We start from the raw sequence: 72089 nt of genomic DNA on the forward strand, positions 1-72089 counted from the left end.
CGAAGTTGCCAACAAGAAAGTAAATTGCAAGAAAATTATAAAAGGTTTGTTGTATTGTATGTGTATAAACTTTTTCCGGTCCCGTACAACTGATATATACAGCATACGCTAACAAATTCTAGCTGATTACGGCAAATACATTACTCGGCTAAAAAGTAAAAAATACTTCCTAAATAAATTTATACTAAATAATAACCGAATCATCAGAATCCTGGTCGAATCCAAACCCTTTCTCCCCCTCTGATTCATCGGCAAAGCCATCATCGCCTGATTTTCAAACAACACAAATCAACATTTTTTTAGAATATTCTTCTGGCCCATCGGTTGCAACTTCATCGGCTGACTCGAGTCCTGTGCATATTTTAGTTTCTTTCAAATCGGCAATTTCTTCTTTCATACCAACACTTTTCTTGACACGTGTCAAAAAACGGTGTCAACAATCCCCATCCCCGCACGTGCTGGTCGTCGTCGGCGTGCCCTACGCCCACACCGTAGTGCGTCGATGGATTGACAGCCGCGACTCCATCCCCACACGTCAGTGGCCCGCGGGAGACATGCTCGACCCACTCGCGGCGCCCGCGACCCTCCCGCCCAATCAACCCTCCATTAGGTCAAGGAGATGCATGGAGTGAAGGAGAAATGAGATCGGAGGCTTCTTCTGCGTAGTATGGATAAAGGGCATTTTGGTCTTTTCTCATGGCCCCACATGCCCGTTGATGGCGAGGCCTGGTAAATCTAACGGGAATGTCATATTAGGAACAAAAATTACAAAAATTTTGAGGTTGGACATGTAGGGAATATTTGAACTTTGGTTGTCAAATTGGGAACAACAAGTTTTTTTTGTCAAATAAGGATTTTTCTCTTTATCTAAAGCGTGATGAATATGAATAGGAACAAGGACGTTCTTTAATTTGGACCACAATAATTTCACATGAATCAGTTTCATTTGCTTGCCCTAAAAAATCAGTTTCATTGCTGGTGGATTGAAAAAAACATTAAAAAACAAATAAAGAGGCGACCAAACCTGTGGTCACCGTGTACTGTAATGTTCTTCGGTGACGCTAGGCAGACACCCGGCATCAAGTTTCACATCGAAGGCTTAGTTTGGAAGTAAAGGGTTAATAACCCAGGGAACATAACCCGTCAGGGGGAATATTGTGGTTAGTTGCTTCCCTGAACTTCCCTGGGTGCCGCACCCCACCTCCCCTGTTGCTGTTTGGCAGCATTTACACGCTCCAACTCCTCCGCCTCCTCTGTTGTTGCCTCCTCTGTTGTTGTTTTGCAGCGTTCAGACACCATTCGCTATATAATATTCTCTAGCTTATATGCAATCTACTCATATAATTGCAGTACAGACACCATTTGCAGCTCACCTTTTTCCAAACAATTCCATGTGTAGGATTCAGTAAATTAAGAAAAATTCAGGGGATAAACAGAGCAACAAGATAATCATGTGGCCTTCAGAATAGCAGGATATACTGCACAACCAAGATGAATGGATATATGGTCATGTCCATGCACATAAATAGATAAATAATACAAAATATAATGAGACATGAGCTATTTATCTAACAATTTTTGAACTGGAACAAAATGAAGACAGTAGGAAGAACTCAAGCACTAATATTTGTGATTTCAAAGTAACAAGCAACACAATAATAAACTTTCACCAATCTACATTTGCTCCACTCCTGGCACAAAATAACTTCTACCTTCTAATGCACCATTTCCAGCAAGCGCTCTGCAAAGGAACATAAAGAAAGTTTACTTTAATTACAAAAGCATCGGATAAGAACTAATGACACAGCTTCAACTTCTCTAAACACAAAATCTAATGGTTATGTATTCAACTAATTAAAACAACACTAAACATTAAAAGCATGAACCGTTGCTGCTATATCATTCATGCTAAACATGGATACAAGAACAGATAGAAACTGCTCCAAACTGCGACTGAATTGTTATCAAAAGAAGAAGAAAAATGTGACTAAACTGAATATGTATAAAGAAGCTCTATCACTACAACCGAACTGAATGTGTATAAAGAAGCTTTACCATGGAGATAAATGAATAAGTACATATAAATACTAACAGGCTCTAAGCTAGCTGGTAACAGATTTCATTTATCATACAATTAATCAGTGATCAATATGGATCAAATAAAATAGATACCTAAAAAATGACAGGTATTGATTGAACAAGCATGCAAATTCCATGGTCACCCTTTTGATCTTGTCAACCAAATAAGGCAAAATGGATGGTCGAGAACTTACAGCTTCTGATTTTACTTATACTACTGTGAGGATTGGAGAATAGACAGTACTGTTTCTGCCTACTTCACACAGTAGATCAAACTTATGGCATCAATGAATGGAGATATCCCACGACCGTTGACTATTCAGATACACATTTTGTAATTAAATGATAGTGTCTGTTAACAGGAGTCATACTGGGGAGGTATTTTATTGTTATTCAAAGTTCAAATTGTGCTGAAGTCGCTCAAACAGATGAGAGTTCAGACCAGAACACCCAGAGTTAGTATGGCAATTTATGCATGATTTGTTTGGCTTCTCAAATGGTTATGATATGTCAATCATGAATAAGATTGGTCCAAATTGCTACACATGGATCACATCACATCCTACCGTGCATCAGATCAATATGCACCAGCTCTGAAACTATTTTATTTCTAATCAATATCTATATAGACTAGTATTTAATTAAAAGATTGCACTGCCTAGCTAACTACCACTAGTAGCAGTACCTGTTTTTTCGTGAAATGAGATGAAAAAAGAAGCAAGATTACGAAATGCAGTTACAAAAAGCACTAGTGTTTTAAGCCAAACCACCACTGATTAGTAATTTAGTACCTGATTCAATGGATTGAGACAATGCAAACAAAGAAAGGTGAACAAACACTAGCATACTACATGATACAGTCCTTGCATGTTCTACTCTGATGAACAAGCACAACCAGCAACATCTTAACAAACAAACAAACAAACAAACAAAGAGAATCATACGAGCAGAGAGCCCACCTTGTGGATCTTGACGACCCGCCGTTGAAGTGATAGAGCCGGATAAGATCCTCAATTAGAGAGCCCACCTGCGTCAGATCATCCTCCATCCGTGGCTGCAGCTCCTCTTCCCCATTATCTAAAAAAGGTGTAAGATGAGGAGGAGAAACCTTGTAGGTCATGGAGATGCGGCGCAGAGGTGGACTCACCTGATGCGGCGCGCGGCAGTGGAGGATGAGGAGAGTGCAGCGGAGGTGATGTGCGAAGGCAACACGCCAAGGCGACGGAGGAGGAGGAGAGCACAGTGGAGGCGAGGTGCGGCGGCGGCAGCGGAGGAGGAGGAGAGAGCAGCGACAAGCAAGGGCGAGACGCGGGGGGAGTCGTGTCGAGACGGGGAACGCTGCCCGGTGTGTGGAGGTCGGGCTTGTTTCCACGTGGAAAATCGACGAAACCGGCCCGGTGATCCTCGCCAAGCAGGCTTCCAAAGGCGTCCATGGAGTGGCCCGTGGAAATTTTACGCGTGGCCTGCCTCCACGGGGAAAAGGTCGGGAACCCGACGGGGAAACGAGTTTCCAAACGAGCCCGAAAGGCACAAAACATCCCCGTGAGCTTGTTGCGACGGACCGGACCCCGGTGGGGATGCATGTTTCACATGGAAACCACGAAACGTACCAGAGATCCCGTGCAGTTCTGCCACTAAACGAGCTCATCCAAAACGTATCGCAAGTCGGATTTTTGAACAACAATTACACTTTCATCTTATTCACTTGCCTGTTCATTTTTATCTTATATCAAGTGAGCAATAATGTTGTCACAATCTGCTCGGACAAATTAGCTGGGCAAGCAAACTAATTTCACTGCCAGTGTAAAGTGATCATCAAGAGTCAACTCGATCAAATTAAAATCCCTGCTGATCACCATGGAACTGCCAAGAACATCCATAGCTACCTACCAGTACTAATTTTCACAGTACATATTCCAGTTCCAGATTGCTGGTTGGCTGAACCCAACTAGGACAAGGTTCCAAACTGTTATGCTACCTACTACATACTCATGAATGAGGATTACACAAAGCCGACAGTATCCATCATCTGATTACACGTACTAACAATGGATTATCTAGCAACATAACACCTGTGGGCTCTAGCGGTAATCTATTTACCGAAAATCTCCTCGGGGGGCACTGCTCCGCCTTCGCCTCCGTGTACCCGGACACGTCGGCCTGCAGGAGGAGGCGCGCGTACCCCCTGGCCCCTTGAGCCGCCGCGCTTGCGCCCGGCTCTCCGCCACCTGCCGCCTGAGCGCCTCCTGCTGCGCGGCCGTCTGCCGGCGCGCCCCGGGGCTCGCCCCGCGGAAGAGCTGCGCCTCGATCTTGTCATCCTCCGCAAGGTCGGAGAGGAACTCGGCCGCCACGGCCTCGAAGGCGTCTGACGAGGAGTCGTTTCTGGTGGAGGCGGAGGAGGGGTGGACGGTGGCGCTGGTGTCGCCGGATGCCGCCGCTTCGTCAGACATTTTTGCCGTTTGAAGGGCGAGACTGAGAGTGAGAGACTGCAGAGACTGTGCAACGGATAAGATCTTGCAAAATTCAAAATTTCAAAACTATCTTGCGGCAAATATATAAAGTATTAAATTTAGATAAAATAAAAAATAACTATATAGTTTTCTTGTAAATTATGAGACAAATCCAATAATCCTAATTAGGTCATGATTAGACAATAAATTACTACAGTAAAGTTACAGTAAACATGTGCTAATGACGAATTAATTAGCCCATCTTGTAGTTTACAAATAATTAATTTTGTGATTTATTTATATTTAATACTTCAAATGTGCAAATATTTTATTTCAAAAAATTTACACGGTGCATCTAAACAAGGCCTAAGTTTGTCCACCATGAACACCAAAAATGTCAAAAACAAACCAAGAAATACTGTGTGAACCATCCATTTTATTGTTCGTAGCTACAATTCAAAACAGTGCAAAAAATAGATTGAAAGAACTACAATTGAATAAGTTTTAGACACACGTACATTATTTGTTTCTAAGTCACCAAGTTTTGGTCAAAATTTACATGATTTTTATTTTTTGAAAAAAAAAACACGACCACAGGGTGACTCTCCTCTAGGTTTTGTTCTATTTCTTTAAACAAATCTAAGATGAAATATGTGCTGTACTTTTCAAAGATACTTTACACCAAGTATTGCTTATCTTATCTCCTCCTTGTCTGCAAACCTAGTTTGTCCCTCCCCCCGGCATTCTAAATTATTAGTCTTTTTAATTTTTTAGATATATAGATTTTGCTATACATATAGACATAATATTTATCTAGATGAATAGAAAAACTATACGCCTAGAAAAACACTAATAATTCAGGACAGAGGGAGTATATTGCTTATCTCCTTATCCGCCAACCTAGTTTGTATCATGTCATGTTATTTGACCAATTTGGAGCATGAATAACAGTATAATCAAACTTCATATTGAAGGGTTCTTATTGCTTTTTGTTCAACGGTAAGTTCTATGTTGTCCATGCTGAAGAAGTTAATATTCTGTGTTTCCAAACTTCAGCTAAACTTTGTCACGAACAGCTCAAGAAAAGGAGCCGTGGAGATTAATTTCTCATCATTTTAGTTACAAGGTAGATACTAGTTCATGAGAGCGATATCATTTGTTGTAAGCAAACTCGGCCAATGTATCTCTATGCGAATTTAGTAGGCCCATTCATTGATGCTCTTCGAGCCAATTTGTATGGATATGTTTTGGTGATATATGGAATTATATCCAAATAATGGAGGAGAGCAACAGTATTATGAAGTTCTTGCCCATATGGATGACGGCCCCTCACTGTTCTTGCTTGCCCCCCAATTTTTTTTCAGTTTTCACCATAAGTTTTCTTATAAAAGTATGTCCATCCCTTCCACCTTATCTCTCCTTACATTATCAGTATCCCCCCGGGTGTTCACTAGAACTCGAAGCAACACGCAAAGCTTCTTCACCTAAAACCATTCAAATCAAGCTTTTACAGAACAGAACAGAACAAAACAGAACTTTCAATCTAGATCATAATCTTTCTCTTTCCGCACGTTCTCATGGAATTCAGAACTTTCAATCGAGATCATAAGCTTTTACTTAATTTTTAAAAAGCCTACAGAAAAAGACAAGGAGTCTCAACTAAGATTAAATACTTTCACACGCATATATGAATCGTCATTTTACAAAGTGGAGAAGGATTTGAATAATTTTTGGCACGAGGGCAGTAGGGATTTGAACTGGCTCAACACAATGGAGAAGGATTAGGGTAATTTTATCATTAGGATTGTTTGCTATGGTGATTGCCATGGTCCTGAAGCCAAGAGGATTCTGGATAGTGGCTCCACTTCTGTGATGTTAAATGGAATTCCTGGGAAGCAATTTCAGTGCAAAAGGGGAGTGAGGCAGGGAGATCCTCTATCCCCACTTCTATTTTTCTTGGCAGCAGACCTACTCCAACACATTGTAAACAAAGCACACAGACAAGGGATCCTCACTCTTCCCATAAATGCTGATTGCAGCAACAATTTTCCAATAATACAAATAATACAGTATGTTGATGACACTATCTTGATAATGAAAGCCTCCCAAAGAGAGCTATTTTGCCTGAAAGGATTACTCCAATCTTTCTCTGATTCAACTGGTCTTAAAGTCAACTATGCAAAGTCTCAGATGATCCCGCTAAACCTGGCTCAAGAGCAAGCAATGATCCTTGCAAATACTTTTGGTCAGCTAGGAACTCTTCCATTTACCTATCTGGGGTTACCTCTTGGCACAACAAAACCCAAAGTTGATGATTATATGCCTCTCATGGATAAAACTGAAAAAAAGGCTCACTTCAGTATCCTCTTTCCTTACCCTAGCTGGGAGACTTCAACTGGTCAATTATGTACTCTCATCTCTTCCAACATATGCAACGTGTAGTTTGAAAATTCCAATTGTTGTCTTGGAATACATTGACAGAGCTCGAAGACACTGCTTGTGGAGAGGTTCTGATGTTAATGCAAAGAAGAAATCATTGGTAGCATGGCCAAAAGCTACAAAGCCTAAGAACAAAGGTGGTCTGGGAATTATTGACCTTAAGTCTCAAAATGATGCACTACTTCTCAAACATCTAGACAAAATTTACAATAGAAAGAATATCCCCTGGGTAAACATGATCTGGCACACATACTATTCCCAAGGGCAGATACCTCATGCCACAGCTGACACGGGCTCCTTTTGGTGGAAAGATCTCTTACATCTTTGTGACAAGTTCAGAGGAGTGGCAACTTGCACAGTAGGCAATGGTACATCTGTATTATTTTGGCTTGATGTTTGGAATGGACACTGTTTACAAGAAAAATTACCAAGGCTCTTCACCTTCGCCAAGAATCAAAAAATTTCAGTAGCTGCCTTTCTTGAAACAACAACCATATCAGAGCACTTTCATCTTCTCCTTTCAGAACAAGCATTTCAAGAACTTCAGGAACTTCAGAGTATAGTACAAAGTATTCAAATGAGTGATGAAGAAAAAGATCAATGGCACTATATTTGGGGATCTCAGAAATACTCTTCAAAGAGTTTTTACAACCACCCTTACAAAAACTTTCAGCCACCTAGGCCCCTTCTGTGGATCTGGAATTCGAGATGTTGCAACAAATGAAGAGTGTTTTCCTGGCTTCTCCTAATGGACAGGCTAAACACTAGAAGCCTACTAAAAAGGAGAAAATTCAAGATTGAAGGAGATAACTACAACTGTGTCTTATGTGTCTCTCAAAGAGAGGAAACGACTTTTCACTTGTTTTTCACTTGTCCTTTCGCACACAGATGCTGGCAACTGATTGGTATTCAACGGCAACATGGGCTGTCGTTCTTCCAGATGATGGAGACAGCCAGAAATGATTTCAATCATGATTTCTTCATGGAAGTTTTCATTATTGCAACCTGGCAGATATGGAAACAAAGAAATGGGCTTATCTTTGAAAAATGCCCAGTAAGTCTAAACATGTGGAAAAGAAATTTCAAGGATGAATGTCACAACCAAGCCATCAGGATGAAGGACTCCTTAAAATTTCCCTTCCTAGTCTGGGCAAATAACTCTATATAGCTTTAGTTTTTGCCTTCTTCTCTGCTTAGCTCTTCTCTAGACCTCTCAGCTCTGTACAGATACCAGTTTCCTTTTTTCACTAGCCTAGTTTAAACCTCTCTATAAATTCATGTAAGTTTTTCTTTTCTTCTCTTTGATTAATAAAAATTTCACAGCGGGGCCCTCCCTCGCTGTTTTCGGTTAAAAAAAAGACCATACACCATAATGTGGCCTCCATCGGTGTGATAGTGAATTATTAGTCGTCGTAAAAGGCTGGAGGCGGGAACATATGAAAGTGACTAATTCAAGTGTTTTCAGCCCATTGTCCACTACCCTAGCAAAATTATAAGTACATTTCATGTTCTTGAATCTTGATAAAACCATCATACCAACCTACTTATCTGACTACTATACTTCAAAGGCCTCCATATGAGTTTCACACCCTTTTCTCACTCATTCGCCCTGGATCCAACTCACAACCATTGGGGGGCTGAAGTTGTCTTCTTCTTCTCCCTTCACTTTCTTCTCATTTAGCTCCCCTTTTCTAATGGAGGTGGCAGCCAGTAGAGGGTTCGAGGCCCCCTACCCCCGACCCTTAGATCCGCCACTGCCAGTAGTGGCCACTGCTAATTCTTGGTGTTGCCACTCCTTTCACATCGGACAACTTGGGACGTGAATCCTCAAATCAATCTCCATCGATATTTGCATGATTACATCTGATCTGACCCAATTTGGCAAACAATTGAATTAATGAATGTCACAAATGCAGAAGCACAGGATCTAGAAACACCAGATGTTAAGCATCACAACATAAAGCATATTGTAAAAAAAGAGAGGCACTATTGGACAACAAGAAAGGACATTTTTCCTCTCTCAAAGTTCTCCCTTGGACAAATTGTTAATCTGCACTAATTGTGTATTATGCACTATACCATGACTCTAGAATGCAGACTACATTGTAGACGGTACAAGTGGTTGTAGCAACAAACTATCAGTCGGTACAGACGTATGCCGACTCCACATGTTAGTCACTGAAAGTGGCGTCGGGATAAGTTTTTACCGACCAGCAGTCAAATAGCAACAAGATAAATACCGACTAACATCTGCTTACCTGTGGTATAGTGATACTGAATGCAAATAATAACTAAAGCAAGCTGGACGACCAAGTAACTAAGGCAGAGAATGCTTGAACAGAAGTGAGCATCGCCAAGATTTAGGAAACCTGATATAGGTCTTCTGTTTCAGATGATGTTCTTAGACGTTGGTATAACAGGGTTTTTTATTGTGATTTTGTGAGAGGTGGCTCCCAACTGTCAGCTGAAATTCCCAGCAGAATGCAACGAACTATGCATTCTATAAAAACAGGGAAACCTTCTTTAAAAAAAGGCATAAACACTATGAGCATCTATACGAATAGGTAAGCTCAATTCAACGAAAGAGAAGAAAACATTATTGGTACAATGCAACAGATTATACACAATACTGCCATGGCTAGTCCCAAATGTCATTCAGTTTTAACACCCCTAACAGAATAACAATTTTGTTGAACACCAACATACACGTCTTCCACCACATAAACAACCATCATGAGTTCTACAGTGAAAACCCTCGTCAGTGATTACCTCATCTTCCCTCCTTTCTTTGTGTCGGCAAACCAAACTCTTATGCCACACTTTCCAGCACATGGGTGAACACAGATAAATACAGAAGTAAAATCCCCAAAACAACAAACCCCCATGTATAACCTGTATAAGATGTTAAAAAGTCTTTTTTTCAACTGGCCCAAATCCTGTCCAATCTGTCCACGCTCTTCCGGCCGCAGTCCAGCTGCTCAATGTTCCTCTTTGGCCTCTCAAAGATGTCGACACTTCTCCTGGATTTCTCAAACTGATCGAATGAGATCTTTAGTTTGTCCACCTTCTCGACATTGCTATATCTGTGCTCAGTATTTCTCGTTCTGTCTCGGGTTGACCTTGATTTCTCCCTGCGGTCTGTGCTCTTTCGAGAGGGTTCAAAGAAATCGATGCTCTTTCGTGATGGTTCAATCCGATCCACACTTTCCCTCCAGGCTTGCCTTTGGGATGGTGACTTCTCTACTGTATGGACAAATTTCTTGAGGTGCCTGAGGTATTCTGGGAAGAGCTCCAAATCACAGTGTTTCCCTCCCCTGAGCCATAAGGGCTCGTATTTCTCTTTGCAAAGTTCCCATAGTTGCTTACCATGAGACCAATCCACCACTTCATCAGCAGTTCCCTACATATCACCAAAAGAGTTATCAACACCAGTAACCAAGAAATGCATGCAGAGTGAATTTGAAAAAATGAAACCAAGAAATGCTCTGGTTGATGTTAAAATATTATGTCCTAAATTCATCCACAAACTAAGGATAAATTGCAAAGTAATCCCTGTAAAGTTCCCATCCATTCCATGTGCATAACAATAACTCCAATTATTTGTGTGCGCTCAGACCACATGAACATTGCTCATATTGTTAGAGGTGCCATTCAAATGGCATAAGCTGCATGGGTCTGACCCAGTTGACTGCAGATGGGCAATTTAACAAATTAACACGCTCTGAAAAACACCAACCTCAAGTCTCATCCATCTGGTTTTAATGTTATGTAGCTCATGTGATTGAGAAGGCTTGCCCTATACCATAAGTAAATACTATGTGGATACGAGTTCTAAACCATATATAACTTCATCTAGTATGCACATCCATTCATAAATATTACCATATAGAATGCATACAAAAGTAGGGCAAACTATTAACATCAGAAAATCTGCAGATCACACCTTCACTCTGTTTTTGATGACCGCAATACATTCATGACCCAGAATCGATCCACTGTTTTTTTCCAAGAATGTTGACCTCTAATACCTAGAGCCATGGGCAGGACATGTGAACCCAAAAAGGATTATGCATGTACCCAAAGTCCTATGTGTTCAGCTGATCCACAGACAGACCACAATAGGTCCAATAGTTTATGTTCTAATAAATTTTGAAGGAAAAATTTATTCAATCAACAGATAACTAATCGAAGAAATTTACAACATTTTTCCAAATGATTCTTATTTTTGCCAAGTTGATACCCAGGGGACAATCATTGTAAGTACTTATTTTAGACCAAAATTTTCTATTTTGGCTTTCAATTGACTGTGCTGTGTGCTCTGCTTACTTGATGTAAGATCCAGATACCTAACTAGATAACACAAAATATTTCAACTCTGAAAACTGCATTGCCAGAATAAAACATATTCATAAATAACTCAATATTCAGACGAGCAGAGATGCTGAAACTCAACTAGATGAATGCAAGTTGCTGTACCATGTCAATGACGTTAGCCTAGGGCATTTACTTCCACTATTGACACCACAAGATCCCCAATTGATATATTTAATGAAATGCGGGTAAAAAAACCTCAAGGGTGTACAGGTGCAACGAATTATTTTTTAAAAAAAAAAACTCACAGGATATAGGTGCACAAATTGAACCTGAGTACACTGAAATAATGAATTTCCAGAACAGACCAAATACTATTTTAGTGTGCAGTTACTGTTACCCGCTTATCTCAAACTATCTTGGTATCAAGCATAAAATCAGATATTCCAGAAAACAGCAAATTTAACAAATCACTTGCACTTGCCCCACTATCCTGTCTTTCACAACTTTTATATTGGACGAGGCTTTAAGTAGATAAGAACTATACACTGATCTATTAGCTATTCACCACATCTTATCCAGTTATCAAGAACAACCCAAACATTTAAAAACAAGAAGTGTGTCCACTGCATGGATAATGATTTATCAGACCTGTAAATAGTGCTTTCATTTTTGCAAACTAAAAGTACATGATGGACCAAAGTAACAAGCAGTGGCAATGAAACTACTGTAATTTAATTGAATCACATGAACTGAGCAAGAAAGACCAGACTAATAGATTATTGGGACTCAACTGACAAAAACAAATGCAACTAAACAGATATAAGGATTCTTCAACATTGAATTTTATTCAGCAACTGGATCCACAAAAGCTTAATATGTTGAGGAAAGGTGTGATATATACTTCAAATGTTGTAACTTATAAAAAAATGTCAGATGCACTGGAAAGCTGCATATCATTGCATTAAGAAGCACATAGAGTTTGCAACACACCCAAAACACATGCACACGTACCCACACGGCAAGACTTAGGTACTCACACCTATGACAACAAAAAATGACCCAACCAAACAAACAACCAGACACCTATATGGCAACCACCTCCACATGTACTAAGCCCCTAGCAGTAGCTTATCCGAATTTAAGGTGGGAATGTAAGTTGATGGGCAGGCCAATAATAATTTATGTAATCCAAATTTAAGGTTTTATATAATTGAAATATTTTTCTCATATTGTATAAAGCAACAATTGAAAAGCAAACATAACTATCGATTGTAACCTGACATCTGACTATTGATTGTCAAATTGAATTTGAGAAAGAAGAGGGAAAAAATGTAAATTGGAGATACACTTACATGTATAATGAGCACAGGACAGCTAACTTGAGGGATTTTATCAATATTCTGGAAGCAAATGAAAAATAGAGAACTGTCAGCATAAAATAGAGATAGTGCAGGATATCAGAGCATAGATCAGGTGACTCAATATTGAAAGCAGTGAGTAGGAGATCATAACAAACCTTGTATATGTCAAACCAATATGTACGTTTCACAGGATACATAACTCTCAGCCCTGACAATATAGGACTATGCAGGACAACAGCTCTCAGACGAGGCAATCGACTCGCCAAATCTACTGTAGGCCCACTCCCAACAGATTGTCCATAAAGAATTATTTCTTCTTCCTTGGCACCAAAGTTCTCTATGAGGCACTTGTAAGCTGCCTCTATATCAGCATAAGTATTTTGCTCACTCGGCTGAAACCGGACAAGGGAAACACTAAGCAAAGGAGATTTTACTTGGTTTTGTTATGAAAAATAACATTCCTCATCTTCAACATACCTTTCCTGATGATTGCCCATATCCTGAATAGTCATACCTGCATAGTTTCATAGTTATTATTAGCCTCTGGTTACAAGAAAAAACCAATTAACAAGTTGCATATGCTGTTTGTTCACACAATACAATTTTACATAGGAATTGTGTTCTTTACATTCTGTCAAAATTCAAAACCAAGGATTTCTCCATATTATCAACGTGCAAACAAATTCATAGATTGAGTTCTAGTTATGCATGCCAAAATAAGTTGATTTTCCAAAATTCATTTTAAGCAAGCTATAAGACAATACGACTGAGTTTCTGTCATACCCTTTTTGTTTTAGGAAACGAGTATAAGACAATATGACTGAGACCAAATTCCTTTAAATAGATTCATCTTGAGATAAGCAGAGGCACCTAAGCTAGATAACTTTACAGTCGTTTACAGATCAATTACAGTTCATTGATGAACTTCCCATAAAGGTATCATGAAGCAATATTGAAGTATGCAAATTGACAATCAAGCACTGCCAACGCATCATAACATGCCAAAACAAACTCTATTAAACAGTCCCATCCCATAATGGAAAAGAATCCAGTGCTAGATGCAGCATAAATTGGAATCTATTCAGAGCCTATAAAGAAGATAGCAATAATGGAAACATATCCAGATAATGATTTGCCATGAAATTAGTACATTGGTCTCAATCATAGACATTACGGTTGCATTTTAGCAACAGCCATCAATAACATGGCATAATTTAGAGATACTCTGGATAGAATATGCAGTCTGAGATAAAATCATCAGAAATGTCTATTCCATTAAAAAGAGATCAATATAGCAATGTCAAAACCTCTCTACAAGCAGAGACATTGAATCTGTAATGCAAGAAGGGCCCATATAAAAGAAATGTTTGGTCCCACAATGTAACAAGAACATAGCTTCTTGCAGTTCTCGGAAAAAAGTGAAGGCTCCAAGCACTTAAAAGAGAAGAATAGGCTAAACCAGCTTAGAAGCTGTTTTGCTCTACCACGGAAGCTCTGCCTAGATCATGTCTATAGGTCTAAAAATGTACCAATGATGCACTATGCAGAAACTAGCAAAGCCAATGAGCCAAGTCTACAAGAATTAGTATTTTTGTTTGATTTATAATAAACCAGTTTGCACATCAAGCTGACCAGGAGAGACTACATCATTTATTTCATGTCAAACAAAATCTAGGACCATCAATGACTTCTCCCTTGGATAGATAAGTCAACTCCTAATACAAGAGTGCAGTAAGCACAGGGTCAACTGGTCAATCACAACAAGAATTGTAGAATTCTTTTTTTAAGAAAAAAAATCACAGCTGAAGAATTCCAAATTCAGCAATACACTCGCAGTATAGCAAACATTTGAGAAAAGCTGTCAGCGCAGAAACTATCATCATGACAGGCCGACTGCCCTGCTCAAGAATTTGTTTCCCTCTTCAAGAAAAGCTGCTATACGAAACCCCAAAATAGCCAGGCAGGATCTTGAGCGGCGCAGAAGTTTCAGCCCAGAAGCTGAACATTCCGTGATACCATGAACAGATCAGAGAAAATTCCAGGAAAAAAGGACGAAGACGAACTTCCACAAAAACATATCGCTTTTCCCCAAAAAAAAACAGTAATCCGAAATACTAAAGAAAGATTCTGAAAGCGCAGCCAATTTGCATCAACTTTACTTGCAAAGTAAACCCAAAATTCGAGGCATCATCATATATCACGTCATGTATATCGCCAATTCGGCGAAAGGAAGCCAGAAACCTATGAAGAAGGAAATGAATATTCCCACGCCAAAGCTTAAAAAATCCTCAAATATGGGCATACCCACAGAAGTTTACGGGAAGTCGACTAAACGGGGGCAAAGGAAAGGGAAGTGAGACAAGCATACCAAAAGCACGAAATTCCCCCCAAATTTAGTAAAAATCCAGAGCAAACTAGGGAGCAAAAGGAAAGAATTTGGCATCAAAACATGAGATTTCACACATCGACGGCGACAAATCGAGCAATCCCGCAGTCCAGGAGCACGGCAACCAAGAGGCGCGTGTGCCTACGAGCATCCACAGATCACGCCAAACCGGGAAGGGGACAGGACAGCAAGCATGGCGAAGGTAGCCACACTAGGGGAAAGCGGCCGGCCGAGGGAGGCGAGCTCACCCGAGGACGTTGACGCGGAGGTTGAAGGAGAGGTGCAGGAAGAGCTGGTAGAGATGGCCCAGGTCGGCGGCGTTGCCGTGGGAGTAGAGCACGGTGGTCGCGGCGTCCGGGTGGCGCACGTACATCGCCGCCAGCGTGTTCCCCCTGCGCGTGCGGAGGCGCAGCACCTCGACGTTCTCCCGGTGGGGCTGCCCGCTGAGCGTGGTGACCCCGGCCCCGGCGTCCTCCACCAGCGCGTACGACGGCGGCGTCGGCGGGAAGAAGGCCATCTTCGCCGCCACGCTCGACGTCACCCCTCCCATCCCGCCCCTCCTCGATCCCCCTCGGCCTCCCTCTCTCTCTCTCTCTCGCTCCTCTGAGCTAGCTTGCTCAGGCGGCCTTTCTAGCTCGAATCCGGAGGGGAGCTAGCTGGCAAGCTAGCGAAAGCTTCTTGTTTTTTTTCTCTCTCTCCCCCCTCTCCTCCTCCTCCTCCTCGGGTGGGTTGCCTTGCCTCCTTTTCGCGTGCTCGATGGTTTGGTACTCGTGAGACGGTGGAGTGGAGTGGGGTGGTGGTGTGGGGATGGGAGCGCGAGCGAGCGAGGTGCCGGTGCGTGGTGCTGCGCGGCGTCCGAGGAGGGTCCTCGAGTCAAGCTGAGGCAGGGGCGTGTCGTTTCCCGCTCGATCGGCTCTGGTCCTTGGACGGTGGCGGGTTGGCTGCAGCTGAGCTCTCACACCTCGTCTGCTGGTGCGCCGCCGGCGGCTCCTTCTTCCCAGTAACGCATTTTCAGTATTGGCACCCTTTCGGGAATTTAGCAGTACTGTAGTCAATAAATGTTCTAATTTTAGAAGTGATAACTGAAGAATTTGGAAGTTAGTAAGGGAATGATTTCTGTAGGCACATAATGGTAATACTATGTCCTCGTAGTATCCTGAATAGTTACGTCCAACTGGAAACTGGACGGCTAATGTGATCTAAGTTTATGGTCGGTTCATGACCTTGGATACCGAAGGTGTTTTTAGGGTGATTTTATAGTTCCTAGTAAATGAAGACAATAAGGTCTTTCTAAGAATTTGCTTCCTTTTTGCAACATTTTCAAGTACCTGCTCACAATGAGTACTCCCTCCATTTTAAATATGTCGTTTTGATTTTTTTAAATCTATATATTTTGTTATGTATATAGACATATTATATCTAGATGCATAGCAAACACTATGAATATAAAAAAAGCTAAAACGACTTACATTTTGGAACGGATGGAGTAGTACATAATTTACATTAATTTTGTGAAGTAGAGGTCGTATTTCGCTTTTTTTTAGCAAAGGTCGTATTTCGCTTTTTGGTAAATAATAAAAGAACAGAAGAATGAGTGATTCATCATTCATGAGAAGCTGTTTGCAGCCACCATCATCTAGCCCACTACTCCGTTTGAATTAAATTCTACCAGTGAGTACTGTTTCCAGATGTAGCACATTTCCAGATCATGTACAAGTGATGTACCTTTCCGGATTAAATGTTTAGCAAAAAACCACCAATTCTCAAATTGGACTGTCTCTTTTGATAGTACAAATATTCATGTAGCATTTCATTTCGAGCGTGATGGAGAACTGAAAAGTGCCAATTAAAAAATAATAATCTTTATTCACGTCGTTTTCAACGGCCGTAAAAGCTGGGGCATGATGTATGTATATCCAAACATATGAATAATCTGGATGCATAGAAATAAGAGTTGAAAGGAACATTGGTGCTAAAGAATCTTTTGACAGAGACGTTTCAATCATTGCAATTCAAAATGTACTGACCGGTGACGGGATTAAAGAGGAAGAATTCAAAGGAAAATGCGTATGGTAGTAAGGTGAGAGCTCCAAGTTGGTCGCGAAAGGTGGACGTAGATATGAACATATTGTCACGAAACATAGGCCCTGTTTAGTTCCTAAAAAATTTTCTACAGTACCTAATACATCGAATTTTCGTACATATGTATGGAGTATTAAATGCAGTTGGAAAAATAACTAATTACACAGTTTAACTGTAAATGACGAGACGAATCTTTTAAACCTAATTAATCGATAATTAGATATTAATTGTCAGCAATGAAAGTGCTACAGTTCCAAAACTAAAAAATTTTCCCAAACTAAACAAGGCCATAATATGACAATTTTGTGCTAAATGTTTATATTTGGATCTCGAGTGATACAATAATACAAGTTTATTTGGGACTAAGTTATTTGAGGGTGTTATGCAGTTCCAAAATTATTAATTTGTAGAGCTAGGTCCGTGAATTTGTTAAGCACTTAACTCAGGTCCAAACATCTTTATTTGCAAAATGATCTGCCTACATGGCATTTGTGTCGCCCAAAAAAATTTTCATTTTTATCTATATCGTTATTATTGGCCCTACAAAACAAGAAACGAAAAAAAAAGTAAAATTCCATTATGTCCCACATATTTTCCTAACATCCTCTCTACTCTTCCTCGTCGGGCTTAAAGCTCCAAGTTAGTCATGAAGGATGGAGGAGACATGGCCATATCACCCTGTCATAAAAAGGGTAATTATATGTTATTGATACTTGGACATGAGGCAACTAATAAGTTGAGGGACCTGGATTAGTTCGATGAAAAATGTGGCATCCTTCAGTCGCGAAGGAAGTGTGGCATCCTCAAACAAGTTGATAACTGCCGACGGACTATGCTCTTTAAATAAAAATAAATTTTGATTATGGATGCCAAAAGTACCCACTCTATCTAGTTGGATATTATCATCTTGTTTTGTTGGGCTATCTGGACATTCAGGAATGATGTCATCTTTCAGAATATCCTGTTTCTATCTTTTTACCGGAGCAACCTTCAAGAAAGAACTCACACCGCTTTTGCACCGTGTGAATCGCCATGCAAATGGGCTCAAAACCAAGCTATACCCACCTCAATCCATTCTTATAAGAAAAATTAATATTAATCACTCCACTCCAAACCACCACCACACACCAACCCAATCCAAACATTTCAGCTCATAATATAATAAATTATTAGCCAAACTATAGTTACAACCCAATAAGAACCCGTTTCCCCAAAAGAATTTTATAGTGTAGGTCTTACCACATTGTTTTGCACAGAGTAGCTGCCAGTCATACTGAGTCATCTTCAAAAAAAATTCGGTCAATTTCGACAAAATTATATAGTGTGAATGCAAGATTTTATTTCCAGGGTCCAGATCTTGATGTGGGGCCCACATGTAGGTCTAGCCATATTGTTTTGCACGGAGTAGCTGCCAGTCATACTGAGTCATCTCCAACAAATTTCGGTCAATTTCGTTAAAAATTTATAGTGTGAACGCGAGGTTTTATTTTCAGGGTCCGGCTCTTCACATGGGGTCTACGTGTAGGTCTAACCATACTGGTTTGCACAGATTAGCTGCTAGTCATACTGAGTCATCTCCAACAAATTTCGGTCAATTTCCATAAAATTTTATAGTGTGAACGCGAGGTTTTATTTCCAGGGTCCGGATCTTGATGTGGGGCCAATATGTAGTTCTAGCCACACTGATTTGCACAGAGTAGCTGCTAGTCATACTGAGTCATCTCCAATAAATTTTGATCAATTTTGATAAAATTTTATAGTGTGAATACGATGTTTTATTTTCAGGGTCCAGCTCTCAATATAGGATCCACATTTATATATAGTCATACTATTTTGTACAAAGTATCTATTTCAACTCACTCCAACCCATATTTGCATAGAACCCACTCCACCCCACCCTATTATCTAATACAACCTATTTAAACCCATCCAAACACACCCCATATTAAAACCCAACCCATAAACCTCATTTTAACCCAACCCATTTGCAAGGCGACGTGTGAATCAAAACATAAAGAGTGTTTAGCTGAATGGATAAACAACTTTGGTTAATTTTTACTTATATTAATTTTCTTGTTTTCTTTCTTTCTTTGTATATATCTTGAGTGGATTTGTAAAGACTCTCTTTCTCTTCGCATTTTAATATATTCATAATCAGTAGGAGATGCTCATCCCCTCCTATTACCTCAGGAAAAAGTATCCACTATAAAATAACATTGTTAGGCCAAAAGTACGCACTCTAAAATAATATTGAAATTTCAAATAGTGCTTCCACTCTGAGAACTTTTACATGAAATTTTCAAGTCAGGGTAAAGTCAATGAGTTGTTTAATATTTTTTATGGGGACAAATGTAAGCGTTAAAATATGAGCAAGTCATATTCAACAATCCTCGCCAAACTCCTATTTTGCGTAGCTGGGTTCGATGTATGTCATGCAATATTTAGTGTAATTTGTAGTCATACAATTTAAATAAAAATTGGTGCATGATCTCGCAAATGAATTGTTTGTTTGTCAAAACACAATACTGACGCACTCGTACCATGGGCACTCCCCTATGAATGGGCACACCCCTACGCTACTACTTTGAGAACCTCTCAGAGATTGGACAGCATATCACTTAAGAAGACTTCATCAAAGGCTGAGGGGTGATTTTTTTTTTAACAAAGGGATGATTTATTTATGCAAATGAACAAGGAGAGAAACCATGAAAACAGCCAATGTGGAGACCATAACAAAGTTACTTGTTTCTTCTACTCCTCAAGGTACAAACTTTGACATTTTAGATTTTTTTTGGTGGGGTGGGTGGGTACGTGTATAAGTTGTAGCTAGAGGTGGTAACGGTCATTGTCGTAGTGCTCTCTTCATAATCCAATTTGATGCCCTTTACCACCTCTCATAGCAAGCTTCGCTCCATATATTGGATGAGTGCAATTACATTAGAGGTACGAACATTAATTGTGCTTTACTATTTCATATTTTTATTTTTATGTTTCCTTCATATTAGTGGCCAAGTGCAGGGCCCAATCTTAACTTAGCTGCCCTCTATTCTGGACAACCTTTTCATCCACTCTGTTCTGCTGGCAACCAGCAGCAGTGCGTTTTGTATCACTCCTTGTTAGAACCTTAATCAGGAAACCTTGATGCCTTTATCATGCCCGCCTGCCCAGCTGGCCATGCATCCCGGGTACAGCGAGATGCCATCCTGCCACGTAAGGGCGCGAACAGTAGGAGCCATCTCCCATCCGGACAGACAGCGAGCGAGACTATTCCGGCATGATTACCTCAGCGCTCCGCCTGGTGCAGTGCAATCACTGTGCGGTGCGCGCACGTACCGTACCTTGGCCGGGCGGGCCTGCACCTTCTCAACGCGCTCCGTGCCGAGTGTACCGGAGCTACCCACCCTCTGGCCGTGACGATGCCCGTCGCGACCCGGAAGGCAGCTGCTCGTCGTGGCCATCCGGGGGGGGGGGGGGGGGTCCCCGGCCATGCCGTGGTGCGAGGCTGCGGGCTGCGAGCGGCCGAGCCCGGCACCGCGCGGCACATCTCCAGCTCCCCATGGCCCAACGGATCGGGGACACGGCCGGCCGGGCGGCACCCGTCCGGGGCGCGAGCGCGACACACCCGTGCGCTCTCGGCGTCGGCAAAGCGGAACGGACGCGTGCGTGCCGGCCGGTGTCGCGCGCGGGCGGGGCGGGGCTGGGCAGAGCGGCGCGGCGCGGCGCGGCGCGTGGTCCGCCCGCGCGCCGCTTTACACCGCGGACGGAGGCGTGCCGTCACGTTCCGGCAATGATGGCCGCCTGATTAACGAGAGAGATAGAGAGAGAGGGGCCGCAGCGCAGCCCGGGCGCTGCACGCTGCTCGGCCGGCCGACGCGGCAGACAGAGCAGGAGCAGGGCGTGGCAGAGGCCCGGCGGCCGGGGGCGGCTTTTGGCGCGTCCAATCGCCGGAAAGCTAGGCGAGCGGAGAGGAAGGGGGGCCGAGTGGGACAGCGCAGCGGCGTTTGGGGATCCGCGCCCGTGCAGCCCGTCCGTGTCCGCCTGTCACTCGCGCCCGCTTTTCCCACGCAAAGAGGCTCCACGTGCGCGCGCCTGTGGTGCGGCCACCCTTTCGATCGCGACCTGCCTTGTTTAGATATAACGTAACACTTTTATTTGTATTTAATAATTATTATTCCGCTATACATTAGTTATGTTTAAAAAATTTATTTAGTAAATTATAGACAAACTGTATAATTAGTTATTTTATTTAGCTATATTTAATACTTCATATATACGTTAAAAGATTCGATGTATGAGAAATTTTATAAAATTTTGAAATTTTAAAGAGAACTAAATAGGGTGTCTCGTTGTCAATCGATTGATTTTTAGCTTATCCATCAGTCACTCCTTTTTTATTTGCTTCCGCTCAGATCAAGTTAACGGGCCCGCTATTATAGCTGTTGGACCCGTTATTAGGCTTCTTAGGTCTTTTGACCTGGCTGTTGCCTCAGTTGACTAACAGATTTTTTGAATATTTGAACCATCGGCACTCACAACTGTTGTTTGTTTTGTTTCGAATGTTTTTAAGAAATACATGCACTACATTGTTGTATTTGAAATAAATTGCTTTACAAATGTGAAACTCCATAAAAAACAAACAGATAGGAACTTCAATTTACATGCATCAGTGAAAATTTTCAACAAAATCAAATAGGTAATTTCCCTAAGTTTGTGTCTTGTTATATCACAAAGGAAAAGACAAATGCAGAAAAGAGGCTCTGCTTTCCTGAAAGGAAATTAAGATATTAAGTACATGCATAAGATGTTGAATGAGACTACTAGATCGATCTTGACACCAAGCAGAAGAAAGCTACCTATGATACCACAACAATGACAAAGGAGATCAATGTTGAGGATGTTCAAACATGATTATATCTAGAGCAACTGTAAATCTGTAATGTATGTCCACAAAGATTCTGAGCATAACTGATGAACCTGTGAATGCATGAAACCATAAGAAAACAAAAATGATGTCAATTGCACAAGAAATTGTCACATTAGGATTTTAGTTACAAAAGGACAACCATGAAAAAATGGACCATGGACGAAAAGCATGCACACACATATTTAATTACACTTTAATAATAGAAAAACTACAATGATATAAACATTGTGAAAATAAATAATTAGGACCATTGAATGAATCAAAATATTTGCATATTCTCACATAGATAAAATCTTTTCTTAACTATCTGCACTTTAATTGATGGTTAACATAATTTAGAAATAATGGAAAATGACAGACAAGTATAACTATTAAGTACATGCTACCAACCAACACATGGTTATGATTTTATTTAAAACAAACAATGGGGGCAGAATAATTACACACAAATAGACCATAAAAATTTTTGCCACAAAAAATTTAACCGAAACATTACTCTATTTACACTGTAACAAATCAGATACAAACCTACAGGAAAATCAACAAATCAAGCCACAATACACTCAATTGAATAATTATAGACACACAAAACCTACAAGAAAACCCCAAACTAGACACACTCAGAGAAGACAAAATACCTTCATATGTTATGCTTAGTTGCAAACACCTTCTTTCTTGGTTTTATATTACTTGGAGGCAAAATGTATTAGACCCCTGGCTCACCTGCAAGCACACAAACACCTGAGAAAACAAGAGATGATAGTGCAATAATTGACATTGAATTTTTCTTAAAATAACCGAACAAATCTATATCAAGTTGAACCTACAATTGCAAAAAGATACAAGTCCTTAAGGCAGAATGTACAAAGTTTTTTTTTAACTTTATTCAGGAAAACTTACACCAGACTAAATCTAAGTTACACAATTTCAATGTTGTGAATTATGTTATTTAAATATTGTAACCAACTGATTACACATTAAACTAATGACATGTGCTACAATCTAAAACAGTTTCTACTAATCAAGAGCCAATTTCAACCATTAAAATTTGTGGTCCTAAACATGATGTAATACTACATAAGGGTGAAAACCAACAGATACACACTAACATGGACTGGAACTGAAATTTCTCTCTATAAAAATTAAGCACATTGTTCCGACAAAGCAAAATTAAAATACCTAAAATTTTATGATGGTAATCCTACCAAACCCTAAATTGAATAGATGGTAATCCTATCACAACCGAGTCGAGTTAGTGAACACAAATCAAACCCTAAATCGAATAGAAGGTAATCCTATCACAATCGAGTTGAGTTAGTGATGAGATAGGTACCTCAACTCCTGACGCAGGTGCTAGAGCCGATGAGGTCGCCGAATCGCCCCAGGCCCCCAACGCTTCAACTCCTCTTCTCGGCCTGGCTCGGTGATGAGAACAAAGCCCAAATGGATCCAGGGACGGAGTGATCCGCTGCAGCTAACAGGTCGAGCAAAAACTGACCCGATAATAGCTAACAAGATAATTTGCTTGCGAGTAGGCCTGCAAACATATTTTCCATACAGAGCTATCTTGGCCATCCAGCTACAAACAGACATGATAGGGTGTCGACTAAAAGATAAAGAAAATCTCAAACGTTTGACACCAAGCAAATATGAAAAAATACTTGTACAATTTTTTGTGGATAATAAAGTTACATTTACCCTAGACATTTACAGGTACAGTTTCTAAGCTGATATAACAAGCAAAAAGCCACATATCTAAACAAGAAAAATACACATTTATAGGTACAATTTCTAGGTTGATAACAAGAAAAGAAAACACATCTGAAAAACACACATTTACAGTGCAACTTTTTGGTTGACAACAGGGAAAAAAAGCACATCTGAAAAACACACATATTTATAGTGCAAATTTTGGTTGTTAACAAGAAAAAACATAGCTTACAACAGAGGTTTAGAGGTACAATTTTTAGGCTGATAACAAGCAATAGAAAAAGCAATAGAAATACATAGTACCCAGACATGGTTGCTGCATAATGAATAAAAGAAATGATTGATGTAAGTTGCACGCATATTTTTTTAAAAATCATAGTGGCCATACATACAAGATACACCAAAATTTAGGTGTAACTATGTAAGTACAGCATTAGACAACTCTAATTGAAATAAAAAAAAGTCCAACTACCAGAATATAGTGTCACACAAAAAAAAGTAACTCATAAATGTCCAAGAAAGGACCAGCACATCTTAGCAGAAAAGGCATGAGTCGATACACCAAAAATAAAGTCCACAAAGATGCATATATGAACAGATGCTACTAAATATTGAATAAAAGAGGTCCGATTATACCCCTCAAACTAAAAGGTTACATCCAGCAAGAACATAAGATACAACAAAATCATTCTATGTAACTGTAACATATTTAAACTATAATCGGGAAAGAAACTTGAAAAATACCTTGCTTGCAAAAGAAGGATCCTAATCCCTCGCAGTAGAGGCAAAGTGATTTTGTTTTGCTCCACTTGGACGCATATATAGTCACTATAATTAAAAATTGGAGGGGATAAACTAACCCCTTCTAGCTAAAAGAATTGTGAAAGTAGAAACACAAGGCAAAGGGGCCACATAAAAGACACAGTGATAAAGGGGCACTTGCATTATCCTAGAATTATATAAATGGAGAAAAATTACACTGTGAAATAGAGTGAAATATTGCGATTGAGGTTCTTATAGTTGTCTTATGCACAAATTACACTAAAACGAAATAAAAGTGAGGATTCTATCACAATATCATTGGAAGACAATTTAATTATAGCACATAAATCAAATTTAATTATATAAGTGAGAATTTTTTTATACCTATTCAGAAGCCTAGTTATAAATAGCACAGGTGCAAATCACACATAAACACAAGAGGAAATCCTAGAACAGCACAAATCGAGATAGGCTACACATTTATCGGGGGAAACAAGTACAGAACAACAAAAACCGAGATCCAGGAAAGGAGTTGGAATTGCTTACTCCAGGAAATGGAGGGGGAATACGATGCAATGCAACCATGGGATCCATATGGGAGCACGAGATACACAGAGGAGCGAATCGGAAATGCTCACATGCATCCTAGATCTCAAGGGTGGTGAGTGAGCTGCCGGCCAAGAGCTGGATGGCTATAGCTGCAAATCAACAGACAAAACCAAATATCAACCCTAGCAAAACCATCTCGCACACAAACCAATGAGAAATGGAGAAAATAATACTAGCGGAGAAGACTCCTCACAGCGACGAGCTCGAGGCACGAGCGCCATGAGCCGGCTCAATGCTGTGAGCATCTAGCGAAGAACGAAGCCTGAGCGACCTCCTAATTGATTCATTCAGTGCGGCGCAAGCGGACCTCATCTAGGGAGAAGAGAGGAAGGACCCAGATGCAGCCTGACACCCCGGCGCCCGCGCAGCCGCGCCGTGGGACATCCCCGCCGCTGCGGTGCGCCAACGCCATGGGAGATCCGCGCCACTGCGCTGAACTTGCTAGAGGGAGAAGAAAGGGAGAAATGTGAAGGGGAAGGAAATAAATGCAATCCTAGTAACTAGGCGATAGGACTGAACCCAATAACAGTCAAATGGGTGCACCATTCCACAATTATACATGAATCACTCATGACCGCTGATATCTGATCCAACGCATCACATCGTCGATTGAGGGAAAGACAAAATCTCAATCGACTGAAGAGGAGCAAATCTGAACTAAATAAGACCTGAATGAGCTTTCTTCCTCTAGCTTAACCGGGCAGCCTGCATCCCGCCGCTCTGCCGGCCGCCACGCCAACGGCGCGGTGCCGACGCCATTCTCTTGTTGTTGGCCCAGCAGCATGGCGTCCTTGGGATCAGTACATGGCCGCCAACGGGAGTAGTACGGAGTAGAAATCAACCGCTCGTACGCAGTGGGCAGTTCCCATTCTTTTGCTATCAACAACGAAATCGTGGTGGTTGTTCCGGTCTTGTGTCTTCCGTCTTCAGGCTTGTGTGTCGGTTCACTGTGACCATTGAGATGCGAAGCAACAGCGAGTGGTACCACTACCGAATCTGCTCACTGTTCCGACGGTATAACACGCTTGATGGATCTGTCTATATCGAACTTGAGTGTTTCTAAGCATCTCATCACCCAGTGTTTTGTTCTGTCCAATCACATGATTAATGAAGCTGAGAAAATCGGGTGTTCAGAAGCAAACCAATACTCAGATTTGTAGCCACACGATTAAACTCCAATGGCTCAGTTTTGAAAGCATGCCAAGTGTTTGTACTAGTATACATATCTCATGCAAATCTACATGTGGGCACAAACACACACGGTTCGAGTGTGTCGCTGGGTGCCCTCCTCAAAGCTGAGATGGAAGCATATGTCCATACTGTCATATGATGAGAATACAGTGCCTGGACGGGTGGAGAAAAATATATCTACAAACAACATCATATCAAAATGTCACAAAACCATGACATTGCCTGACATTTCAACAGTTACACCATGTTTACATACAAATGACAGAACAATAACCATTGTAATTCTAGCTAGCATGAACTGTAGTTATAAAAAAATGACAATACAATTAGCATTGGAACATAACAAACTATAAGCAGTAACACATGAATATCTTGAAGGCAGGAGCGAAGCCAGAACAAAATGCCATCGGGGTCAGCAGGCCTCTCGTTGAAGTTTAACTGGGGTCTAACATGGTGAAAATCAGTTGGGTATAAAGGATCTGTGGAAATCGTCGGGGTCGGCCGACCCCTACGCCACCACGTAGCTTCGCCCCTGCTTGAAGAGGGAAATGAGAGCAATTACAGTGAAGGAAAAGTTAGGAGCAAGAGAAGTCGAGACCTAACAAAATAAGTAAACCAGAAGTGTCACAAAAAGGATAGGATGGGAAACAAAATGAAATGTTTGAAATGTATCAACAGTCTAAAAGCCATAACTTATAAAGATGACATAGATCGAAAATCACAGAACATTCATTCTACATTTTAATAGAAACATAGCTAGTAACTGTGTAGATCAAATCTTAATAGACAGATAACAAGCTATAATAATATTTTTAAAGAACAAATGCAAATAACAGGTAACAAAATGGTTACAAATTATTCAATGTTGAGCAACAAAATTAAAGGTTGTTTGGAGCTCATTGCAACCAACCAACTACAAATGACAAAAAATGTCAAAGTACAAAAAAAAAATATTCTGTGGTTTCGAAAAGAACTATGTATAATGTAGTTAACAAAAATTGCAAAAAACAGAACTAAATAATCTTCAAAACTGCAACACAAAGATGCCTTAAAAAAACATAATTACATATTCCTCAAAATTATTCTATGGTTTCCAAATTTACAAAATTTTCTGGGAACTATTAAAGCCCTACAAATGCAAATGCCAAATTTACAGATTCAAATCACCCCCACATAATTAATCTCCAAGTAGTAAGAAGCCAGAGACATGTTTTACAATAATCCTTCAATGAATGAAAATAAAGAATAACCATAACAAAGAAATCAATAAGTGGAATGTTATATATAATAATATGCAGGCTAGTATGAAAACATATAGAGAATTCAAAAGAATATATCTACTATCACTCTACTTACATAACACTTCACAAAAGTTTACACCAGAACACAAGCTGGAACTAATAGGAACCTTGACTGTAACTCCAACAAAAAGTATGTGTAGCTTAGAATATCTGCTCAACCAGGAAAATAATATGAAATATAAATACTGATAATAGCAAGTGGACAAACTTTTGGAAGGTACTAGGTTATCAGTAAAGTTCATTTATAAGATTATAAAGCAGATCATCATATGCAGGCTCAAGTGCTACCGAACATAAGGACTAATTATTAAAAACTGCATATTAATTACTAAGCACTGCAACCTTATAATACAAAGGGCTTAGAAAATATACATAATATATAAATGATGAAATAAACAATTAGGTCTCAGGAAAAAAGAAAGAAGCCCACATCATATTTATAGATTTGTGTTACAATGAAAAGGAATTACAGTTCATTTGCACATCAATTACAATGTCGCGCACATTGTCATTGTAGTGTGTTTTGTATGTAAATGAATTAAAACTTTTGACTCCCCCCCAAAAAAGAAAAAAAAACAGGGTAAATAGACATTCATTAGGTAGAGAGCTATGAGATAAGCAAACCACACAATCCATATGTAGATTATTGTTTAGCATTTTACCCAATAGTAATCAACCAACAACCTTCTTGCATCAAACTGAAAACACACCATGCAAATAAATAACCTGCAAAAGATCAGCCAAAATTAAGAACATATGGTGTGGGAATACCAAATTAACAGTGAAAAATACATTGTAAAAAAAATTCACCACGACTGTGTCTAACCCTATATATATATATATATATATATATATATATATATATATATATATATATATATATATATATATATATATATATATATATATAACATAGTTAATTGGGGTGGGTAGAGCACAAATCAGAGTTAACTGAAAAATAATACATATAAATATAAATAAATTGCAGGCATGCATGGATTAAAAACGATCAGGAGGCATGCTAATATGCCATAGTATAGTTTAAAGTGAGCTTCAGAAACCAAACATTTACTCTCGCATTTTGATGGTATTTAATTATTATTTACAGATACCAAAATGTCACTTCAATTATCTGTAAGGTGTATATATATGACAGACGCAGTAGCAGACGAAAAGCAAAGTTCATTGTGTTTGAACCCATATGTATATAACAAATGCAGTAACTGATGCTACAATATTTTTTCTACAGTTTAGAAATACCAAATTGACGGTCATAATTTCACTGTAAAAATTGTTAAAGTTAACTGTATTTGAACCTATGTAGGTACAGAAAAATGTATTGAACAACAACCATGAATAAAACACTAGAAAACTGGACATGCCACCTCAACATACCATTCATTTAGGCATAAAGAAAACAAAAGCATCCCCAATGAAAATGGGACTCACATGCCTTAAAAACTCAGTGACGGATGGGGTGTAAACTAAGACTATTAGACAAATTGATTTAACTAGAATTCACCCTCATTGTCATCACTCCATTCAGCCTGCATAGCTTTTTCATAATCATAAAAAAGGATCACGCCCCTCACCCTTATTCACCGTGCCTTACCATATCATATAGTTCACATAAACATTAAATTAAAAAATAGACGCCTATCCGCAATGCTGAGAACCATCATTCCATCAAAAAAAATCTCTCTTCCCCCTCTCCGCACCCAATCAGCTGTCAAAATGTGCAAAAAATTGAAACCCTAAGCAATACAAATAATAAATTCTAAGCCTGGCGTAACCAGATCTGATTATAATGCGAAAATAGACTAACAAAATCTTATCAAATCGCTACAAACAAGGCATGAACCAATCAAAAACTCAAAAAATTACACGAGACAAAAGACATGGGGATGGGCCAAGATGGGTGAAGGCGAATGGTTCAAAGGGCAGCCATGGACGAACCTTGGAGATGGCCTAGCGCCTTCGCTCGCGCCGCCGCCGTCCGGGCTCCGAGCGGACGCGCCTGGCGCCGCCGCCTCACTACACACGGGATTGAGACGAAGGGGGCAATGAAAGGATGGGTTTTCCAGAAAGAATGAGCTGCCCGTTTTCCAAATCAAAAGGTACACCTGGCTGCCTAAATGGGTCAGATTGTCAGAGAAACAAAAAAAATACATATGCATGTCAGATAGGATGGCAGGATCAGACGGACAAAACGAAACAGAGGCAGCATCGAGCGGTTAAGAAATTCGAGTGATGAGCGGTCTAGAAATGCTCGGGTGTTCTTTAGCTTTCCCCTTATTGATTGATGATTGAATAAAAGCCGAATCTAAAGTTGGGGCACACGGCACATACCCACAGTTCGAAGTCTATCGGCCCATCAGCCCATTAAACTTTCTTTCTTTTACCAGGCCTTTTCTCCTACACCGCCGGCACACTTGATGGCCCAAAGTCTACAGAGCCAAAAAGTTTGAAGGCCCAGGAGCTGGAGCTGCCCGTCTGCGGGAGGGGCGGCGGCCCACAAACGTGAGGAGTCAAATCATCACATAAAATTCAATATCTATTATTTTTTTAGAATAATTTTTTTAGTTGCATGGACGATAACAATTTAAAATTATTCAACAATTAAAGATTATTCCGGAACAATTTTTTTTGTTTCGAAACAAATTTGACTGATTTACATATGTGGGCCTGTGGGACGGTTTAAGCCCAAAACACAGACTTTGCAGTGAAGTGGGGAGGGGGTTGTGCGATAGACGGACCTGTAACGCGCGTTACACCCCCCCCCCCCCCCCCCCCCCGCCCCCCCATCTGGATGGACAACGATTGGCAGCCTCACCTTCTCTCCAAAAAACAGCTTCTGTGTTTGGTTAATTTCTTGGTTTCTACTCCCTCCGTTTTCGATTCTAAGGCGCGCAACAGATTTTTTTTGCTTTGGGGGTATTTGTAGAGCGCATCATCTCGATTACCAGCAGCCTCTCGGTACCCTTCGCACATTAATTCACAAAGTTAATTGGCCCAAGAACCCAATAGCCCACGGACGAATCGTACGCTGCGCAGACCATCTGCCCCTTCATCCAAATCCCTCTCCACCCACTGCATGCTGCGATGTGATTAGCACAGATCAATCAATCAACGCAGCAACTAAAGCTCGCGCGTGCTGCAGACTTTGCCTTGGTCTTTGCGCACCAGTGCCGCACGCCTTATGTCAGTCTCAGTGCAAGGTCATTACACAGGTACCTAGACTGCCACATCAGATTGACACTACCATGACACCACCTCTCTCTCAGTGCACAGGATCATTGCACAGTTTCATATACAACATTAAATTGTTCAATGTTGGTGTGATCAAATATGCCATGTGAAATATGTAACCATTTATAAAACAACATACTAGGAAAAAAAACAACGTACATGATCAGTTTTAAGTAGCAAACTGTACCACGGAAAAACAACACTGAACCATCTACTTTTGTATGCTCCCATATGGTTCTCCAGTTCACTCGTTGAAGAACAAATTCTAGTAATATGTAACCACCAGATAGCACATGTGTACATGAAAAAAAATCCTAATATATTAACTTATTTAGATCAAATAACCACCAGATAGCATGCACAAAAAAGATGAAATTTCATTTGGAATCATACTACCAGACGTACCTGGACAACAATGTGGAAATATAAAATGGATCACGGTTCAGATGCTAGTATGTTCAGTTTCACATTGCAAACCACCAGCATTCACACAAGCAAAATGGATCAGTTTCACATGACAGTATGGTTCAGCTTCACATTGCAAGCCACCACTAGTCACAGATAAGCAAAATGAATCAGTTTCACATGATATTATAGACCAGTTTCACATGCAAGCCATCAGCATTCAAAAATATATTGGATCACAGCAATAAAATGAAAATATAGATAAATATTGTTTCAATTTCTCCACACTGGTGAAGGCACCAAAATAACAGTTCAAATGCAAATCCTTCTGCTGAAATTAGGCTCGCACACAGGCCACCAGCAAAGCCACCACCTTTTTCTCTCCAGTCAAATACCCCTGACAAAGCATATCATTATATTAATTATCGATGATCACAAGAAAACATCATGTACCGAATTATTATGTCCAATACTAATCTCATGCTTCACCATCTGTACCAAATAGCTTCTTCTCCATCTTCTGCAATGTCTTCTCTCGGCTAGCCTTCGCCTCTTCAGACATATTACTTGTGTCTCGAACCAGCAAATAATTGTAAGCTTCAATCAACTTTGCTTCCTTTTGCTCCTGTGCAGCCTGCAGGTTAAGCCTTGAGATCTCAAGTTGCGCCTCTGTCACCTTCTCACGCTCCTTCTTACGCTCTTCTGTTACTTCAATTATTTTGGTTATGTTATCTCCAAGGAGGACAATGCCATCCATAACTTGTTCCGCCTTCCGCTTCCCTTTGCGTTCTGTCTTCGCTGCTGCTTTGCCAATAGGACGTTCTTCGGTGTCATCACTAATGTCAACATGTGCGCTCTTCGATTTCTCTTTCTCAGACTGAGCAACAGATGCACACCACCCCTACACACAAATCGCAATTAAATTCAATGAAATGATAGCAAGTGAAGTAATTACTATCTGTTCTTGGTTATTCCTAAACCCTAAACATAATGAAATGATAGCAAGAGAAGTAACTACTATCTGTTATTTCTTGGGTACAAAATCTTCGATTCAATATATATTAGATAATCTGGTTGTTCCTAGCCATTCTCATGATAGCTAAATTCATCACTACAAAAATTCTTGGCTACAAGACATAATTAAATTAAATCAAGAAAACCAACCGAACCAACACACATTCTTGGCTTCCAATATGTTGCAGATCCTAAACTATTATTCAGTAACTACACAAGTGCTCCATCTATTCAGTAAGATTGCATAAAAAATTTCTGTACAAAATTAATCTACAATGCAGAAACATCAAAGAGTTTAAGGATTACCATGGATTTGGCACTTCGTTTCCAGGAGAAGAAGAACTAGGACCGCTTCCAACTCCACATCCGGGCCAAGATCGACCAGTTGGTGCTGGGGTTGGCGATGCAGTCTGCAGTTGTGGTGCCGGAGGAATTGTGTTGGTTGGAGAAGAGGATGTGCCGCGGCTGCGCTTCGCCGGGACCCCGTCGAGCTTGGGCAAAGACTTCCCCCGCCGGGACATGTTCCTGGTCGACACCGGTGGCCTTCCTTCTCGACGAGCAGATGTTCGGCAGAGGGATTTGGGTGCGGGAGCTTGGGGAAACGGAAATCGACCGGCGGTCGCAGCAGATGATATAGGCGCAGGGGGGATTGGGAGCGACGCAGGGGGAATTTGGAGCGGCATAGGGAAATTGGAAGCGGCGCGAGCGCGGCAGAGGGATTTGGCGGTGGCAGGGGCTTGGCGCGCGAGCGCGGGAGCCAAGCCTGGGAGCGGCGGCGGGATTTGGCGCCCGAGCGGGTGCGCGAGCGGCGGCGGGATTTGGCAGGCGAGCGGGTGCGCGAGCGGTGGCGGGATTTGGCGCGCGAGCGGGTGCGCGGAGCAGGTTTGGGTTGCGGCGCCCGGCGGCGGAGCAAGAGATCCAGGGTGAACGAAGACCGGCCTCAGTGCCAGGGTCATCGGAGGGTCGTGGACTTGGCATCCGAGCCATCAGCGGGTCATGCTAATGACCTGGGTTTCATCTCCCTCCTCTTAATTGTCTTGCCAAATCAGCATTTTTGCTGATATGTCATAGCTTTTAATGATCATGATCCTCTCATGACTCTTATATTGAGATTTTTTGTTGATGTGTCATAGTTTTTAATGCTCATGATCCTCTCATGATCTTTGTACTGACTGACCTTAGAATAAAAAACGAAGGAAGTATGAAAACTTGGAGCGCATTGCCTCCTCGCAATGCCCGCCGCTGCAGGAGCTGGCGCTGGAAGGGCTAATGGGGTCCTACGGTATCGCCGGCCTCTCCATCTGCTTCGGCTGGCTTGAGCAGCTAGAGCTTGCCATCAGAGTCTTCGGGCAGCTCGTCGTCAAGACCCTGAGGCTTGTCAGCTTCAAGGCTTCCAGGTGCTTCTACCCCAACCAGATCTCCGGTGAGGCGGTGACTGTTCCATGAGAGCCACACACATCATGGCAATTTAGCCGCTATTAACTGATTTTATAATCCGGCTGCTAAATGTTTTAGCCCGCTATTTAGAACAATGATCATGGCACCGAAGCTGGAGGAGGTCGTCCGATCTGCCACAGCTCCTACGACTCGAGCTGGGGCAAGAATACCGGATCATGGAGGCCGGGCGCCATCTGCCGCCGTTGGACGTGCACCTCTTCGAGGAAGATCGGTTCAACAGTGTGCCGGTGGAAGGTTTGCTGCACCGGTTTGACACCACTGTCGAGCTGACTCGTGTATGTTAAAATTCCACCGGTGCGTTGTCGTTAGTGCCTTCTTTTAGTGAATACTCTTACTCCTATACGCCGTGGAGAGGGAGATCTGGGAGCGCCTGGACATTGTGGGGGTGCGTTGTCGTCAGTGCCTTCTTTTAGTGAATATCTTTTATATGACATACAAATCTCTTGAGGCCGGACCCACTTACATCTGGTAGGTTATATAGGATATAGACTGCTCTCACAGACCAACACAAGTCTTTTCTGCACACTTTATCCTTACTCGTGCGCACCCATCCCTAAATTGCTTCAGACCAAGCGCGCTTAACCTCGGTTTCTAGAAAAGAAGTTGCAACCTGTTTTTACGAGTACCCTATTAATCCTATAAATTCCTGGACCGGGATGTCACAGCTCTTACTTGGGTTATCATCTTCTTTTGAACTTTTGACACGAAACGATCGAGTACTGTTGACACTATTTTTTGACACGTGTCAAGAAAGGTGATTTATTGAAGAAAGGATTGCCGATCTGAAGGGAAATAGATGCAAAAGGTTAGAATCAACCGATGGAGTCATAGCCGATGAGCCAGAAGAATATTCTGAGAAGATGATGATCCATAGGGTTTGGTGATCGGCCGATAAGAGTTGCCGATGAGTTAGAAGGAAGGAAGAGGAAGTCGAAATCTACGAGGATTTTGATGATTCGGTTGTAATATTTTAGTATAGTTTAAATTAGGAAGTTTTTCTATCTTTTAGATCAAGTAGGATGATTGCCGTAATCGGATAGAACTTGTTGAGAAATTTGCAAAAATGGGACCGCAAACATTGGCCTTTGCAGTTTTGCCATTGGCCCCACATTTCATAGGCACAGATGGTCCCATCGTGTCATTCACTGGGAGTGGCAAATTCACGAGTGGTCAGTGTTTGCAGTCCTAATATTGCAATTTTTTCGAACTGGTTAGCGTAGACTATAAATATCAGTTGTACGGGACCGGAAAAACTTGATACACATCCAATACAACAAACACTTTACAATTCCTTTGCACTTTTTTCGGCAACTTCGCCTTTCTTCTTTTCTTTTCGACGAGTTCTTTCAAGTTGATCAAGGACGCCTCACATTCGAGCGACTTGATTTGCTGGTGAGTTTTCGTTTTACCGAGTATATTTGAGCTTTAGCTACCGGGCATATCGCTGTGGCTTCGTTCAAATATATTCAAAAGTTATTGAGTTTATCTAGGCTTTGATCTCGGGCGCATCGCTGTTTTCTCGTTTAGATTTATTCACAATTTATCGATATCGGCTAGATTTGTAGATTTTTTTCTATGTTTTTTGCCATTATCACATCTATTTGCTAGAAGCATATTAGATCGGATTTAGGTCTTGTAATAACACTTTGTTATCTTAAATGCCGGTTTAGATCTGTTTCGAGCTTGCATCATCTGAGTTACACATTCGTATTTTAGATTTTGTTATACACGTGCAATCGGCAATTCTAAGCTGATTTTGTCGTTTTCCGCATCGGCTGAATCTGCCGACACGCTCGTTTACTACGCACCCGTATTTAATATTATTTTGTCGTCTTCTGTATCGGTAGAGCCTGTCGATACGTCCGCGTGAGAGATATTTGGAATCCTATCCGATACGCTCTCGAATTTAACTTTATTTTATCCCTTGTCAATTACAGGTCAAATTGACTGGCACGCTTAGTTGAGTTTCCGGAGCTTGGCGAACACTTGCCCTCGGATTCCAGTGTGTTGATTTTTACGTCAACACATCTTTTGGCACGCCCGGTGGGACAAGAAACTTCAACATAGTTGAATTTGGTGATCAATCTAAAGTCAATGAAGGCAACTATGTCCCTGTTTGAAACGACCCGAGTTTTCGAACGAAGAACCCGAATCCCTGTATCGTCGTGATAGTCTCTGGATCAGTAGCTATCACATACAGAACTCATTTCAGACAGTAAATCAGTTCATACTTACTTAAAAGAGGTTCAAACATGGATTTAATTATTACAAAATCCCGAGGATCTGAAGTACGAATATTTTGTTACAAGCCCATTAGGCTAAATGGAACAAACAAAAAACAGAAGCGGTAGCTGGTCTTCAGGCCATCCCTCATTTCGAACTTCAACTCCACAGGCAGCACTTGAGCGTAGCACGGGCTTCTAAGCTTCAATCGTACCATCCGTCGATGTTGGCATTGAACTCCTGATCGGATCCTGTATCTTGCCAAGCTATCCCCAAGGACAGGATAGGTTCACGTCACCATCCTATACACGCTTTAAGTGGATGCAAAGGTATAAAAGTAGCCAAAGGATAGGCTGAGGTTTCCTATGCAAGCATATACATATATATGCATAATCATGTCTCTCACCCATCCCAGGTCGGTGCAGGAAACTCCCTCTCCCTGCACCTCATCTGACTCCACAGGGGGAAGTGGACTAGAGAGAGGTAGAAATACTGGGGTTCACTACTCTATGAAAGTGTAGCCGTGTGAAGAGATGTACATGACCGAGTACACAGCTATACATATAGTTTTTACCCTGTAGGGGTTGTACACCTGTACCCACTCGGGTTGCAAGCCGGGAGCGACCCAACTGAGACACAGCCCACAACCATGACTCCCTAACCATGACGGTACCATCCTGCATTCCCGGGGTGGGATACATTCGCCGCAACGAATGTTCCGGGGCTGTGGATCCCTAACCTGGCCATTGGCTTCGAGAATCTCGAAGACTAGGGTCAAAGAACTCAACCGGGCGCACGCACCCCGAATTGGGTGTGCACGGTCTACCCTCTCTTGGAGACAAGGGTCGAAACACTCAACAGGGCCCGACGCACCCCGAACTCCTATGGGCGTGCTCGGCCTACCCTCTCCTTAAACACAGCCACAGTCTAGTACCGCACAGCTAGGAATGGCTGGAACCCCTGCCCATATGGGGGTAAGTGGTGTGCATGTTTGATATAGTTCCGTCACCAGGGGCACTATCTCGAACTATATTGCCGGGGCAAGCCTCTTCTCGCGCAGTCTTCCGCAAAAGTCCGCCAAAGGCACCCATAACAGGTATCGCCTCTCCTTGGGCAACCACACAGGTACACCCCTCCTCATCCCGCACCCGTCACAGGTGCTACTTAGGATGTACCCACCACACATCCCCGGACAGTCGCTTGCCTCCGCTAAAAGCCCTATCACTGGCTCCTCACATGGTGGATCTCACGCATGCCAAGACTATCAAATCATGGCTTCCCATACCCATTCACTCTCATGGTAGCCAAAGCATCCAAAAAATCAATCAAGGCATAGTAGCAATGCAAGGAATACGGTAAACAAGTAGGCCATGCAGGCTTATCTCACACACACACAAGTAAAGCGATAGCAAATCTAGCAATCAATGCCTAATAGGAATTCAAATCATAGATGGGCGTGAACCTGGCAGCTCTTCATAGTCTTTCGGGGTCCTCGGGGTCTTCTCGTAGTCCGGGACATCCTCCTGGGTCTTTTAGGCGTCCAGGGCGTCGATCTTCTCTTTAGCAGCAGGTCCTATTCGTAATTACGAATTACTATAGGGGCCAAAGTGCAAGAATGCACAAAACTATCCAAATAAGATCCAAAACATAGCAAAACCTACTCTAACACGTAGATCATGATTTTAGAAGAATTATGAAACTGGTTTCATAATTTTCGGAGCTCCGGTTGATTTATTATGAATTTCTGAAGGTTAAAACAATTTCTGGAATTAAATAAAGGTTTTCGAAAAAAGAAAAACAAACAGACTGACACGTGGTAGCACCGGGGAGTGCCATGTGTCCTGCTGACGTCGGCACGGGGTCCGCCAAAAGCTGACGTCATCATGGTCTTTAATGACGTCAACGTTGACCTGGTCAACGGGTCAACAGGGTCCACGTCCAGGTTCATCTGGGCCCACATGTCAGCGACACAGCATCACTGATGGGCAGGGCCCGCGTGTCAGGTTTAACTAGAAATAGAAAAAGGAAAAGGGCTGAAAAGGGGACACGGGCCGGCTTGACGGCCCAACTACGGCTTGGCTCGGATCGGCTCGGGTTCAACATGCCGGCTTAGCGGATTGGGCTGCTTGGTCCGCGGCTCAGCAGCCCGGCTCGGGATGTCGCCTTCGTGGGTTGGCTCGGCTTATTGGGCCACAAGGGCGACATCGGCCTGTTTCCCTTCTCTTCTCTTTTTCTTCTCTTTTCCCTTCTCCTTCCCTTCACTGACGGAGCAGCCCACCTGCTGGCTTCTCCCTTCTCTCCTCTGCTTCCTTGCTTCCTCTTACCGATGGCCGCCCCGGCGGACCAAGGCAGGGGCATGCGATAATGGCGATGGCAGCGAACGGGAACTGGCGGCGGCGGCGTCCAGGAGGTGCTCGCGGGACATCGGATCCCGAGCCCGCGGAGACGACGGGGCAACTTCGGCGGCGAGGCCACCAAGGTAGAGTAGAGCTAGGCCGTGAGGCACGGCGGCGGCTCAACAGCGAGATCAGGGACACGGCGGTGGGTTTGATTCAGCCTCAAGGCTCGTCCTTGCACCCGTCGCAAGGAGGTGCGTGTGCGGGAGAAGGGCACGGCCTGGCCGGTGAGCGTGCGCACACATGCCAGGGCAGCGGTTACGGTCGTGACGCTGGCGAGGTCAAGGGGTCAAGGTGGATGGCGATGAAGGGCAAAGGCTCGGTCCAAGGGTCGCTCGCGCGCGGGGCCAGGTGTCCCTGGGCCGCGACGGAGGGCTGGCTGCTAAGCGCGGCCATGGCGAACACCATGGGCCGAGTGCAGCGGGGTTTGCCAGAACGCGTCCAAGGGCGGAGACGCGGCCAGGCGTGCACGCTCGCGGGTGCTCGGGAAGCCGAGTCCGCGGCATGGCCACAGCGTGTACGCGGTGCTCCGGCATGGCCGGACCGTGACGACGCTGGGCAGGAGCACGCACGGGACAAGACCCATGGCGGTGGGGTGCGAGGACAGGCCAACGGCCTGGCCGGCGAGTGTGTGCAGTGGCCAAGGCCGGCGTGTGCGGTCTGGCATGTTTGGGTGCGTGCGTGTGCACGTCCACGGTGGCGTGGTCGCGGAACAAGGGCGGCACAAGGTGGCCACAGGCTGGGTAGTGTAGAGCGGGGGAAGCTAGTCACGACAACGGCGAGGCGTGGCCACGACGACACGATGGCGAGGCCATGTGCACGGCTGGGCCAAAGGGGACCATTGGCTGGTGCTGGCGGACATCGGGGCATGGCCACGGCAGCACGGGTTGACGCCGGTGCGGGTGTGTGCGCACGCCGAGGCGTGGCCGCAGCGTGACATAGGCGTGTGCGAGGGCCCAGTCGGGAACGCAGCGGCGGGGTTCGCCGTGGCGTGCCAAAGGGCAGTGCCTTGGCTTGCCCAGGCGTAGGCTAGCGCACGCACGGGCTAGTGAGGCTGGGCGTGACGCGGTGGCGAGTTGCAGCCGTGTCGACTCGGGTTTGTGCCGTGCAGAGAAGGGTCGTCGGTGTCGTCGATCAGGCGCCGGCGCGACGAAGGTCCTCAGCGGTGAAGGCAGCCTCCTCCTCATCCTCCTCGGCTCCCTCTCTTCGTACGGCGGCGTGGGCATCGATTCCTTCTCCTCTCTTCCTCCTCCCTCTCCTCTGCTCCCTCTTCTTCCTTTGATTGGCGGCGGCTGGAAGGGGGAAACCCCAAATTGGCTAGGGTTTCCACCACGGGCGGCGACCTGGGGTTTTATAGGTGGCGTGGATTGGGTTGGGAGCTCTCGGCGGGCCCGGACTCCGAGGAGTGGCGGTGATGGGACGGCTGCGGCTCTGGGCAACGTGGCGGCCATCCAAGGGCTCCGCAGCTAGGGTTTTAGGCGTGGATTGGATCGTGGGTGCGTGCGCGGGTGGTCTCCGTGTCTTGTCGTGGAGCGGGGCAGCGAGCGCTGACACGAGCACGCGCTAGGGAAGAGGTGGCGGTTGCCGGCCGCGGAGGAGACAAAGCAGGGGAGAGGCGTCGGGTGGTTGGAAATGGAAAAAGGAGGGGGCTGGCAGGGATGGCCCACCTATCGGTGGCAGATGGTGAAGAGGCGCCATATGGGCTGGTGGTGCTGGCAGGCTCGGGAGCAGGCTGCAGTGTGGCGTATCGGGCCAACGAGTGAGGGGGTGATGAGCGGGCCGTAAGAGGAAGGTTTGGGCTGGTTGGGTCTGGGTGTTAGCTGGGTTTGGGCCGCGCGAAGCAGGCGTGGCGGGGTGAGCAGGCTAGGTTCAGGCTGGAGGGATAGGCAGGCCGGGTTAGGGAAGGTCTGAGCGCAGGTTAGAAGTTAGTTGGGTTTTGGCCCAAGGTAGTTAGAAGGCTTGTTAGTTTTAGTTAGCTGGACCGGTTAGAGGTTAGGGTTAGTTAGGATTTGTAATTAATTTTAATGGCTCAATTCAAATTAATTACCACTCAATTCAATCAAAAAGAAATTTAAATCCAACTTGGATACAAATAAACATGGTAGATTCAATTAAACTCCAAAACTCCAAATGTTCACACTAGCAATAAAGTCCTTATATTAATTTGTTTTTAATTTACTAGGAATTTGGGATAGAAAAGAAGACATTCTTAGATTATTCTAGCTATTAACACATTCACACAAAAAGTTTTTCAAAACTCATATTTTTGGAATATATAACATTCCGTAAAAATTACGGGATGTTGCACTGTTGATGAAAACAAGCTCAAAGAAGATCAAAAGCAGGAGTACCTTGAGCTCGTGGAAAGATTTAAACATGAATTCCTCAAGGCGTAAAGCGTCACCAGATCTGGTGACGTAATCAAGAAGTTTAATCTTCCATCCTTCCAGCCATTGACGGAAGCGCAACGTGACAACAAGATGATAGATGCGGTGTCTCATGCTGTGGCACAAGCGTTTGTCAAAAGCGCAATAGTCATGGGCAACACGGTGCACAACGCAGTAGTCAAGACTTTTGGAGAAGGAACGTTTCCAGGGTTCATGGGTCCTTGTTACATACAGCCAGATCAGATGCAGTATGTACCTTTAGAAGTGTCTATGGCAGCAGCTTTGTCGGCTCTGAATAGCCAGGCAGAAGCAAATGACGGTCAGGCACCACCGCAGACTACTACTGCAACATCGGCGACTCCAACGGCTCATGTCTACACGACTACTCCGCCTATTCCTACAGCTGTGCAAGGTGGATCTGCGTCTGAGTTTCCAAAAGGGTGGAATCCGATTATTGGATATGGTGTGCCACCTGAGTTCTTTACTCCACCACTCAAGACACAGTTTAATGTATCGGTTTCTCAGCCGATGGCCTCTCAGCCTAATCCATCGGCTACTCAGCCGACAGGCTCTCAGCAAGATGCATCGGCAGTACAGCCAAATGCACATAGTGCAAGGAGTCCACAGATGGCTGCGCAATTCAACGCATCGGCGCCACCACCGATTACCCCACAGCAGCGTCTCGCGATCCTGCTCCAACCCAAATCTCCTTTGGAAGCTCTAATTTTGCAGTCTCCTCACCAAAAGGGAGTTAATTGGGTTTTTCATGATCAGGCAACTGGACAGTTGTGATATGTCAACGTACCATACATGGATTTTACTGGTCAGCAGTCACCTAATCAGGTGGCTCAGCAAGCGCACCAGATGCCATCGGCTGGACAGCCGATGACCCCTATGTCGCCACAACCTGCGATGATGACAAACTCAGCAAACATGGTTTCTCTTCAGCAGATGCCAGCAGTTTATAAGTAGGTTGATTGGAACACTAAGATAGTTGAAGTGATGAGGGAACAGTTTGGCTTAAGGCCAAAACAGCAGTCTGTTATGTACAAGACTCCTTATCCTCCGGCTTATAATCAGATCCCTCTCCCACACAAGTACAAGATGCCTGACTTTACCAAGTTCTCGGGGCAGGAAAAAGATTCTACAATGGAGCATGTTAATAGATTCCTTCTACAATTGGGAGAAGCAGGCAACCAAGATGCACTCAGAGTTCGGTTGTTCTCCTTGTCTTTATCTGGATCGGCCTTTGCGTGGTTTGCCACTTTACCAGCAAATTCCGTATTATAGTGGGCCGATCTAGAGAGGCAATTCCATCAGTTCTTCTTCTCTAGAGTTACTGAATTAAAGTTGACCGATTTGACTGGCTTGAGACAAAGGAATGATGAATCGGTCGCTTCCTTCATTCAAAGGTTCAAAGATGTCAAGAACCGATGCTATAGCTTGGTACTGTCCGATCAGCAATTGGCCAATGCAGCTTTTAATGGACTCTTGCCACACATCAAGGTCAAATATGCATCGCAAGAGTTTGAGAGCATAAGTCAGATTGCAAGTAGGATGACAGGAGAGACTTGATGATATGAGTCCAAGAAGACTTTTAAGAAGAAAATAAATTATATAGAATATTCTGCTAATAATGATTTTGATGAGGAACAAGAAACGGTCGCATCGGCTAAGTGGATCCAAAACAACAAGAAGTCAGTGATGTGTCCATTTGGGAAGAAAGAACCTGAATCATACGGGTTTGACATCACTAAAGCCGACAAGATCTTTGACTTGTTGTTATCGGAAGGGTTGATCAAGTTAAAGCCGTATCATAAGATCCCGTCGAAAGAAGAGCTCAAGAACATGAAGTACTGCAAGTGGCACAATGCCACGTTGCATGATACAAATGAGTGCAAAGTCTTCCGGCAGCAGATTCAGTTGGTCTTCGAGCAAGGGAAGCTAAAGTTTGAAACTCCTAAGAAGACGATGAAGATCGACCAGCATTCGTTTGCTACTAATATGGTAGACATGGTCAGAGACAAGAATATTCCTGAAGCCAAGATCCTGACGTCATCGTCAGCCAGAAAATCTAGGGCTGTTGATCCCAAGGCACAGAGCGGCTGATGAGGTCAAGGGAAAGGGTACACAAGAAGAACCTGAGAGTTCTTCAATGCCACGTAGATGTGTCACGTCTCAAATGCTGTTGAATAAGTTCCAGCGTGACCGCGAGAGGCAGCAGCACAAAGAAGAAGAGGCACATCATGAGAAAGAGCATTGGAGGTGTCCTTTCTTTGTTTACTGCTGGGAAGAAGGGTTGACATTGCCGTCGGCATATGATTGTCCCGAATGCAATGGTCAAGGCAGTCGATTATATAAAAGGCCACATCATGTTGATGAATCTTATCGACGTGAGCGCACTCCTGTGCATGATTGGCTAAGAAAAAAGGTATCAGTGCATGATCGACTTGGGGGCAAGACCATGCTACGTGATCCTACTGGAATAAGAGTGCCCGCACACGATCGGCTAGAGCAGATGTTCAATGATAGGGTGCAAGATGATCAGCTGATGCGTAGAGATCCAGAACGCGAGCTTGATTCAGATCGCACGAATCAGCCTCAATGGTATCCAGGAGGTTTGAGCAGATCACAAAAGGGGCGTATTCAAAGATTACACCAACTGGAGATCATAGAGGAAGAGCAAGAGCAGGTTCTGAGCAAGAAAGGAGTCAGATCACAAGTTTGGCGTGCTAAGCCGAGAGCCGATGGTGATCAAGATTCTGGATCATCGGCTGCGCCGATTAGCATGGTTTTCATAATGCCAAAGGAGTTTATGGCACCATGCGATGAAGATCACGAGCCAAAACTGGAAGAAGCCATGGCACAGTTAAATTTGGAACCATTACCAGCAACATTTGAAAAGCCAGATGATGATAAAAGACAACATCTGAAGGCACTGTTCTTGAAAGGATTTATTGATGGCAAACCAGTTACGAAGATGCTAGTTGATGGAGGTGCAGCTTTGAATATAATGCCCTACGTGATGCTACGTAAATTGGCAAAAAGCCAGGATGTTTTGACGAAGACTGTATGATGCTCATGGATTTTGAAGGAGTTGTGTCTCCTGCTTTAGGGGCATTATGCATCGATCTGACAATTGGCAATAAGACCCTTCCTACTACTTTCTTCGTTATTAATGGCAAAGGTTCGTACAGTCTGCTGGTAGGTAGGGACTGGATTCATGCCAATTGCTGCATTCCGTCTACTATGCATCAATGTTTAATTCAATGGTTTGGGGATGCTGTTGAAATAGTATCTGTCGATTCATCATTCTGTGTGGCATCGGCTGAAGCTCATATAGTAAGTTATGATAATATGAACTGCCTTTCTGGTCAAGCGTGGAAGAAGGATTTCTTTCGGATGGCCGATTATGAGATCGCGTCAGTGAAAGCTAGAGATTCTTTAGACGAATCTTGATCGATGAAGGATATGGCTGATTATGACATCGGCCAAATTTTTAGTTATAGCTAAAACTAAGGAATATTACCTTTAGTGCAAAAAATTATGTAAAGCTGATTGTAAGATGAGTACGTCGGTTGTAACATGGCCGACGTGATATATGTCGCCCTTAGAGCAATAAAATATAAAGGGAATTGGGTCAAGCTGTTTGCAACTTCCAAATATTATAGTATAGACATTGGAGAAAGGTTTTACAGTAATCCCAGAGCTTCTTGGATCACTTTTATCACACGCAGGTGAATCTGATCAACATTTTCAATTACTTGATTGTCATCTGCTGATAAGCCAGAAATCAGCCGCAGGCTCTTGTGAAGCTAGTATGCTTGGCGAGCATGCTTCTGTCTTTCACCTTCGAGTCTGGTGATGGCCGATGGGATCTGAGAGAGGTCGTGATCTGCAGTGTCTATATCCTGGTTTACTCTATTGAGCTCCTGTAGAAGACAGTTCCGCTTGGCTTCCAGTTTGATCTTGTTTCTCCGGATTGCAGCCTGGGTATCAGTTAGAGACTTGATTTCGCCACAGACTGAATCTACAAGGGCTTTTGAATTGTCTCTTTGGCCCATGATCTCCTCTTGCTGAAGGCGATCGACAAGTTGCTTTTGAGCCTTGAGAACTTGCACATGATGACTCTCGATGAAGGCAGCAAGAGTCAATGCTTCTTCGATCGATTCTGGAAGCTTACCTTCCAGATCTTCTAAGATGGCGCAAATCGGCTTGGCATTTTTGACTAATTGGTCGATATCTTGATTCAGGAACTGAAGTGTCTCCTGAAGTTTGGCTTTGACCTCGGCAGATAATGCGACCGATTCGCCCGATGCTACTTCTTATTCTTCCTCCTCTTGTGAAGTGGCTCCGATCTGGAAGGAGAACATGCTATTGTTCGGAGATTCTTGTGCCTAAAGAGAAAATAAGAATTAGAGTGGCCGATGAGGGCAAAAGAGGTTGTGAAATTAGCTGAGTGGAAAGATGCTTACTTGCATCAAGTTTATCTCATCAAAATTGGAACCAGCAGGAACAAGAGGCAGAGATGTTGAAGCCGGGATTGTGATGTTCGGCTGGTCAGATGATCCAGTTAATGCTTGATTGGCAAGCTGAAAAATAATTATCAGAAATATGCAAAGGTGTATTTGTGAATGGGTTCTGACATTATACCAGGATCAATGGGGAGTCTGCCGTGTGTTTCCTAGGGGCTGAAGGTGAATGCTGCACCTAATGGAATCAATGAGAATGCCAAATTCAGGATCATGGGAGGATTTAAATATTTGCTAAGTGAGCAGATTTGTACCTGAATGGTAGATGATGAAGGAGGGGTTATGCTTTGAGGGTCTTCTTCTTCCCCTTCAGATTGATCCTTGGGTATATCTTGATGATTGGAATGGGTAATATGGTTAGTATCAAGATGAGAATCCAGGAAGTTACCTTCTGAGGTAGAAGATGGAAGACTCGCCAGATCATCTATTTTGGGTGTTGCTGCTGGAGACTTCTTCTTCTTGCGGCTTGTTACCTTGGTAACAGGTAACTTGCGTTTTCTCCGAGCGGCCACATCTGTAAGAGATGGAGCATTGTGGCCGATATTGGGCTTATCGGCCGGCAGAGCGTAGTTGATCGGCTGGCCGCTTCTGCTGATTGTTGGAGGGTCTCGATCATCATCCTGCAAGAAGTAATGGTTAAAAGATGCAAACAAAAGATACTAAGAAATGTTGTGAAGGTTGATTTGGTTTGTACCTCATTCTCGCCCATCAGGTAGTTGTTGTACAAAGCAATGCAATATAGGTTGGCTGATTTGCAGAAGATGTGCTCTTGCCATTCTGACAACCATTGGGTGAAAGGGGTGGTGGTGAAAGGTACAATTTGCCAATCGGCCAAGAGTGTCCTATCGACGTCAGGCTCCAAATCCTTCAGCCGATCATCGAAGAGGCATTGTTGAGAGCTCCCCTGAATTGGACTTTGCCTGCGAAGAAGGGAAGAGGGGGCACTTGGCCAAATCCCAGCTGCCTGGCTGACGCTGATGGGTTGTAGAATCCAAAACTAGGAACATCTTTGCCAGATGTGAATTGGCTTGCAGAATCCTTTGGGAGATTATCTCTTTCATGATTTTTGTGGCATCTTCATCTGTCTTCCAAGAGTCAAGCTGAAATTTGACGGGGTTTTCATAAACAACCTTCTCATTATGATATGCAAACCAGATGGTAGAGGTTTCAGGAAAACCATTATAGAAACACTTGAAGAAATCAGTTATGCCAAGGATCTTGGGATCATTGGCAATAATTATAGCAGCTTCACCGAATGATGTGCATCGGCGAGTAATTGTTTCCTCTTCTTCAGAGAATTCTTCTGATGGAAACTGCATTTCTGACAAATCAACTACCATGATTTTGTGCATATACATGTGCAGCCACAACTGAATAAACCCCCAAGGACCTCCAAAGTTAGTGATCGGCTGGTTATTTCTGAGCCTAGTTGACACTTGATGAAGCAGATGGTAGACTGATCCCAACAAGCATTTTTGGCGCCGTTGCCGGGAAAGGTACAGATTGAAGTATATAGACAAAGTTATGAACAAAATTAAAATTGGTATTCGCTTGCTAAACAGGCTAACTTGGTTTTGTTTTCTTGTCTTTGTTGATATGAAAATAGGGTAGTGTATGACCAGTTTTGACTTGCCACAAAAATTTCATTTCGATCCAGAGTCACTTTTGAGAAGAGTTTGACCTCGTATCGTACCTCCTCAAATCTCACTCTCAGCAGCCGAACCAGTCATCGCATCATCATCAGCTTCTCAAGCTATGGCCCAGAAGACACTCCGTGATTACTCTGCTCCGTCTACTAACCAGGTCCCTACCGGGCCCGAGGTTAACACCGGAGGGGAAAAATTTCGAGTTCAAGACAGGTCTCATTACGATGGTGCAGGCCAGCACTTTCTGTGGCAAGACCAATGAGGATGCCAGCGCTCATCTCCAGCAGTTCCTGGAGCTCTGCAGTACTTTTGTTATTAAGGGTGTATCGCAAGATGCAATCCGGCTCCATCTATTTCCGTTCTCTCTCTTGGGAGAGCGAAACAGTGGTTTTATGCTAACAAGGCTGCTGTGGATACTTGGGACAAATGTGCTAAGGCATTCCTCTCGAAGTTCTTCCCGACGGGCAAAACCAATGCTCTTTGTGGTCGGATTTTGAATTTCCAGCAGGCATCAAATGAGTCAATTCCTGAAGCTTGGGAGAGGCTTCAGGAGTACATTCTGGCGTGTCCGCACCACAGAATAAACAATTGGCTCATTCTACAGAACTTCTACAACGGGTTGACTCAATCATCACGTGATCATGTGGATGCCGCTGCAGGTGGAGCTTTCTTCTCGCTGATTATTGAAAGAGCTACATCATTGATCGAGAAGATGGTTTCCATCCAAGGTTGGAGCGATGATCGCCTCCAACCACGCCAGTGAGGTATGCACTTCGTCAAGGTGGCCAACATGCTCTCTATGAAGATTGATCCCCTCCTCAAGAAATTTGAAGATTATTCCCAAGATAAAGCTCAGATGCAAACACTTCAAGCCTTGGAAACAAGGATGACGTGCGAGGTCTGCGGGAATGTTGGACATTCGGGCGATAATTGCCCAGAAACCCAAGAGGAAGCTCTATTCCTCAATGGCAACAATGGGTTTCGTCCACAAGGTGGTCAAGGGTGGAACCAACCATGCCCATACTACCAAGGAGGCAATGGAAATTCAAATTCTTTCAATCCAAACCAGCCTATCTTGAGAGATCTTGTCTACGGCCAAGCGAAGATCAATGAGTCCCTTCAAAGAAAGTGGACCGCTATAGACAAATCTATGGAGACCATCCATGCCAAGATGGACGGATTCTCCACCGCCATGAAGAACCAGCTGAGTTTCAACAAGATGCTAGAAACTCAATTGGCTTGGCTTGCTGCTGCTACACCTGCTGCTGAACTAGGAAAGATTTTGGGGCAACCCGAATCAACTCTAGAGAGCGTCAATATCATCAATGATATGTGAAAAGAGCCACTTAGCAGGACACCCCTCAGCTATGCCGAAAAAATCACACGCCCAAGAAGAGGTGCGTGGGGCGAGTTAGCAGTTACAATAAGAGAAGATTCCGGAACCCCAGTAATCAGCTGCTCAATCTTCGATTGTGAATTTGATCACGCCCTGTGTGACCTTGAAGCCAGCGTCAACATCATGCCCAAGGTAACATTCGAAAAGCTAGGCTATCCATCAATTTCCCCCTAATACTATGTGTGTTCAACTGGCGGATTCCACGATAAGATATCCAGAAGGAGTCGTGGAAAGGCTTATAGTAAAAGCCAAGAATACCTTCATATTAGCGGACTTCGTAGTCCTTGATATGGAAGGAGATCTTGGGATTCCGCTCATGCTTGGGCGACCATTTCTCAAGGATACAAACGCCAGAATTGATGTAGAGACAGGAAGAATCAGCCTTCGCATCATGGGAAAGACCATGAAATTCAAGTTTCAAAATAAGAGGGAGGTATTCTTGATACATGAGGATAGTGAGAAACAGGGGTTATGGGCAGAACCCGGTTGGAATGATCAAGATTATCACTCCCCTTCCAAGTCAACTTTGGAGGATTGGGAGATTCATACTTCACCAATCGAGCCAATGGAAGACGACCAGAAGATCTCTGACTTCATCACCAATACAGTATGGAAAGATCTGGAGATCGTCTATCCTACATCCGATGATCCTGTTACTGCGCCGTCTACGCTATCAAAGAAGACCAAGAAGAAATGGCGCAAGAAGAATAAGACTTCATCGACCGCTACTACTTCTCCAGGTATGGACGAAACGACCTCAACCTGATCAGGTATGGAGAAAGGTCCAGTTTTTCAGACACTAAACCAAGAGCTGGCTTGGGGGAGGTTCCCTCCCCTAAGTCAACTGTATCATTTACTTGCTTTTGAATAAAATATGATAAATTTTTTCACTAAAACAAAATAAATATTTACTGCTTTATTTCTCTTTTTCATCATGCGCGGTAAGAATGTTTTAACTCCTTATGATAAGTTGAAACGATGAGTTTTGCTTTGCTCTATCATGTCTGTTGTGCCTAGTTTGAAAATGAGAGTTTTCTTGAGTTCAAATCTGTTGGATGTAAAAATACCTTGCCAATGAACCTGAAAGTTCCGTGGGTTGCATATATTTGATCCAAGTCTAAGTTATTGTGAGTTTAGATTTGGTAAATAAGGTTGTGCAAGTTTGTTCAAGTGATGCTTGAAATCTGGAGTTGTTTTCAAAAATCTAAAAAGGCAAGTTCCCCAGTGATATGCAATGTCCTACCAGAGCCATATGTCAAATTTCATAAAAAAACCTTATACATATGCTGCTTGTTGTTCTATTGAGTTTTATCAAATTGTGTAACCCTAGTGAGATACTTTTCATGCTTTCTCGATCATAAGCACGTACACGACCCATCCCTTCGCTACATTCCTACATTGGGAATAAGCACCACCATCCATCCATTTTACATTAATAAATGCTCCATGTCTTGGTGATCACTCTCGTAGAACATCCATGAAATAAAATAAAGTTAGATTATGGTTGCTCCCCCCAAAAAAGAAAAGATGGCATGCCAAAGAAGCATGACCCAAAAAAAAGAGAGAGAAAAAGGGGTAACCATGTCTCAAAAAAAAAAGAGATAGGGATGATTCGAGAGAGAAAACCATTACCTCAAGGAGTAAGCCGCATCCATCCACTCATACACTTGCACCTTTTGATCGAGATTGCATGACTTTTTTCTCCATAGATAATCTCTTTGACTTTACAATATATGGAATGCAAGTATGCTATGATTTTCCCACTTTGAGCTCCACAAAGGCTTGTAGTAGTAGGAAAGATCGAAGGCAGATACTGCCCTGGTAAGGAAATACAAGTTGAGTGCCTCGAGAGAGTTATCCTGGCAACTTTGCCATGTTTTCAAAAATCTTTCAAAAAGTATCTCCAGATGGATTGCAGATCTATGAGCAAGTAAGTACTACTCTATGCACCGTTCTAACTCTTAACAGCCCAAGACAAGGAGACAGCTAAGAAGCCCAATGAAGGAGTAAGGTGATTGTGCAAAGGTATGATAGCCAACTCATTTAAGTTTATAGATGAATCTCTCTGCTTCAGACTATGACATGACAGGTAAGGTACGATTCAAAGTGATTTTCTAATCAACAACCTGATTTGTCCTACTTTGCTCGGGACGAGCAAAGAATAGCTTGGGGGATCTTGTTGACGCTCACTAACGATCATTTTCAGGCGTCAATTTGATCAGAAAATCATGAGAGTTTGCATTTCTTACATGCATCCTTATCCAATAGTTCCTAAACCACACTTTACCTTTTAGAAAATGCAAGTTGTGTTTTGGAGCTAATATGCAGGTTACAAGCACACTTTGGCCCGACATAAAATCACAGAAAATATCAGAGCGATGATTCAGGCTCAAATGGACCAAGTGTAGCCCAAGAACCAACCCCAATGCAGTGAAGACAAAGCAAGCCCCAGCATTCAGACAAGAGGAGGCCCAAGACAGCATGCTAGAAGAAGATGGGGGCGGTTGGCCCCACTGGCAGAGGTCGGTCGTCCTGGCCGTGGGCCCCACTGCCGCAATTTCACCACGTGTCGCCTCCTCACTAGTTGCTCTAGTCGGTTCTGCAAGCTTCACCCCGTGGCTCCCTGCTATAAATATAAGGGGGAGTGGAGAATAGAACACACACACACACACACACACACACACACACACACACACACACACACACACACACACACCACACTTACCTCTCCTCTCTTGCTCATCTTGCATAGTCTTTAGGTTTAGTGGAGTTTAGGAGAAGTTTAGGAGTCTTCGAGTCGCCGGATCTGCTCGAGAGTCTGGTATGGGTTCATCTCTAGTTATCTCTTGTAATATTCGGTTGTTTGTAATAGAATTAGACTATGGTTACTGATATCTTCTCAAAGTATGTTCTGAGTTATCGGATATATGCTTCTTGATATGGTTGTGTTATTATTCAATGCTTGCATTGCATGATCACCATGTGCTTGAGATGATTACTATTTTGTGCTTAGAACTCTATCAATTGCTCCAGTATTCGTATGTTTGCTATAGTGTGATGTCTATCCATCCGGAGGGTGGAGGCTCCGCGCGGGACACTAGAGTATCCCTTACTAGTGTAGACATGGTGTCTAGATTAGCTAAGAGTTGCTGGATGTCAACAATATCCACGGTTTGTAGAGGTAGCCGGCAGGTGGTGCCAGCCCTGTCCGAGCCCGAGTAATCCTCCACATTTGGTATGGGGGTAGGAGGTACATAGAGCCACCGGGGTGTACGGGCTTCTCCCGTTGCTTCGATAGTGGTCTCCTTGTTGTGTAGTTTAATCTCTGACAATCTAACCAATGAGATAGTATAGATATAGCTAGTCTAGCACAGTTAACTCGAACTCTAACTTCTGCCTTGCTCCCGGCCTAGAGTATCTTTTATCTTTTCTTTTATTTATTTATTCAGAGGATAGTTTGTGTGTGTGTCACACTACCTCCTACCATGTTATATATCTTACCTCTGTTTATGCATGAGAATATCCAATCTAGATAAAGTTCATCAACTAGTCTATATCTCTTCACTCACCGCCTTCCCTGCGGAAATATAAATGACACCCCGGTATACTCCCGGATAAAATGCTACAGCGGTATTTCGTGCGCTTGCGGATTTATTCGCGGTTCATGAAATACTGCCACCCAAAATTGGCGTCTACGGGCGTCATCGCTGCTTTCCCGGTGGTGACGTTGGTAGGCGCCAACAATCCACCGATGCTCTTTGTCTCAATCTTGAAGGAGGCTTTTTCTAGAAGGTGGAAGGATCTATCGGGAGCATGAATGTTCAGGCCAGTTAGCATCATGACATCTAACATAGTAGGCGTCATTGGTCCATGGCTGAACATGAAGGCATTGATAGCATCTGACCAAAAGAAAGATGCCGATATAAGCATCAGCTCATTCCTAATCATTTCCGATAAAGATAAATTTAGGCACTGGCTGATGTCATATTGCTCCAGTTGGTTCTCTGGACATTGGCTATCCTGCGGAACCAATTCCTCCATCCAGGGGTGACGCTCGGCCAAGATCTGAAGGCCTGAGACCAATCCAAATTCATATTGGAGGACCTAAGGGGGATTCTGCTAGTCTCTAGGTTGATTATGTGGGTGGGGTTTGGATTACCCATAGGACCTAAGCAGACCATGCTAGATTGGTTTTCCAGCGGAATGATTATATTACCCCTAAGATTCTGGAAACAGAGGCGGAAATAAGAGATGCGAATGAGGAAATCGGAAGAGAAATTGAAAGTAAAAGGGAGTGCGAAAGGGTTGAATGTACCTCTAGAATCTCAGAGATGGACGCCATTGCTGGAGCGGGTGGTTCTTGAACTTGAGTCTTCAAACCCTAGCACAGGTGGCGGCAGAGCCAGTGTGTTCTTGAACAAGAGAGGAGGCAGAGAGGTGCTACAAGAAAAGTGCCAGCGAAGAAGAAGGCAGAGATATTTATAGCCTTGGTTCGAAGGGCAGAATGGGAATTTGACGAGTCGTTTGTTTGGGGAACAGAGATTTCTTCGAACGTTGGCAATCATGATTGGAATTAATTTCGGAGCAAAATAAATTACTCCGGAACTGGGGGGCATGTGTTGACATTATTTTTTGACACGTGTCAAGAAAGATGATTTATTGAAGAAAGGATTGCCGATCTGAAAGGAAACAAATGCAAAAGGTTAGAATCGGCCGATGGAGTCATAGCCGATGAGCCTGAAGAATATTATGAGAAGATGCTGATCCGTAGGGTTTGGTGATCGGCCAATAGGAGTTGCCGATGAGTCAGAAGGAAAGAAGAGGAAGTCGAAATCTACGAGGATTTTGAAAATTCGATTGTAATATTTTAGTATAGTTTAAATTAGGAAGTTTTCTATCTTTTAGATCAAGTAGTATGCTTGTCATAATCGCTAGGACTTGTTAGCGTAGACTATAAATATCAGTTGTACGGGACCGGAAAAACTTGATACACATACAATACAACAAACACTTTACAATTCATTTGCACTTTTTTCGGCGACTTCGCCTTTCTTCTTTTCTTTTCGACGAGTTCTTTCAAGTTGATCAAGGACGCCTCACATTCGAGCGACTTAATTTGCTGGTGCGTTTTCGTTTTACTGAGTATATTTGAGCTTTAGTTACCGGGCGTATCGCTGTGGCTTCATTCAAATCTATTCAAAAGTTATCGAGTTTATCTAGGCTTTGATCTCGGATGCATTTTGCTGGCGCGTTTTCGTTTTACTGAGTATATTTGAGCTTTAGTTACCGGGCGTATCGCTGTGGCTTCGTTCAAATTTATTCAAAAGTTATCGAGTTTATCTAGGCTTTGATCTCGGATGCATTGCTATTTTCTCGTCTAGATTTATTCACAATTTATCGATATCAGCTAGATTTGTAGATTTTTTCTTATGCTTTTGGTCATTATCAGATCGGCTTTAGATCTTGAAATAACATTTTGTTATTTTAAATGCCGGTTTAGATCTGTTTCGAGCTTGCATTATCTAAGTTACACATTCGTAGCTTAGATCTTGTTATATATGTGCAATCGGCTATTTTAAATAGATTTTTTTGTTTTCCGCATCGGCTGAATCTGCCGACGCGCTCGTTTACTACGCACCCGTATTTAATATTCTTTTGTAGTCTTCTGTATCGGCAGAGCCTGCCGATACGCCCGCGTGAGAGATATTCGGAATCCCAGCCGATACGCTCTCGAATTTGATTTGATTTTATCCCTTGTCAATTACAGGTCAAATTGACTGGCACGTTTGGTTGACTTTCCAGAGCTTGGCGAACATTTGCCCTCGGATTCCAATTTGTTAATTTTTGCATTAACAAGAACGCCAACTTTTTGGATTACACCATCTAACGTCCAGAGACCAGAGTGCAGAATCCATATATAATACTAAGATTGCAAAATTAAACATGGCAGTTGGCTTCGAGCTCCTTCAACACAGACAGGAGTGGGTGTTTCCAGGATCCTATGTAGGGGACGTAAATGGATAAGATACAAACAGATATTGTTGATATCATATTTATTTTTATATTTGTGTTGAATACGGAGTCGGATACAAATAGTGTTAGTTTTTTCTGGATAAGATTGTAATGGATATCAACATTATAAAAATATAACTTTGAGCATTCGACAACAGATCTGTTACGGATATTGGATACTCGAAATTGGATACGGACGGTTGAAATTTTTCAGATCGGATCGAATTTGAATACAGTCGAAAAATATTCGTACTATTTAAATATCTAATCCTATGCCACTGGAGGCCAGCTTTGAGCTTGGTGTGCTGTTGGTCCCAGCAGTCGTTTCAAACGATGCGACGGCAGAGCTCCGGTGTGCAGCTGGCGAAGCATTGCAGGCCGCCTCCCTATCTTCTATCTTGGACTGCATCCCCGCTGGACCCGGGCCTGCTTGTTGGGCCGACAGCATCTACGCACTGGGGTGGGGGCTATGCTCAACTGCTTGGCCAATGGAGCCAGCGCGCGCAGAGCACTCGCGATTCGCGAAGCGTCCCGTTCCCAAGCTCTAGTAGAGAGCGGCGAGCTCCAGGTGAATCTCGACCCCGCACCCGTTTCTCGCCGATTCTCTGAAGGCGTCAACGGCGCTGGAAGGGAAGGGAATCGGCTCGAGAAATGGGTGAGGTCCTGTATATCTGCTAGCTTTAGATTTAGTCTAGATTAGGTTGTAGATTTGGTTCTTCCTTGTCGGTGCTTGCCGGTGGTGGTTCCATGTCCCACCACGGTGTCTTCGCCCACCACGGTGTCTTCGCCGGAGGTCACGTCGACTGCGGAGGAGGTGCCATTGGTGATTTGCTGTGGTGGTTAGTTTTTCTCTTTTCCCGAATAAAGGTTCTCCAGCTTCTCTTCGTCTGTGATGACAGCGGAGTCATCTTCGACGAAGATGCTGTGAGCTTCTTTTGCCTCCTCTGTTCTTGTCCCGGAGGGTGGGGGATCTTCTTCTATGGCTGTGGAGGATCTCTCGGCTCTGGCGGCAGAGGCGGAAGAGGGTCTTTTGCTCTCCATTTCTTTGTGTTTGAAATGGAGATGTCGTGCTCCCTGCGGCCGGCTATGGCGGGGATCTTTTGCTTCCTTCATGTTTTCTATGTGGTCTTTGGTAGTGGATCTGCAGTATGGTGGTGGCTGTTGATAGGGTGGAGTGCTTCAGTGTCTTGTGCAGGCGGTTCGGCGACGACGATGCTATTCTTTGCCTTTGTCTTTTGCGTCGTTGGTCGAATCTACCGTGTGCTTCCCTGCGCTGGATGTGTCAATGCCAGCCACGGCGCCGTTGGCCTTGCAACCACCGAGAAGGCTGCAGGAGGCGGGAGGAAGATTGCTTGTTACTCCTTTGTTCATCGGAGGAGTTTTGTTCATCGGAGGAGTTTTATGTACACAAATCGAAGTCGGGTTGGTGGCTTGATCCCACCTTTGGTGGTTCTGATCCCTTTGGGGTTCCTCGTCGTCTGGCGATGTGGGGTTTCCGGAGCTCCTTGAGGCGGCGGATCCCACATTGCCTGTCAATTGTCTGCCAGTTCATTCAGCGATTATACAGCATGTCGATTCTGATGTGCTACTCAAGACGGCGCCAAAAAAAATCTTGTTCTTTGCCAGGGAGGAGGTCGGCATCAAGCTGGGAGCTCCGGCCGCTGGCGGCGAGAACGACCGGGATTGCACAAGAATTTGAATGTAATTTCTATTTCTTTCAAAGGTGTTCTTGTAATTTGGGCTGTAATCACCAAATATTTGAATGAATGAAAACCCGGCTTCTAAAAAAAAAAACTGCTTGGCCAATGGCGTCGGCATCTTTTTTTTCAATGCGGCAGTTGGTCTAGCCTCTAGCGGCGTCTATGCTTGTGGGAGAGGACGGAGCGTCTGCTGGGCTGCCAGAAACAATTCCCGGCTCAGCACAACTTGCAGATCCCGAGCCTGCAACTGATAGTGGCTCAACATCGGAGGACTTGGGCCTTATTTGGGAACGCAGGTGCAGCTTCAGCGATTCCGTGTCGCTCAGTTTAAATCCCGCTTAAAATGCGGTCGGGCGGCCAAGAAACGCCCGTCCGATGCGCGGTGTTTGATGGGATTATTCCGCATTTTTCGCCGATAAGCCTCGCCAACACGGTCCCAAACAGAGCCTTGGACCAACACAACACTAGTCTTGCCGCACCATGACGGCGGTGGCTGCAAGCCATGAGCGCCGGCTCGTTTAATTTCGCTGATGAGGTCAGACGTCCCATCCGCTCATGGGATGACTATATATTGCCCATGCTATAATTTACAGATCCATCGCCTGAAGCCAATTAGCGGGCCGGCTGGATTAATTTCAGCCCAATAACATTTTTGTTAGTAGCATATAGCAAGCATGTTTGCTGTGTCCTACATGATGTGTATGTGTATGTGCATGCGGGTTGGCCCAATGCACTTTCTTTGGTAGAATGCTTGTATGCGTATACGCATGCGGGTTATAGTACACACGAAAATGCTTTAGCTTTAGCAGGCGGTTTGCTATTAAGTATTTATTTTTTCCTGTTCTGATCACTTTCTTTCTTATTAATTCATTGCTTGTAGTTTTTATTTTCCTTTCTGCTTTTGTTGCGCATGATCGTGGGTCATTGCCGAAGTAATATTTCTTTTTTTCTTTCTTCTGCTCTCGGGCTCTTCTTTTCCATTTCTTTCTTTAGCATTTTTATTTTACGTGCTATTTTTATTTTGTTCTTTCAATTATTAATCTATTCTTTTTCTATCGATCCTATGCTTTTTATTCTTTATTCATTTTGTCCCGAAGCGACAAAACCATTTTTCAATCCTTTTAGTGTAACCAGATTTTTTTTCATTTTTCTTCCGTTATTTATTTTTCTCTCTTCTAATATATATTTCCTTCTCTTTCCATTTTTTACTTTTATTCTCATTTTTCTTTCTTACATTTTATGTTGAATTTTTGATACATTTTTTTATTATCTTAAGTTATTTTTTAAATTTACATCCTTTTCTTTTCTATCTTTAAATAGAATATTATATATTTTAGCACTACACAACTTACTATATTTGTTTGTTAGTACTTAGTATTTCTTTCCACAATTATATTTGGCGTCTCCATTTATTTAAAATTTGGTATTACTTAGTATATATTTTTTTGCATGAAGATTCATTTTATTATTGTAGATTCATATATTGGTGTGTGAAATGATTTATTTCCTTTATATACTAATATGTTTTAGCACGTGTATATATTCATATAAAACTAATTTTTTACATGTGAATATTAGATAGATAGATATATGATTGTATTGTAGATGTATTTATCTTCATGAAAAATTATTTGTCTGCTTGTAACTAATTTGTTCGTAATATCAAATTATTTGTTTAGTTTGTAGATTAAATTGTTATGTCACGTTGAACCATTTATTCTCAATATTCATTTTCAGTACTTATCCTATATAATCAAATGTTCACGATGTTTAATATTTTGTTTATTGTACATTATTGTTTATTTGTTATATTTAATTATTTTGTTTGTAAAATAATTATTTATTCATGTTTTTAAATTATTTTGTTCCCAGACATGAAATTATTTATTTAGTATTAAAGAAAATATTTTAAAAAATAGCATACAAACATAGTAAAATGTGATCTTATTTTGAAGATCTTATCATAAGGAAGATAATGGTGTAATTCAAATTTAATTTATATGCTCAGTTTAATAGTTATAACTTTTTAATTCCAAATTTTGCATGCATGTGGGTGACATCGTGGTTATTGCCTCTCTTGCATGCATGCATTCAATCCCTCTCATCTTTAACTGCTAATCTATGCAATCAGTCCGTGTCGCTATGTTATTGGGCTGACGGCCTTTATAATCTGTTCTAATTAAATTGTTCAGGTGCTGGATGGTGCGATTGTCACCCGTGGTGACATATAGCCCCGCCCGTCCACTCACCTCTGGCAGCGAGGCCGGCCAAGACCAAGTGAGCGCGACTACGCTCGCTCCCGTATATAGATGGTCAACGGGCTGGCTCGGCACGACCCGGTGGTGGTCAAACCTTAACGGGCACGCCACTGCATGTCATACCCGGCCTTCAGCCCAGACATGGACCTATGAGCCATTTTTCGTGCCGTGCCAGCTCATGTGAGCCCATAGCTCATCAAGCTTAATACATATTATACCTCAAACACTTGGGGCCCGTTTCGTAGGCTGGGGCGTCAGCGCCGAGGAGCCGTTGGGGGAACGGGCCGCCACTAGGTTGACCGTTGGGAGCGGGCCCTGCTCGGGTCGTGCCATGTGCTTGGGGTGCGGCCCAAGCATGTCCTGCTCCCTTGGGCCTGGTGACGGTCACTAACGATCCATTTTGTCCGTCAACTCTTTGCACCGAATTCAACTATAATGTGGAATAAATGCTAGGATAGGTTTATTTATTAACAAATTCCACATATGGTGCTTGAGAATGTGTGCAGGTGGTTTTGAGCTAATTGTCGGTGTCCCGACCCGGGGGTCGGATCCCAACTAGTGAATGCCGCGTGTTTCCTCGTCCCAGATGATGATGCAAGAGACAGCACAGTAATGCACGATTTATCCTGGTTCCGGCCGCGGGGCCGTACGTCCAGCAAAGGGGGTGTGCGAGGGCACTGTATTATCTTGCACCCGATGTGCTTGTAGTAGGGGGTACAAGCGAGGCGAGAGAGGGAGGAAGGCTCCCAAGTCTCTGCTAGAAGAGGGATTGAACGTGGCGAATAGGGATGCCGGAGCGTAAGTGATGATGGATTTCGTCTGGAAGCGTCCTGTCTAAAGGAAGCCCGCCTCCTCCTTTTATAGTCACAAGGAGGGGCGGCGTGCATGAGTAGGGGAGCGTGGAAGTCGTCGTTTTCCACCGAATCGCGGGGGTACAGTGGTCGGATACTGTAGAAAGTACACTGTGGGGCATGGCGACCGGCGAGGCGGTCGTCCTGGATATCGTCCTTCGTCCCACAGAGATCGCGCCGGTGTCCTGCCAGCTCCTGTAGACGGCGTGGCTGTTGCTGTAGGGCGTACTCTAGCGGTGGCATTCTGCGGGCCCTGCAGGTCAAAGTCTTGTGTGCTCCAGCGGTGGTGGGGCACGCGGCGGTCCCGGACCCCTTGGTCGGAGTACTGGTGTGCACATTAGGAGGTCCGGAAGGCACGTGGAAGTCCCGGACCCCTCGAGGGGGGTCCGGGGCTCCAGCTGCGGGTGATGAGCATTCCTCTTCGAGGGGCGCGTGGCGACACCGGACCTCCTCACCAGCAGAAGATGGGCCCGGGGCCATACGTATGATGAGGTGGAGTCCGGTCAACCGGAGTTGGCAGAATAGTAACGGGGACTGTGCTGAGCGCGTCTTGTCCCGCGTCACAGGCTCTATAGTGCCGCCACAGCGTCCGGGATGGCGGAGCAGTGACAGGAGGTGATGGATGGGACTCCTGTCACTGCTACTGTGGGAATGGCGGTCTGACACCGTCTGTCCTGGGCGCCGTGGAGGAGTAGTCGACTTTTAATTCCCCCGTACGGCGAGTGGTTGAGCGGCGGGGCCGCTTGTCCTTTATGTCGAGGGGTGGCCTCGAGCGAGGCGGAGATGAGTTACCCGCTCGAGGGTGGGTTCGCTACCCTCGAGCGAGGCGGAGGTACAAGGTGCAGTCGAGGGGTCTCGACGGGGACCCTTGAGCGAGGCGGAGATCGTCCCGCGGGTTCGGGGGGATGCGAATGGGCCATAAGCTGGGCTTCTTTGAGTCCTTTGCTTTCTTCCAGGTTGGAAGGAGGCCGCGGGCCTTCGTGGGCCCGGTTGCCTTAACGTGTGTTTTGCGTTGAAAAGCGATCTTAGCACCACGATTAGGGTGTCCCTAATCGTGGTGCCCGACAGTAGCCCCCGAGGCTTTGGTCGAGTCAAAGGATTCGGCCAAAGGGTGATTCGGAGATTTCCCCCTTGATGTGATCAGTCAATGCCGCGCACCCGCCAGACGCGCCTGAGCGCCAGCCCGGTGGATGTGACAACACGCCGGTCGGGGTAATGCGCCCGTGGGGGGAGTACTTCGAGGCGCACGCCTCTTTGTTTGTTTGTTTCAAGGACAAGACGTGTCCGCGCGCTGAGGGGGTTCCAGGGTGACGACGGCGCCTGCTGCTCGGCAGCTGGCGCTTTCGTCGTACTGTCCCGCACTTAGGGCCTTGGCCCTGCCTTCCCTGGTTGCCTTGCGCCGCGCCGTTCGAGGGCGGTCGGCCTGGGCCGATGCTGTGCCGCCTAGCGTCCAGGGGCTCAGCTTCGCTTTATTTTGTTCAGTCGTGTCTCGGTGCGGTGACCGAGGGCATCCTTTGCTCGTGGATTGCCACGCCGTCATGGGCGATCCAAGCCTCCGCTCTTCGACAGGCTTGAAGCTTGGTGCCTGGCGCAACTATAAATAGGGGTCGTGGGGTTCCCTTTCCTCTCCATCCTCCTAGTTCTTTCTTCCAGCATCGCCTAAATCTTGTAATGTTTTCCTTTGCCTTTCGCGACCGACCCCCAGATGGGGTGGCCTGGCTTTTTTAGGCTTTGGCGCTAGAATAATGCCTGCGAGCGGTGGGGGAAGACCGGAGTGGGCATGCGCACCATCCCTCAGCTTAAGTGGGATCAGCAGAAGAGCATTGGGCCCGTGGGGTCCTGCTCCTGCGATGTCCCCTAGCCTGAAGGGGGATGGAGACGCCTGACTGTGGCGCTGGCGCCAGGTCTGACGGCTGTTTTTTGCATCGTCCCCCCCGACAACAAGGTTGCTCTTGGGGAGACGGTGCGGAGGGCGCTGTCCGCCAGCTCGACCCCCCGCGTGATCTTTGGTGGAGGAGACACTAGAAGAAGGCTTGCGAGGGGAGCATCCCGCTGGACCCGTGCGGCCTGGGGGCTGCTCCTCGCATCCCTAGCAGCCTGGCCGTTGCGTCAGCCAGGGTCTCGGTGCCTTTCTTCATCGCTCGCTCCTCCCCAAGATAGGGAAAATTGCCACGCAGGTGGCAACGTGTTTGTATCTTTCGACGGCCTCACGCCGGTAACCCTTTGTAATCTTTATTTGCATTGAGCAATAAAGTCCCCCTTTTTTTACGGGAAGTATGATCGAGGGTATAGGGGCATACAGAGGGTCACAGGCCTCGAATATGTGTGAAGTCTCCTTCGCGGGGGCGCGTCAGCGCACCCGCGGGTGTAGCCCCTGAGGCCTTGGAGGAGAATTTGTGCTCATCCAAGGGCTATAAACGTTGCCCCCACCGGGTTGCCTCACCGGGATGGTCGTCCAGTGTCTTTTTCAGCCGGCAACGGCACTCTTTCAGCTACCCTCGGCATTCTCTGTGCTGGAACAATGACCCGGCGTTCAGCTTAACCATTAGGAGAGCGCACGTAAATAGCGGAGGATTTGATTACACACGTGGAGCTTCGTAGTTGACGGTCGTCGGCTTATTCGAGGGTGCGATCGGAACCGTGGCGTGCGAGGAGCCCCCGAGCCCAAGCCCATGTGAAGGCATTCAGGGGAACCCTCGACTTTAATTACAACCCTCGTCGCCCTTCCGCAGGGAGGAGGGGTGAAGCGCACCATGCTACCCATGCCCGGGCCGTGAGCTATGGCTGCTTCGGTGAGCTGTTAGCGGGTTGTTCAAGCGGACGTCCGTGCCCCGTTTGATAAGGGTCAGCTCGTGGTCCATGGACATGTCTCATAAAGCGCTCGCGAGGGTTCGCTAGGCGGGGCTCGGACCCATTCGATAGGGTCCGAGGGCTCGATGCTCTCCCTCGATGGGATCCCCCTTCTAGGCACCCTCGACTGGCCTTGAACACTGCGTAGGATGTCTCGAACTCCACGTTCGAGGGTGGCTTGTACATGAAGCATCCCCTCATATAAGAGAAGACTTAAATGCGATACAAAACACCAGTCCTAGAAGGCTGATATCACATTTATTACATCAGATGGTTCAAAACCGTACAAACCTTGGAGGACACTCGATACAGATAATAATAATAATTAACCAAGCTACGACATAACACCAGACCGCAAACCATATGGGGTCTAGCACGGGCTCAGAGTATTGCGACAGCGGAGGCATCTCGATAGGGCCGGTTCCACAGGCAAGGTTGGGTGTAGAACGATAACCCTACTCGGCGTCGTCTGGCACGAAGTATGAGTCTTCTTCTGTAAAAGTAAAAGTGGGGTGAGTACAAACATACTCAGCAAGTCCAACCACACCCACGGAGGGGGTTATATCAGAATAACATGCATAGGTAAATCAAGGCTAAGGTTACGGTTTAAATTGCGGAAAGCTAAATTTTGGTGCAGGGTTTATTTAACAGAAAACCTTTTAGAAAATTAGTTTTTGTAGTAACACAGAGTTCAAGTTTTAAACTGCTACCGGACTCCCCGTCCGTCGTAGCACACGGCACAACTGCCGGACACAATTCCAAAACAACACACACCAGCCCATCCCAATGAAACACTAGTTACGTGACCACACCGTAACTCGCCCAATACCGTGGGCACGGCTATTCGAATAGATTCTTAACTCTGCAGAGGTGTGCAACTTTACCCACAAGTAGGATACCACAACTCGAACACCGTCGTGTCGGTGTAGATCCCAACATAGCCATTACCCACCATAGCTAAGCCTGACTAGCCATCACGGGATGCACCAAGGGGTCATCGACCGTTCACTTAGGTATAACCGGGCATAAGTCACTCAGGGCTTATCCCTTTTTCCTTAGTCACCCGTTGCTCTCAGCTCTCCTGATGGCAATCACACCAACTAGTGGGATTTATGCTACGCCGTTGCCCATTCAACGGTCGAGTGGTTTGCACGATAATGGAGTTAGGTAAGATGACACACCAACTCGGTCCTTAGACACGACAAGATGGATATCTCCCTTCTTTGCCCTGCCCCATTGGCACGAGCACACCTAATGGCAAATCCGTAGAAATGCCATCCATCCCGTCTACACTTTCTTTACACTTTTTCATCCGAGGTCCAATTTGGGTAAATGACCACTTGTTGGAAACATGATTTGATACACCTCACAATGAGCTTGGAGTTTGGTACATGTTCTGCACTGGACAAAGGAGCAATTCAACGAAGAAAGGTGCAGCAGCAAACAATGGAGAAAGTGATGATGATGTCAAAGGATGATTGGAAGGCCGAGTGCACAAAAGATGATGATTTGAAGTTGACCAAAGCTGGAGGCAATAAGATTAGAAGAATCATGACACCACCTATCTTCTCCAGTGGGATGCTCGATATACTTCTAGTCGAGTGATGCTATCAAGGAAGAAAACCGCTCAGATCATCAACACAAAGCACGGGAGCCTCCACTAATCCCGATACCTTGGGTAAAACAAGAATCATGGAGAAGACACATCATTGAAGCCATGCTATGTGCTGGTAAATCAATGGTGATGACCTTGAAGCCAAGGACGCATGACAAGACGCTCCAAAGACCACATGATCGAGATCATTGACATCTTTGGATGAATTCACAAGAAGATATTATTCTCATCAATGTCCAGCTCGACCTCAGAAGAAAATAGCAGCATAATTCTGGATAATCAAAAGCCCCATGAAGTTCCAGTTCCAACGAATCAAGAATGAAGTCAATCGAAGTTTCCTACAAGGAATGATGGCCAAAACATCGAAGGTCGTGCACTCTGAAATTTTCTGGACAGCACGCAGCGCTAAAGTAAAACAGTCATAACTCTCTCGTTTGGACTCCGATTAAAGCAAATGACCACTTGTTGGAAAGGTAATTTCATAAACATTTCAATAGATCTATATTTTGGTATATGTTCTGTTGAGTATACAGGAGATATTCCACGAAGAAGAGGCAGGAGCAACGCGATGAGAACGAGATAAAGAAGATGATGATGACAACAATGAAGGGGAGCTTGGGCAATGTTTTCATCAAGCGTACATGATAAAATTCAGAGGCTTGGAGCAGAGGAAGAACCCCAATGACATTGGCAAATGAAGACACAAGCGGTCAACTTTCGACAAACGAAGATGTTGCAAACAAAGCATGACGGATTACAAGAGCGTAACAATCAACACATGGAGATGTGAGAAGCAAACCACGAAGAGTGCATCAAGATGACATCTCACACAAAGCACCACAACTCCAATGAGTATGAAAAAGCTCTGAGGCTAAGGTATACAGTGAATTCTCAAGCTTCTATTGGTTTTGTTGATAATCTTTAAAAATCTCATGCTCGAACCGATAGTCGGAATGAAAGTTTAAATTCTATGCCTTGTTCTTTTCATGATGATAGGCTAGAGTTTCTTGAGAAGGTTGATTTCATGCTTAAAGAACCTCTGCCTAATAATGAGTGCCGCGCTATGCAAGAAACACATGCCGCATTTAATTACACCATGCCTTGTTGATGAAATTTAATTGAGGATGTGATTATGTTGCATATGTTTACAAATAATTGCAAATCTCGATCTTGCTTTGCGCTTGGTCAAGCTCATAACCCTAAAAGAGCACATGTCGGGAGAAGCCCCGAATTTCACTAACCATGTAGGACATGAAACTCAAATGATGAGGAGGGAAACTGTGCCCAAAATTTTGAACACCATCATCAACATCTTCAAGTTTCAAGAACGGACGTCGCTAAGCCTCATCAATTTTGTGCACAAGTCCAGAGGTTTACAATGCAAGAAAGTTGAATATTCAAGATCTCCATCAAGTCCTCAGTTCAACGCATCCATGATCGATACAATTGAAGACCCACGGGAGGAGCTATGTCTCAAACATCGGAGATGCACGTGCTGAAATCAGCACGAGGCAGATTGCAGTAACGGGGAAAAAGGGGCATAACTCCCTCAATTGGAATGCGTTTTGGGTAAATGAAGACTTGTTGGAAAGAAGATTTCGTGCACCTTGCACTGGATCAATTGGTTGGTGCAACTCCCAATCTGGACAGAGAGGAAAATTCATGAAAAGAAAGGTAGTGACGAAGGACAACAAAGAAGGAGGTGACGATGATGTGAGAGACGATTGGGCAAGTTTTCCATTAAGTGTGATTGATCATGTCCAACATGGGAAGTGGAATAAGAGCTGAATGGAACACCTTCACCTCTTGCATGAAGGACCATGGCTTCGCATCAATGAGAAGGTATGTAAGAAAGTCGAGCTCTATGACTCTAAATGAAGCGCTTTGCGGGAGGCAACCCGATCTTTTATTTTATATATTAATATGACCGTCTACATTGCACTCTTTAATCAGAATATCAAGTAACATTGTACCATTGCTCTAATAAAAACCACAACTTCATGTTGTTCATTCTAAATGTTATTGAGGGAGCACTTTGTTATTTGATCTTGGGAAACTTGTAGACCTTTTTGTGTGCCTATTAGTGTTTAGAGTCTTTTTCTTTGTGTCCCTTTTAGAGAGATTTATGAAGTGTTGCACCACTCTTTGATTCTAAACTTGTGGCTAGTTAACTTAGGCTAACTTTTTGTTTTGTTTTAGACCACCTCATCATGTCATATCATTTTGTTCGTCTCACCCTTGCATTGCATTGCATGTTGCATTTAAAAAAAACCTTTTCTAAAAAACATTGACTAGCCTCGTTTTTGAGATCCTAAAACCCTTAGGAAAACCACTCATAGAGCAATCCCAAAACCATAGGGTATGTTTTTCATTCAAAAAAAAATCTAACTCTTGTTTCTCTCTAGTTTTTTTTGAAACCACCTTAGATAGAATTTCTATACCCAACTCTCTCTCTTCAAAATTTTAGTTTTAAGCCAAAAATATAGGAAACCCATAAACCTACTTCTAAAACCTTGTTAGCTCGGTTGCTTGATCCTTTTTCGATAAATAACCTTTTCATTGACAAAAGCCTCACTTCTTATGAAGTGCCGCGAAGGTTTTTTGTCACTCTTAGCAATTGTTTTTGAATAAGCTAGTTGCGGAACAACATCGAAAGGTCCTTTCAACCTTGCTAACACTTGTTTTTACTAACTTTGCATTTGCACTTTGCGTCCATTCCATTGTTCATGCACTCATTTTGCTAGCTTGGTCTCAACTTTATTGATGAAAGCTTTCATATCCATGTTAATGCTTCACGTGAGCATTTTCCTTTTTGCAATCTTGTGTAAACATGGTGTTTAGACATGATTGAAGACCATCATCATTTAGTTACCAAGCTACGAGGTTGCATTTGGTTGGTTTATAAGCTTTGCAATGCGCTTTATTTTTTTTCTTGTGCTATGAAGGCCTATTGATCTTGGGATAGACATGGTGTTTTGACCTTTGTTAAATAAGTCTTTGTGGCTATGGAGAAGTTCGGCAATCTAGTTGTAAACATGGTGTTTAGAACTAGGTGTAAACATTGTCTTTGTTTATATACCTTCCTCTCATTTGCATTTACACTAGCACACACGTACACTCACTAGTTTCGCTAAGCTAACTTTGCCACAAATTGAGATCTTAGGAATGGTAGGTTTGTTGGCATTTGTTTCTACTCCCGACCATCACCCCGGGGGTAGTGTGTGTTTAAAATGTTTTGCAGGCATGAAGAAGCGCTCCCATGAGTTCAAGACCAAAAGAATTTCAATCAAGATCGTCAACATCGTCGAAACCCGAGAAGGACGTAGCTGTTTTCATCAATTTGAGAACATGTTCAGAGCTGTACAAGAAGCAAAAAGTTGATATTCAGAAGCTCTATCAAATTCCCGTTCAAACACATCCAAGATCAATGAATTTGAAGACCCGTACAAGGAGATATGGCAAGAACATTGGACGTTGCGCGTTCTGAAATTCGTCGGGACAGATTGCAGCGCTTGGATAAAATGAACATAACTCTCTTGTTCGGAATCATTTTTGGGTGAATAAGGACTCGTTGGAAAGAAAAATTCGTGCACTTCGCAATGGAGCAATGTTTTAGTACAGGTTATGTTCTGGAAATTGAAAGAAAAAAATTGTGAAGATGAGGCAGCAATGAGACAACGAGGAATTGAAGGAGGCGACGACAATGAGAAGCAAAGATTGGGACCATGACTTAGTACAAGAAGAAGTTGAAGGAAATTGAGGCAATAAAGGTGAAGACACATTGAAGATGATATTCATACACATGAGGGAAGAACTTCAAGAATTGCAAGATGGTCCATCTTCTCCTTCCACGCCTAGCATCATGCTAAGCATGGGGGAGGATTTTGTGGACAAGGAAGAAAGATCTCATGGAGAAAGATAATCACGGTTGCCACAAGATGATCATGATTCTTCTTCCATGCTTAGCACAATGCTTAAGTATGGGGGAGGCCGCGCTACACTTCATTACGAGCATCGAGAAGGACGGTAATTCTTCCTCAACTTTCTCTTTTTCTAAATGCTTGTACATATATGCCTTCAACCATAGATGCAACCTTTGTATATATCTCTCAACCTATCACATGGCTTCTAGGAGTACAACCTAGTTTTGTTTTTGTTTTCAATAAGTGTAGGATCACCATCACTTTGAGCTCACCACATTGATACATTTTGGCAATGCCTTATGCTTATGGAAAAATGATGAAAGTTGCTGCTTTGTTTTATCTACGCTATGTTGTATGTGACTTGACCATTTGCTCTCAATTAAATGGAATTAAAATGATTAAATACCGGCTCTTTTATTTGTGGAGGTTAAATGACTAAATTCTAAACCCACATATTCTATGTTGCTCTTTGATTTAAGTCTACCGATGACCTTACACCTTGTGATTGCTTAATTTGAAAACTTAATTCCTATGCTATCTACATTTATGAATCTCTTGTAAAGTTCTACCTACCAAAGCCTATACACACATATTCTTTCATGATGAAACCTTTAGATTGCAAACATATATTTGATGAGTTGGATTAAGATTGATTTCTTTGGTATGAGACTAAGAAGCTGGTCATTCCGTTCTTTTTGTGTAACCTTCTTTTTGCTAGCCTATTTATCCATGCATTGTGAGTTTCTACTTTGGCAATTTTACAAACCTCGCTGGATATCCACCCTAAACCAAAAATATCTTTTTGTGATTACCTCCTTGACCACAACCCAATTTGAGTATGGATTATCATTTCGACGGAATCAAAAGAATCAAGGGCACCATATAAAGAAAAGTTTTGGGAGACAAGGCTCCCCGGAGATACTTTGATGCCTAATAGAATCGTGACTTGGCTTTGGGTTTGCTTTGCTCTTGCATGGTTTACCTAGAGTACATCAACTATCGTGTTCTTGTTGTTCGTTACCGATTATCCTCGTGTAGTGACAGTATGCGGGAGGGAAAGGTTTTGATCCTGGAACACACCTTCAAGCGGTTTTACGAAGAAGGTGAATTTGAGATACTTACCCTAGCTAATTGGTTCTCCCACTATTCATACTCGAGGACGAGCATTCGTTCAAGCATGGGGGGATGGCTGGGTAAGTATTCTGTGTTATCAAAAGTTCTAAGGAGCAAAAAGAAAGAAAAAAATGAAAAATGAAAAATGAAAAAAGGGGAGAAAAAAAAAGAGAAGAATAAAATGCTCCTTAGTTCTTTTTGGTTTCATTAATTTTCCAAGTTACTTTGAAGAATTATTCCATACTCAAATCTTCCAACCATGTGCAATCCAATAACGAGAACTTCATTTGTGTCTCGGGATCATCCATTTGCCACTTGCACATGTCCACCTATCTAAATGTGTGTGTTTCATCTTTCCCCCTCTCCAACATTATTTTCCAATGGTCTTTTTGACTAGTCTCGGTAATCCCATTAGATCTCTCTCTTAGTTTGACAATATTTTAGATATAATGTTTTGCTAGGATTGTTTTTACCTACCAAGCTCCACATAAGCCTTCCACTTTTATATATGAGTAGAATAGGTTGAAAACAATCTAATGTAGGCTTGAGCGACTTGATGAGATGAGTAGTTCCATGATCTTTTGCAAGAGAACCTCACTTATGTTTGATATGCACTCTTTTGAAAACTCTTCACGATGAAACAAGGTAAAGGTTTGAAGTTCGCTTAAGTTTGAGAGCATTGCATTTATTTATTATTGTGGCTTGTTCTTTAATTGCTAGTCTATCTTCCATAATGAAAAAGTAGCCGGTCACAACATGAACTTAAATGCTAAATACTTGAGAGAGCAATATGTCTTGTCATGTATGACTAAGTGCAGAGAGGACATTGAGGGGCAACGCTGATTTCTTTATAAGCAAAGCTCCTGGACTTACTCGAGGACGAGCAAGGTTTAAGCATGGGGGGAAAGTTGGCGCTCCTTAAGTATCCGTTTTATCCCTTGTTTATCCTTGATAATGGCATGAATTCAATATCAAAATCACTAACCGTCCTAACCCCGGCCTAATTATTGGTCATTTTCACATATGCACATATATTTTGGAGGAACTTCGTTTTTGCAGGTTTTTGGCCTATTTTGGAGCATGAAATGACGAGGCCCATGATCGAGTGCTAACACGGAGAAAGACGAAGGCCAAAGCCCAAAGGAAGGACCAAAGACCATGTTGATTCGAAGCCCATTCAAGCACATCCATCCTCCAAGAGAGCCCAAAGGACCAAGCCCACGAAGATGAGATCAAGATACTTCGGGATTAAGCAAAGCGAATGAAGATTTAAGGAAGGATTCCCTATCCTATCTTTTCCTCGAAGATATCGCCAAGATAACAACGTCCAAAGGGGTGCAATCGTGAAGGACAGAAACTCTAGAAGATGCGAGGAGTCTACACGCCAAAAATGAGACCGAGGCGAGCCCGAAAAGGGGTAGGCCGGCCGGCCTAGGCCCATGGGGCCGGCCGGCCCAGCCCTTTTCTGAGGCGGTTTGCCTTCCCCTTCGACCGGTGGCTTCCTCGGCTTATAAATAGCTCGCACCTTATTCAACTCGAGGGATCCATCCAACCAGAACTCGACGAAAACCTAGGGCCAAGACTGGAGGGAGACGACGGCCGCCGCAAGTCTTCGAAGTTGTCTAGGAGATGGCTTAGGCCATCCCTAGCCGCCATGGCCTCCCTGCGTGGTTGTGTCATGGTGGAGTTCATGAGCTAGTTGGAGTCGTCAATGGTGTATACGCGGTGGTGGCGATCCAAACGAATCTATTATGTGAGTAATGTCTTCATGTCATCCGATCTATTTAGTGATCATGTCTCTCTTCTTTCGATTTCGTTCTTGCTTTGGGTGCGCTTATTCCTAGATCTATTCTCGAGATAGATTGCATGGGGTGTTCTTGTAGCTATGGTGGCTAGGAGTTCATACCGGATCTACCCAAAGGGGGTTCGACTTGCTTCAGGGTATCCCGTTGAAAAGGGGGGCGTCGTGACAGGCCGTCTCCACAGAGTAGGTTGGGTATCGAGGGATCGGATTGGAGGTTTTGATTTAAAGAGGCTTTGGATGAGATGCATGTTGAGCTTACTCGTTTAGCTAGAACTACAACTAGAATGCGTGTGATAGGTTTAGTCATGCCTTCGGTCATGCTTTATCCTTACCGATGTTCATGGATGAGATCAACCTTCGTACATGTAACACCCTAGTTTAAATTTCAGCATTTTTTTTAATAAATTTAATTGGCTTTATTTAATTTTCTAAGGTTTATTGTGTTTAGTTGGCATTTAATCTAATTTTTGTTCTATAAGTAATTAAAATTTTATCATAGGTTTAAATTTTTTTGTGCATTCATGCTGGTGCATGGTTTTAATTAATTGAGTGTGGTTTGAATTCAAAACTGTTTTTGAATTCAAACTTTGTTTGAGTTAAAACTAGAAATAGGAAAAGAAATTAGAAAAGGAATCCAAACCCAAACTCCACACTAACCCAGCCCAAGAACCCAACCGCCCAAGCCCACTCCTCCCTCTCCCTTCCCGCGGGCCCACTTCGGCCAGCTCGCGCCGCGGCCCACTCCTCTCCTCCGCGCGCACGCGCCCCGGCCCGCTCCACGCGTCACCCCGCTCCTCTCCCCGCGGCCCAAGTCTCCGCTCGGCTCGCCCGCTCGCCCAGCGCAGGCCGCGCGCGCGCGCCCAGCCGCTGACAGGCCGACCCCAGCGGTCAGGCTCGCCGTCTACCTCGCGCAACTGAACCCCGCGATCTCCGGCGGAGTCCGCGCCGGTCTTCCAAACCCGGGCGCGCACGCCTAGGGTGGCCGCCGCCTTATAAATGCCCCTGCGGCCTCCCTGGACCCCGTCATCACCCCCACCGCCGCCACAAAACCCTAGCCCGCCCGCCTCGCCTGGCTCCGCCGAGCAGAGCACTCACGCCTCCACGAACCCGCCACCGCGAAGGCCAACTCCGGCCCCTGCGCCATACTGGAGCACCGCACGGAGGAGGAGTTTGCCTGCAGCCGCCCCCCACGCCCTCTACCCCGCGCTCTGCACGGGGATTGCTCACCGGAGCAACACCGAGCCGCCACCACCGAGCCGCCGCACCGCCGACGTCCCTCCGCTGCGACCCCGGACGCCTCGAGCCTCGGTAAGAAACAGCGCCGCCACCCTGTCCTTTTGCGCTAAGTTTTAGGTCGGGTAGCGCACCGTAGGCTCCCTTGCACCGGTCACCGGCGAACCCTCGCTGCCCCTCACCGTGGTGAGCTCCTGCAAAACCCAAATCCCCTTCCCCGTGTGCCCAGTTGGTTTCGCCATGACGCGGACTACCTCCCTGACCCAAGCCCGCTCCGTTTTGAGCTCGGGAGCACTGAAATGCCGAAGTCCGGCGAGCTCCCAGTGCCCCGCCGCCGCAGAGGATGGCCTCCGGCGGTCAGCGCTGCCGCTCCCACGCCCGATGGCCCTAGGCCGACAGATCTAATATGGACGGTC

General features: G+C 43.9%; 2 protein-coding genes and 1 long non-coding RNA gene across 7 annotated transcripts; all 3 read right to left on the reverse strand.

Annotated features, from left to right (window-relative positions):
• Positions 1-9521: 9521 nt before the first annotated feature.
• Positions 9522-15917, reverse strand: LOC120699260 (alpha/beta hydrolase domain-containing protein 17B-like). The gene is made up of 5 exons (XM_039983188.1): positions 15278-15917; positions 13121-13157; positions 12799-13035; positions 12635-12682; positions 9522-10368 (listed from the first exon to the last, which is right to left on the reverse strand). The coding sequence occupies exons 1-5, from the start codon at positions 15577-15579 to the stop codon at positions 9889-9891; spliced, it is 1104 nt and encodes a 367-aa protein (XP_039839122.1). The 5' UTR covers positions 15580-15917; the 3' UTR covers positions 9522-9888.
• Positions 15918-21738: 5821 nt separating this feature from the next.
• LOC120699261 lies at positions 21739-29772 on the reverse strand. 5 transcript variants are annotated; one of them, XR_005685348.1, is made up of 6 exons: positions 29565-29772; positions 28271-28334; positions 25785-26484; positions 23369-25205; positions 22674-22758; positions 21740-22085 (listed from the first exon to the last, which is right to left on the reverse strand). It is a non-coding gene; the product is annotated as an uncharacterized LOC120699261 (long non-coding RNA). The 5 variants fall into 5 exon arrangements; XR_005685349.1 differs by lacking the exons at positions 25785-26484; positions 28271-28334; positions 29565-29772 and adding an exon at positions 25310-25761 and having other exon boundaries at positions 21739-21876; positions 21965-22085; XR_005685350.1 differs by lacking the exons at positions 25785-26484; positions 28271-28334; positions 29565-29772 and adding an exon at positions 25424-25761.
• Positions 29773-31419: 1647 nt separating this feature from the next.
• LOC120699262 lies at positions 31420-33274 on the reverse strand. Its single transcript, XM_039983189.1, has 3 exons — positions 32583-33274; positions 31761-32163; positions 31420-31659 (listed from the first exon to the last, which is right to left on the reverse strand). The coding sequence occupies exons 1-3, from the start codon at positions 32583-32585 to the stop codon at positions 31499-31501; spliced, it is 567 nt and encodes a 188-aa protein (XP_039839123.1). The 5' UTR covers positions 32586-33274; the 3' UTR covers positions 31420-31498.
• Between the last annotated feature and the right edge of the window lie 38815 nt (positions 33275-72089).

This window comes from Panicum virgatum, chromosome 3K (genome assembly GCF_016808335.1).
Source record: "Panicum virgatum strain AP13 chromosome 3K, P.virgatum_v5, whole genome shotgun sequence".
Lineage (NCBI taxonomy): Eukaryota > Viridiplantae > Streptophyta > Magnoliopsida > Poales > Poaceae > Panicum > Panicum virgatum.

Bases quoted from the DNA above. Each gene is read 5' to 3' on its own strand.
- LOC120699260 (XM_039983188.1), bottom strand. From the start codon at position 15,579: ATGGGAGGGGTGACGTCGAGCGTGGCGGCGAAGATGGCCTTCTTCCCG. The intron at 12,683-12,798 runs GTTTGTTATGAT...ATTTGCTTCCAG, and splicing joins ATTGGTTTGACATATACAAG to AATATTGATAAAATCCCTCA. The intron at 10,369-12,634 runs GTAAGTGTATCT...GGTGATATGTAG, and splicing joins GTCCTGTGCTCATTATACAT to GGAACTGCTGATGAAGTGGT.
- LOC120699262 (XM_039983189.1), bottom strand. The intron at 31,660-31,760 runs GTACAGATGGTG...ATGCTTTGTCAG, and splicing joins GATGGAGAAGAAGCTATTTG to GGGTATTTGACTGGAGAGAA.